This window comes from Candoia aspera, chromosome 14, assembly GCF_035149785.1.
Source record: "Candoia aspera isolate rCanAsp1 chromosome 14, rCanAsp1.hap2, whole genome shotgun sequence".
Classification (NCBI taxonomy): Eukaryota; Metazoa; Chordata; class Lepidosauria; order Squamata; family Boidae; genus Candoia; species Candoia aspera.
The window spans coordinates 6,302,884-6,374,304 of record NC_086166.1 but is presented as its reverse complement, the minus strand read 5'-3'; the positions used below and the strand labels follow the sequence as shown (position 1 = coordinate 6,374,304).

The following is a 71,421-nucleotide window of genomic DNA, read 5'->3' as shown; positions in this document are numbered from 1 at the left end:
GAGTTTTAATTATATTAATTAATTAATTGTGAGTCCCATGTGTCTAAAATAACTATCCTACTTGTTATGGAGACCCTGACTGGAATTTTTTCAGTTGAAAACCACGGTAATAAATGTAATGGAGAGACTGGTTGTTTAACAGAGAATGCACTATTTTTTCAGGAGGTGAATTAGGTAATCTTATTGTTGTGGATGATGTAGATCATGATGGTGAAGAAGGTCATGATGACAATGATGACAATATCATCTAATTTGCCCCATTTTGTTTGAATGACCCTGACATGCTGTCAAAATCCCATTTATGCTGTCTAGCCCTAAAAGTTGCCTATCGCAGGTCTTCCCTTGGATTTCACTGAGGCTTATTTTGCATCCTACCTGGAGATGCTAGGAATCAAACTTGAGGTTTCAGATGCTGTACCACTCAACCACGGCTCCTTCCAAAGATGGTGGACCTAGAACAAGCCTGGAACTTTGCAACTGCCATGCTTCCCCCTCCACTGGCTGGTGCCAACTAGGTTTCCATAGGCAGGCCTAGATCCATAAGCTAACAAGAATGTTTGGCACTCAGACAATTTAGACCCCATGAATGTAAAGAATTCAAGTCTAAATACTTTGTCTTAACTGCCTCGTGGCTGCTTCTCCTCTTGCAGCTTCTGGCAACAAGAAGAAGGGGGCACATGTTTGAGAGTGAGCTGGATATACACCAGAAATATGTCACTTTGAGAAGGAACTCCCTGTACGATATCTCATTGGGCTGGAGGTCAGCCCATTACAGAACTATGAGCTCCTTGACACCCAGCAGCTGAATCTGCTTCTCAGTTCCAGAGAGGAGGAACTGGAAATAGGTGGAACCTTTGCTCTCACTAGGACTTCTGCTAAGCCAAAAGGCCAAAGGGTAGGGTGAGGAGCTGGGTTCTTCCATGTTCATGAGCTGGGAATAAAACCAACAGAACGTGACAGATCTGAATTTCTGAGAACACACATGCAGTAAATCTCCAACAACTGGTAGGCCACTCTGAAGCTTGTAGTGCCAAATTGGACCAGATGAATTTACAAATCATGCAAATGCGAGTTATGAGTCATTAATAGTCACCATTGGTTGGGTTGCATAACCCCATCGCTTGTGATTTGCAAGTCTTAAATTGGAAGCAGACAGCTTGAGACCTGAGGGCCACATCTAGCTCCCAAACACACCTTTGCACAAGATAAAGACTGATGGCATGGCTTTTTGAGAAGCACCCAAACATGATACCATAAACTCTAAATAGGTGGAATACAGTTAATAAAATCCTTAAAATTCCTTTTAAAAGGGTTTTTTTGTTTAAAGGAAAATCTCAGCACACACGTGTTTGATGAAGCCCTCTGTTTTGCATCATCCATCCCATAAGCTTGGGTGTGAATGCAATGTTAAGTAAACATTTTAACTGCCAATCTTTCCTAACTTGAAGTAACAGTTTCTAGAGGGGAGACCTTTTAGCTGGACTAAAGAGTCAGCTACTAGCTTATATTTGGAAACAGAGATGGGAAGCCTTCTTTGGACCCAAGGTACAATTTAGCTTGGTGTATCTTGCTGAGAGCTACACTCGAAACAACGTAAGGCCTGATGTTGCATGCACTTGCACCTAACCACAGCATAAACCTACTCTGGCCACTTGGTGGAGAACATCTCAACTCAACCATGGGAAGAAGCTGGTAGTCTGAAGAACAATGACATCCAAACCTCAGGAAAGATAATTATGACTTCTGCTTTGAATGGTATTTCTTTTTCTTCCTGTTTTTAATTGATGGACTGGTTATATGATACTGTTTTCGTTGGTAGCTCCTCTGTGGGGTGAGAGAGCTTTCTGAGATCAGAAGGGGATCGGGAAATAATCTGATCCATCCTATGCAAATTGACATTAGCAAACACATGCCCAGCTCTTATAATAAGTGCATTTTCAAATGTGCCACTATTGATATGGTTGGTTTAATAAATAATGATCAGACTTGTCTTGACCCTACTGGCCTTTCACAAGTCATTAAAAATTTGGCTTTGCCATCAAGCCTGAGGCCATGATAGTGTGGATGAGCCTGTTTCTTGGCTATGTTGATTGTGGGACGCTGTGAGTTCCTCAGTTGCTATCTTTTATGATGTACTTTATGTTTATAATTACTGGTATTGTTTTTATTTTGTTTTTGTCCTGGTTTAATTGTCAGCTGCCCATAATCATGTATACGAGATGGGCAGCCATATAAATCGAATAAATAAATAAATGGGCATTTCATTTAATCTTCTTGGAGAACCTTGATGGAGTCCTGTGTAGGTCAGCTGTTTGTTTATTTTCAAAAGAATGTGTATATGAATGAATGGCATGGAGACAGTGGTGTGATTAGGTTACAACGTGCCAATAGGTGGCACCAAAGGAACTAAGTTCTATGGAAAATGCTTCTGATGTTTCCTACAGGGGAATGCCAGTCTCTTCTCACCACCTCAGCTGATGGCACAGTAAGTACTTCCTGGCACCTGCATCTGCTCCACTTGCCCACAGAGGTGGTGGTCTCTTCTTGAATGGATGTGTTCAGGCAGAAGCTAGACAGCCATCTATGGGGGATATTTTAGTTTGGATCCGTCCACTGAGCAAAGGATTTAGAACCAATGGTGACTCCTTCCAACTCTGATTCTGTTATTTATTGGCTATTCCAAGGAAGAAAACTCGAGCTTCCTTGAGACTTCTCAGTCTCATGCCAAGGACTGCTTCTTGTTTTTCATTTTTGCTCCATGCATTAAGGAAGTCTCTCCTATATTAAGAGTGCAAAGAAAGGTGGTTCCTGGTATCTTCAGGCAGGACTGGGAAAAAAGTGTTCCTAAGGACTATGCTGGATTAGACCAAATGGCTTTCTAATTGATGATGAGAAGCCTGCAAAGAGGACATAAGCACAAAAATATCCTTCCATTTATGCTTCCCAGTACCTGGAATTCAGGCACATGCAGCTTCTAATATCTAAAGTAATACAGAACCATCATACCTAGTAGCCATTGGTAGCCTCCTCCTCCCTTCTAAAGTGTCTGACCATGATGGCTACCACAATTTCATCTTGCAACTGGAGTTTGTACTCTGTGAAAAAGTTTGTCCTTTTAACCACCTTAAATCTTTCATCACGGATGACCCAGGCCCAGCTGTTCGGAGAGAAGTTAACTAAATATGTCTTCCATAAGACTCTCATACGTACTGATACGGATATTTTTCATTTATCAACCTTCTCTTCCTTCTCCTCCTAGCTGGCTTCTAAGCGTGGCCCATGGGTTGCCTAGCCCAGAATTAGGATCAGGTTTTACACTCAAGAGACCTGAAGTCCCAGTGCTACATGTAACTTACATTTTACCCTCAACAGTCTCTTTGGAACTATGGTTAGATAAAGGTCAGGTCAACCAACAATGGGCAAAAAGGAGCAATAACAGATCCGTAGGAGTCTTCTGCTATTTGTGCTGGGTGTTCACATGAATGCCACCTAGAAACTCAATGGATCATTTGCACGAGAGGGTTAAGCACAAACTCACGTATGTCTCAGGCATGGGGTGCCCCAGAAATTCTCAGATGACCCAGCTGGACAAGCACCATGGAGAAGTATGTCTGCCAAATTGGCCTTCATAAAAAGGCCCTGCAGACATTGTCTGGAGCAGTTAGAGCCGTGGATATGATTAAACCTCCTAAAGTGACATGGAGGAAATTGATGCTCTCCTTATTCCTGAACCAAACACATGTTAGACTCTTTCTCCTGGGATTCACACAACCATGCTAAAGCCCTCGGCCAGCTTTCTCTGCAGCTGGACATCAAATTTCGTCCTCTTTTATTGCTGACAGTGTTCTGCCTGGTTCCAAAAGTTGGTTTACCGTTGCTGCCACAGGCAATTCTCCAGATAGAATTAACCCGGTGTATATATATTTTTAAATAAAGCATAGCCGCTGGTCATTACACCCCATGTAAGATTTGGGACTTTTTTTTGCAAGGAAATGAAAGGAGCGCAAATTCCATCATTACAGAGTGTCAGATAGGACCGTATTTTAACCCTAGGGAAACCAAGGAGAGATTGAAAGGTTTATAGTCCCAATAATTCGGCAATAACCCAGCTTGCCAAGGCATCCAGGGAGAAGGCTCCTGAGGGTTCCTCCTCTGAGTTCATAGCCTTACATTTGACACATGGCTCAGCTTCGTTCTTGGCTGTAATCGAGCTGCCCTCGGCATTACGCGATCGGCTTGAAATTCAGGGCTACGCTAGCGATGAAAGTTATATAAATGTCCCAAGATACTTTGTTGGGGCAGCTCTTTAAAAAAAAGAAAAAGAAAAAAGAAAAAGTGGCAACCAGACAAATGGAGACCTCCTACACGCCGTGTCTCACCCAGTTCCACGTTCACAGAGGTTGGTAAAATGACTGCAAATGTGTGCCTTGCAGCCAAGGAAACAGGAATATGGGCTTCGTGCTGTTTCTCCTACAGCTGGAAAGCTGGCTTGGCTGCTTTTCGGCAAGCATTTGGCCCTTCACGGTGACTACAGTGGAGTTTTTGGAAAGCGATCCTGTCCGATGGGCAGAGTGAATATTAGTAATCTGGGAAGCTGCAGTCAAATCAGTCTTGCAAGGAGAAGTAGGGACAATAAAGCAGGAGGACCCCTTTTAAATCAGCATTTGCAAATGAAGAGCAGAGAACTGCAGCCAGTTCTCTGTCAAAGGCAAATTGGGTTGTTAACATCCCGGTTCAGGAAAGCGTGCTTCCTTTTGGGGGTAAACTGAGAGGCACAGGCAGTCAACTGATGCCATTGCATCATGTTTGGTGGGCAAGATGGTTGCTGTGAGCAGACAGGCTCCAGTTATGCAAAGAAGCAAGGAGAAATAGCTTGCTCCTGACTGTATCGGTTAGAGTAGGAAGGTTAACAGACCAAAGCAATGTTACATTGATTTATTATAGCCACGGCTCTGGATATGCACTTCCTACATTTGCAGTAACCACCTGGCATTTGAAAATGCAAAGCAATTCTTAATGACTTCCTAGCAGTATATACTGAAGCTCCTCTTTCACAGGATCTAAAATTTAGAAACCAGCCAATAATTTATTCCCCATCCTTTGGCTACAGTATCTTCTCCAAGCTGGGACTAGACTTCTTGCATTTTTAGGGCTCTTGTTTGCAACTCTGTTCCTTAAGGATTACAAGAGTCCAGGGCCAACAGGATGGGACCATGAGGCATCGGAAAGAAGCTATGTTCTTTCCCTTCCTCTCAGTGCTGCGAAACTACAGTTTCTCTTCTTTGTAAGAGAAGAGTGGAAGAAACGAAGAGAAAGCGATGGAAAGCCAGAATAAATAAGGCTTATGTCCAGCCTACATCAGACTTAATTTGCAGGAGGATAGATCTTAGTAGAACATTGGGTGATGCTGCATTGTGATGTCCCTCAATGACAATGTCCAGCAGCTCCAGCCAGCATGGCCAGTGATGAAGGATGCTAAGAGTTATGGTTCAGTGACATTCCAGAAGTCACAGAGGTTGAGTTAGATAATGGCCCTGTGTTGCACAGTAGGCTTAAACTAGTGGGTGTTAACCCAGTCCACTCTTCTTATTGATAGTTCTGGCGGCACCCAGTTGTACTAACTGGGTCAAAAGTTGTAGTTGGCCAGTAGAGTCCCCAGTCATTTCCTTTAGGAAATGCTTGCTATTGCGTGAGCTTTGAGTCAGGAAAGTGTTGGCAACTTTTGATGACATCACTTCCTTCTTTCTCATGGGCCAGAATGCAGCGCTTGGTGTGGCTTAGCCGCCACAGTTAATCCATGTTTGGGAGATGGGTTCTCTGCTGACAGTCCATGCCAGTCTATTCATAATGGAAGGGACTGCTTTCTCAGTCCCTTTGTCTCTCCAGCTCTTATTTCTGAAGGACTAAGTAGGCAAAACATGGCAGTTGTTTAGGCTTTAGTGCTCCTAATGTGGTTGACCAGGCGGAGTTGGTTTAATCCTGTGCAAAATTGGAATTGGCTAGGCTAAATCTTTACACGTACACCCACACACAGAGACTGTAATGAGAAAGACGTTGAGAAACGGGGCAAAGAGATGCTGCCAAGGGAAGAGTTAGATAAGAGAGGGCACAGCCCGCAGCTGCACAATGGGCGGAGCAAGAGGCTCAGAAGGGACCCTGCCTAGTTTCTCAGGCTGCAAAGGGGACGGTGGGAGATTTGTACCTTCAGACCTGCAAGATTCTGTTAATGTAGCTTTACTATAAAGTAGAATTAGCTCATCTGGTCGTGTCTCCTGTCTGCTCTACCTGGGAAGGCTGACATCAATCTTGCAAGTCTGAAAGTACAAATCTCCCACTGTCTCCTTTGCAGACTGCAGCTGCACAATGGGCGGAGCAAGAGGCTCAGAAGGGACCCTCCCTAGTTTCTCAGTCTGTAAAGGAGACGGTAAAGGAGACTAGACAGGAGACACGACCAGATGAGCTAATTCTACTTTATAGTAAAGCTACATTAACAGAATCTTGCAGGTCTGAAGGTACAAATCTCCCACCGTCCCCTTTGCAGCCTGAGAAACTAGGCAGGGTCCCTTCTGAGCCTCTTGCTCTGCCCATTGTGCAGCTGCGGGCTGTGCCCTCTCTTATCTGACTCTTCCCTTGGCAGCATCTCTTTGCCCCGTTTCTCAAAGTCTTTCTCACAAACCATTACACACACACACAGCAGGTTAACTGACAGATTGAAGCAGTCCTTTTGGTGTTCTCATGACTCTCTAATGCCCTTCCCATTCACTCAGTTAACTATGTCATGGAAACAAGGTCAATGAAACCCATTTCCTGGAAGGGTGGTCAGCTATCCCACAGGAGATCTACAGGCAGATGTTGGAGACCCATTTCTTCAGCATTCCCTTACTCTGGATTTTGTGCATCAAACAGAGGACTGGACCCATCCCATGCCATCTGAAATAGTACAGTCCACCCTATCTATGTGACCTCCTTCCTGCACAGGAGGGCATCCCCTTTTAGCTGCAGGAGGCAAATATAAAATAGAAATAAAAGCCAAGGCCAACTTTGCCAAAGCATTTTCAGAAGAATGTTATGGCCCAAATAATTGGCAAGACAAAGCTGTTGCAGCTACTGCCATATTTAACCTCTGGTTGTGGAATTTATGCTGTAATTTGGAGATGCTGTCTCTCCCAACAGATGGGCTGCTTTCAGTTTCATGCCTACATGTTCCTCGCCAGCTTGAATGTTATGGAGCCTCCTTGCTCCAAGCACCAGCCGCCGTCTGTGCGGCGAGCAGGAGATGGTCAGCAGAACCTAGTTTTGCAGCACCAGCTTTCATTTTAGCCCATTTCGTTTTTGCTTCCTTTCTCCATCACCTCTTTTTCAACCAGGTGCGGAAAAGGAAAGTGTTGAGGTTGCTGGGAGAGGAAACGAACAGGAGAAGAATCAGACAAACAGAAAGGGCTGGAAGAGATGCCCAATTAGGGGCTTTGCAGGAGAAGGCGCAAGAGCTGCTGTGGAAGCACATTCCAGCCGTGTGTCTCCCTCCTCTTTCAAGCTCTGGCTAAGATTAGCCTATGCGCCAACCAGAGATGCCACCTGTTCGACTCAGGCTGAGACAGCCCAGCGTTTCACAACACCCCCCTCCAGCATGGTCGATGGGAGAGATGCCCTGCTTCTCCTCCTCCTCCTCCTCCCGCCCCCAGGCAGATTTTGAGAGGTGTGTCAAAGGCTGTATTTCAGAAGTGGGGTGGGCAGGTGAATAGCTGGATCCCATCTGGGGCAGGGGCTTTTAAGGGGTGAAAGTCTTTTGCCCCATAAGCCCCCTTCCAAAAATGACAAGAGAAGGGGGAGACATTTTTGGTCCAACCCACTCTAGATGAGTCCTGGAGCTGGAGGCTTAAAAAAAAAAAGTGGGCATCTTATTACAGTATCTTCTGACCAGTCATAATCAGGATAGTACAGTAAATAGGACATAGTCAAGATAATACTGTTCTTTGCTCAGTGTTTTGAAAAGGATGCTGTTCAGCACCAATTTGGGTCTACTTTCATACATGCACTCAAGCATCTGAGGGAATTTGCCACTTTGGAAGCAGTAGTCTTTCTATCTTTTAAACAAGTCGTCTTTTTTTTAAAAGAAGGTTTGTAAGCAAAAACATGAGAGTTGCAGCCAAGCTAACTTCCTGAGAAACACCATTAGACTTTAGGCTAAATGTTGCACACATTTCATGGGAGAATGCTCTCTCTGGAGCAGTGTTCCTCAACCTTGGCAGCTTGAAGATGTGTGGGCTTCAGCTCCCAGAATTCCCCTAGCCAGGGAATTCTGGGAGCTGAAGCCCACACATCTTCAAGCTGCCAAGGTTGAGGAACACTGCTCTGGAGTCTAGTCAATTGTGCACCCAATCTGATCAGAAAAAGGGAAGTGTTCTAGTCAGTTTCACAAGCCTGCTAAAGATTCCATGACCAAATGACTCAATTTTACTGGTAGAACTTTAAGTTGCTTTTCAGGGTTTGGGACTGGCTTAAAGGTGGGAATGTTTGCCTTCCAGAGGCCTGCTTCTCCCCCACTCCCCCTCCCAGCCCTAAGCCCTCCCCAGTACCATAAAACCAAGCCAAGCATCTTCAGCCACATCTCTTTTGATGATACCACTAGAAAGTTTCCTCCAACTTCTGTGGCCCCCGCCTTCTCAGGGCTTTCTTACTCCTAGTTTAATTAATAGGACACCATTGGGTGGATTCACATAATGTGTTGCAAATGTTGGTTCTTTGAGTTCAGTATTATTATTGTTCTTGTTATAATCCTACCATTTCACCAAGAGATCAAGGTGTTATTCGTAGCACTCCTTCCTCTCTGACTGGCCCAAACATATCCAGGGAGCTTTCATGGCTGAGGGTGGTGTAGAACCTGCATCTAATCCCAGCATCTTCTAGTCCAGCATCTTCTAGTCCATTCTAGTCCAGCATCTTCACCATTACACCATCCTGGCTCTTGGATGAAAAAGAGGAACTGGGCCAAATCCCCCAGGGAGATTTTTTGAAGGAAGATGTGTTGAATTTGAGTTTAAAAAACATTGTAGTCCCCTATAGGAACCACTACAGCACGTCCTTTCTCTAGGATAGCCTTGAAACCTACAAAGATGTCTCAATTCTGTATCATCTTAAAGCAAAGTCCTTGACGATTGAAAAATACTCCAACATCTTAAGCCAAGGTGAGTTGGTCCATCAGAAAATAAACTACGAAATCCTCAATTTGGCAATGCTTCCTGCAGGATCAGCCACAAGGTCTTGAAAGAGAATGCATGATGTCATTTGGGCAATGCACAACTTTGTAGAAGTAATGTGTGTGCTTTGCCCATCCTAGCCTCTGCCCAGAGGTTATTTGTGTGATGGCCCACTGTTGACCTGATTATGTTCAGCATGATGTGGCCAAAATGTAGGGCAAGTTGTCTTTTTCCCATGGCTACTGTGATGAGTCAGCCATATGATTAAGCCCCACACTCTAACATGTGTGAACAATCCTTCTGAGTGCTAAGGATGGTACATCTCAAAGAAATGCCATTCTTTCAAATTATCTAAGGGACGTATATAATCTTAAGACAAGGTTTGCAATCATCTTGTCTTATAATTTCCATTCTGCAGCTCGCAGCTGAGGTTCCCCTAAGATCATCGAATAAATTCAGAGTCAAAGGGAAATTAGAACAAAAGCAGTGTGCAGATTTGTTTAAAAGAGCTAAAGCCAGAACAAACTGAGTTAATTTAATTTTTTAATTTTTTAGTTTATATATTTTTAATTTTATCCCGCCTTTATTATATTTATAAATAACTCAAGGCAGCGAATGTACCTAATACGCCTTCCTCCTCCTATTTTCATTTCAATTTACATTTACATTTCCGTCTAATTAAAAGTTAGGTTAATTTAATCTAATGAACATACGCACTGAACATACTGAAAACTTCCCACCTTCTATCACATTTAAAACTAAAAATTGGTGGCCACACTGGGAGGGAACCTGCAGGCCCTGCTCAAGGCTTTTCCAACCACATTCAACTCTTAGCTCCAAATTAAAATCCTTCAAGCCATGAAGCAACATCAGAGGTAATAACCTTCCAAGCTCGGGTAATATCTCTGTTGAGACAAAAGGGAGCTTAATTAATTCCTGAAATAACTCAGCATTTGGCCCAAGCTACCCTTTTCCTGCAAGAGGCTAAGTATACTTACATTTGGGGTTGCAGAAATATGGATTTATTTATAGGATCAATGTCTAAAGCCACCTGATTCCATAATGATTCTAGACGGGGTGCAGTATTTAAAAAAAAGAAACTTCAACAACCAGTCTTTATGGGTGACCACTAGAGGGCACTTTCTGCATCTTTTGGCCACCCTCTAGTGGAGGTCCTTAGTTTTGCACCCAGGTATGGTAGGCTTCCCAAAAATGCAGGAAAAAGGGAAGAAAAATTCCTCCTGCTTCCACTGATAGCTCTGCCCGAGAAGCCGAGCCAGAATAAAACCCTTCTCTCCACTCAGAGGAGCGTTTCCGAATTGTGATCGTTTGGAATGTAGCCGAGCGTGTCCCTCTGCTAAATAAAAAGCTGATCTGCATTGTAGTATCATTCCTTCGCTCCGGCAGCTGGAGAGCAAGTGAGAGAAGCTCTGAAAAACGTTTGCAGGCATTGCATTCATGGCATTGAATATCTATTAGTGGGAGAAGCAATTTAGTCATTAAAATAACTGCTCCTGCTCTGTATCCCCACCCTGAGGCTGGGATTGAAGCGTTGCTGGGACCATCACTGATGTGGGATCTGTGATTCCCCTAATTTAGGGCTCTCAGATCTCAGCTGCATGATAAATCTAGTCCACCAGTAGATTTATTGGGTTCCGATTTGCATTAACCCCCCCATCCCCACCTGAAGGAGCACCACCCAGCGATGCGGCCAATTCCTGTCTTCTTTGGCGCCCTTTCTCGACTCAACTGAAACTTGGAAATAAATTCTGCCAAGGGACTCTGTCTGCCTGTCCGTTCATTCGCAGGGTAACCTTCCAAAAACAGAACAGAAGGGGACCAAATGTGGTGCGGGGGCAGAAAGTGGGAAAAGATTGGAGTTGAAAATGGACCAGTCCAGCAGGCTCACCCCTTGTGCTTGGCATGGTTTGTTTTAATTGGATTTTTTTGGGGGGGAAAAACAGGATTGGCTGAATTCACTCAATGAGCTACACTATAAATGTATGGCTTATAGGTCAGCCCGGTGGAGTTCTGAAGGACTGATTTCTAAATTCCTAAAATTTGGAAGGGATGGCAAAAAACTAGCTTAAGCTGATGGCCCAGCCTGTTGTCTAACACAAACCAGGGTGCCTCACTCAATACGTCTGCTAATTGTCCCTTTTAAAACTCTCTCCTGTCTTATAAATATATATTTTCTCTGCACCCATTACATTTCTGGCTGGCCAACATCCATCAATAAAATAGCGTTCACTCTTTTATGTGATTTTAACCTACAACAATTCTTCCCTGATGTCTTTCAAAGAGAACTTTTAAACTGCCCAGCTGTGGCTGTACTGTATTCACACAGCCTGCTAATGCCCAGTGTGCTTGACAGGGTTGATCAAACTGGCCGGGAGTTTGCGCGATACCACAAATAAACAAAGCCACTGCAATTTAAGATGAGAGGCCAAGCTGAGATACGATGACTACCCTGGATCTGTCCCTGCTGTTGGAAATCATCTGATGCTACTGGAGCTAGTTTGCCGTAAGCCCGTTTCTTTCTGTACCCCTTTAAAAAAACGAGCCAAATATTTTTTAAAAAGATGGAGCAAAGAACATTCCAAATTCCCAAGGAAGCAGCCATGTTTCTTAAGCAACATTCCTGCTTCAAAGCAAACACAACACCGGGATGTGATCCAACACCCCTTTCGGTCTGAAATCAGGCTTCCAAAAATGTTGTTCCACTCCTTCCATCTAATAGGGAGAGGCCATAAACTTGGTTTCTTTGTCAGAATTTGATCCCTCTAAAGGTGATCTCAGGTGAGCTAGCCTGGAATTCTTCAGCAGCTGCACTGCCCTCTGGTGGGATTTTGGAGAGCCGCAACATGGAACAAGGGGATTTTCCTGATTTTTTTTCCTTTCCATTTTCCAAGGAGTTTTATTTTTCCTTAAGGCACTTACTGGTTGGCTCTATTCTTCCAACGTGTTTAAGCAGGTTTCTGAGTTAACCCATGTTCTGAGTTTGCCCAATACAATGACTCATCCATTAATCAAACATGCTGGTTCAAATAGCGTGCTATTTTTTTTTTTTACACCTAACTAATATTAAACCTAATCAAATTTTGCAGGTTGTGCAAATGCACAAGGTTCATAACTGCCCAGGTTATGCATGTTGTGTGGATATATCAAGTGTCATGAGTACGGATGGTGAGGAGGAGGAGGCCCCTATCCAGGGGGAAAACGCATGCGTAGTTTAGAGGCTTTGAGCTGTCCTTCCAAGAAACTCAGAGCAGACCCACCTTTAGTTTTGGGTTTATCTGTGTGGGGTTCTCACGGTCTTTCAGTTTGGTAGGATTTTCTGTCTACTAGAGCAGATAATAAACACTAGAGACTAAGCCCTTGTCTCAGTGTGGTTTTTTGCTTAAGTCAGGACATCAAGGACTGTAAGGAACTGCAAATGAGCACCTTATTTTCGCTAGCATGTTGTCCAAACCCAGGTTATGCAGTTATCTTAGGGTAAATTGAATAATGTGGCTGACAGGGCTAATGCGCATTGCATCATGTGCATGATGACATCATGGTACAACGTGATGTCACTGTGATATCCTACTGTTGCCAGCAGATGATGCTCACCCTGGTGTGATCCCACAGGATCTAAGTAGGCGTCAACAGTTAGGTTTCCATGATGCACTTGGTTTACTCAACTATGGCTTACACACTGAATCCCATTTTTAAGCTTAGCGTGACATCCTGAGCCACTGACTAACCACACGTGCTGGATGCATGCAACACGCAAGGCTGAAATAAGGTTTACTTGTTGGTGGAAGCTCTTGACCAAGTGGATTTAAGCAGGTTCTAAATTGTCCAGGTTCTAAATTGTGTCCTCTGTTCCACAGATAGTTAGACTTTAAAGGTAAAAGTAGCTTCTGCTCCTGAAAAAGCAAAATAATTTTAAACGTTCGTCCTTAAGGCCACCAAGTGGATTTGCTGAGCGCTTTTGAAAGCTCCAGAGGAGCTATTTTAGGGGGATTCTGTTTACGTAAGAACAGCTGACTCGGAATGGCACGGTGGCTTTCCCGAGATGATCCCCTCTGAACGTCCCCTTCTCCCCCACCACAATTTTACCAAGTTTCACGCCACTGCTTAATTTAAGATCATTTTGCGGGGACCGCTTAGCCTGAGTTCTACGGTTTCAGCCAGTAAGGAAATTCCATCTTGGTTCGGACAGATCAGATATCTTGGCTTGACCCAAATCCCCCTGTGCCTGCTTTCACACCATTCTTAAGGAATATCTCAGACCCGCCTGGAAGGACCCCCATGGACTTGTTTTCCAGCTTTGTGATGCCAAAGTTAAAACAGTTTGCACATTATTTTCTCCTAGTTTGGGGACACTCGCACACCAGTCTTCCCAGCCGTTCACCCTGGATGTGTGTTGGATTTCTTGCAGTTCCTACACAGCACTTCTGGAAGATTGCCATAATTGGTAGAGCCAGGGACTTAGACTGGGTAGGCGAAGCCATGAGTAAACATGTAGGAGCAAGCCAGGAGCCTGCGACAGGACACAGTTTCCAGGAAGGAAATCCTTCTGGAATGTTCTGGGGTTTACTGCAGAGCAAGGACAGCCAGATGGGGCTGGAAAGACCTTCAGACTTAATTAGTATCTCTTTGGTCATGTGGGGCTTAGAAAACAGAGTTTGCTCTATCTTTCCAGGATAAAACCAGCTAGATTGGAGCTGAGGTTTGCTTAGCCCATCTGAATTGCATTCCTCAGAGCCTTACCTCACTGCTGAGTAGAAGTGCGATCCCCTCGTCCTTGAATTAATGGCATCAAAATGGCTATTGTCCACCTTGCGGCCATTCTGTTTCGTCCAAGCCCCTGCAGACACCTCTCTCCCTCAAAGGGGACATTCCTCGAAGCCGAACAGATTTAACCCACCTTGAGGTTGCGCTTGGATGGGGTCAGAAGGGGTGTGGGGAGATACAACTTTCAGACCAGTTCAACTAAGGATGGTTTAAAGCTGTTCCCCCACTGACTTTGGGGACGAGATGAAGAACAAGGTCATAGGGATGTGCTGAAAGGACATGGCTGTGCTGTGCTTAGGGATGTGGGAAAAGGTCCTGAGTCATGACAACCACACAGGGTGTCTGATGAAAGTCCAGGCCTATCCAAATAAGTCTAAATCGGCGCAGAGCAGCCTGCGGATATCTGCCCGAGCTATAAGGTTACCGGCTTGCTAACGCGCTGCAAGCTGACGCGCAGCTTTATGCATAGTGCTAGATTAGGGCTATATTTAACAAAAAAGCTGCAATTCAGTGGGGTGGTTTCCCCCAGGAGAGTAAGAAGGGGATTGAGAGACTCAAAGTCCACTCTTTTGATCGGTGCATCTAAGGCAGGGTTTCTCCGCCAGGGTTCCGTGGCACCCTCGGGTGCCGCGAGAGGTCCCTAGGGGTTCCCTGGGAGATCACGATCTATTTTAAAAATTATTTCAATTTTGGGCAACTTCCCATGAAAGAGGTAAGTTTCATTCTTTATTTTTATTTTAAGAACACGGTTAATGCATATCTACAGGCCTACCCATGAAACAAATATAATCATTTGGTAACTTCTGGCCTATCTTTGAGCCTGAACAGGCAGGGGCCTGAAAAATATTTCAAGGGTTCCTCCCAGGTCAAAAGGTTGAGGAAGGCTGCTCTAAAGTAACATCATGAAACCCCACTGGTTTTTCTGCTTGATCGTTTGGAGATATTCCTTAAATATCCCATCCCATCCCATCCCATCTTATATCTTACCTTTTTATTTTATCTTGAAAGCCCAAGTTGGATTATGCTATTGGAAATCATCCAACTGCAGGTGAATTTCAGCAGCTTTTCATGGCATCCCCAGTGGCTGCAAAAATAAGCTGGAGGGGAAGGTGGTGGTGGTGGTGGGGTTGCCTGTGGTCTGAAAAATTGTGAGTGGATCCCCTCTGCTTTGAAGCTTGACTGACATCTGTTGGCTAAAAGATGTTTCTCAACCTTGGCAACTTTAAGCTGTGTGGACTTCAACTCCCAGAATTCCCCATGCTGGCTGGGGAATTCTGGGAGTTGAAGTCCACACAGCTTAAAGTTGCCAAGGTTGAGAAACACTGCTGTAGGAAGACCTAAATATGTCATCCAGCCTGGAGCTCCCGAGTCAAGGTAGGTTTCCATTGCTCATGATGTTCCTAAAATAGAAGTTGTTTTGGCAACTCCTTGCAATGTCCTTTCTGTCCCAACTCAAACATGAGACCCTTGAATAAGATGGGGTTTCCTCCGGGGACAAATATGGTCTACAGCCTTCATCATCTTCTCAGGACCAGCCCAGGGAAATTCCATCTCTTCTTGTGGGAGAATCTTTTTGAGGGAAAGGAGCATCATAATTTCCTGGGAGACAAGAACTTTAGAAACTCAAGGCCCAAGGTGACATTTTTGAACTGAAATCAAAGGGGGAAAAAAAAAGAAACATTAATGGCTACCTGGCTGTGTCATTTCCAGCAAGGCAAGAATGTCGGTTCTTCTGTTAGGACCAGTTCGAAAACGTCAGTGAAATAAATAGGAGCAAATGGGCAATTTTCTTGGTTCTTGGTGGTGGAAAATGAGAAGAAGCATCCTTCAGGGATTTGCACTGAGGCTCTGTGCTTTTTAATTTGTTTGTACATGATTTTGACTTCAGGGCCAGCAATGAGTGGGTCACATTTGCTGATAAGAGCAAAATGTTCGGGATGGGGGAAATCAAAGGGGATTGCAGAGAACTTCAGAAGGGTCTTGGTAAGCTGGAAGAATGGTCAGCTAACCAGCAAATGCAACCTAATTTCTGCAAGTGTTAAGTGATGCACATAGGCAACCCTCCCCAACCAGAACTTTTGACTTCACCTGTACACTGATGGGATCTAAGTGGTCTTTAATTAACCAAGAAAAAGACCTTGAGGTCATAGTGTGTAGTTCAATGGAGATGTTGACTCCAGCAGCTGTGAAAAAGGGAAATTCCAAGCAGGGGATCATTAGCATAGCGTCCAACAATTAAACCACCAATGTGTCGTGCCCTGATAGAAATCTGGGGTAGGTCCACATCTGGAGCATTGTGTCGACCACCTTTGAAAAGGGATATAGTCAAGTTAGAGAAGGTGCAGAAGATCAGGGAGCAAAAATACCTTCCATATGAGAACAGGCTAGAAGATCTGGAGCTCTTTAGCTTAGTTTTTCTTAAAGTGTGGTCTTTCTTCGCTGACTCCTAGGGGTCCTCGCTGCGGGTTAAACCGCTGAGCTGCCGATCGGAAGGTCGGCGGTTCGAAACTGCGCGGCGGGGTGAGCTCCCGTTGCTAGTCCCAGCTCCTGCCCACCTAGCAGTTCGAAAACATGCAAATGTGAGTAGATCAATAGGTACCGCTTCGGCGGGAAGGTAACGGCGTTCCGAGTCGTCATGCTGGCCACATGACCCGGAAGTGTCTATGACAACGCCGGCTCCAAGGCTTAGAAACGGAGATGAGCACCGCCCCCTAGAGTCGGATTCGACTGGACTTTACGTCAAGGGAAACCTTTACCTTTACCTTAACAATATTTGCAAAAATTTAAAACAATGTCACTCCTCATCATTGTTTTTTATTTATTAAGACAAGCCAGAGTTTTTTCATTAAAAATATCTTATTTATGTTAATATCTAATGGGTTTAATATTGTTGAACGTGGCAATTAGTAGGCATGGAAGAACCAGCCTCACAATGGAAGGAACTGGCTGCTATTTGAATAGGCACCGAGACCTGATCCAAATACAAAGGGTATCAGTCGGGGTGTTTCAAAAGTCCCGAACCCCATTTTGAATTAGAAAGGCCTTTCCTTGGAGTTTTGGAAGAGGTGTGCACTTCACCCTGTTAGGCACCTCCCACATCTATCCTCAGGGTGACATATATTTAATATAAAGTGAAATATTATATACAGTACACACACGTACACATGTGCGCGCGCGCACACAGAAACACTATACACACAGACACACACACATACTATATATATACACAGAAACACACTTATACCCCATACACACACACACACCATACACACACACACACACACTATATATATATATATATATATATATATACACATACACATACATACATACATACACATACACACACTATATACATATATATATACACACACACACAGAGGGAGACACACACACACACACTATATATATATATATACACGCACAGAGGAAGAGACACAAACACAATATATGCACACACACACATTTTACACACACGGAGACACACACACAGACATATATGTAGGTATGTATGTGCGTGTATACCCACAGGTGGCCAACTGTGTGCCAACGCATCGGGGCCGTTCTAAATTTGGCCAAGGGTATTGGGTTGCCCTGGGTTAAGTTGCATAATTGTAAGCGGAGTGCGAACTGGACCGGCTCCAGGGGCAGCGGGAGGCGTGGACCAGCCTGTCTCCGCTCGGCCTGCGCCCCGGCGGGTGTCAACGGGCATCAGCGAGATCCCGGCCGGCCGCTGGTGAGGAGGTGCTGCAGAGCTCCTGGATTTTGATACTCGCGTTCTTCCAAAATGAGTCATTCTTGAAGGCAGACACAGGATCTCCAGTGCTAGGGAAGCTCGGCGCGACACATGCAAGCCCCAGCCTGGAGCAACTTTGATTTCTGGACTTATATGGTGTCCCCCTCTATGGAGAACAGCCCTTACCACTGCCCATCCTGTCAGTACTGCCCATCTCACCAGTGGGGTCCTAGGCAGCAAAGGAAGACCAAAGCTTTTGCAAGCCTTGCACTGATGCTCCTCTCTCCGTTTCCAGCCTTTCCTCCTCTGACCAAGGCCACCAATCAGCCCTTCTGGGTCTGCTGCAGATGGGCGGGACGATCCCGATGCAGTTGGAGAGATTTATTTATTTATTTATTGCTCCTGGCGGTCTCAGCCCTGTGAACCTCCGAGCATGACCCCAACGGTTGTATATATTCACCCCTGACACTTTTGTGACCGTTCAAAACCAAGGCTGGCTAGGAGGACGGAAAGTGTGCATGACTCCTTTGCTCTCCTGGGCTGGGAACAACGCTGGCAGTCATCAAAAAGCATTTCCCGAGTATGTTTGGCATTAGCCGGGACTTGGGGATCCTAGCACGGCTGTTTCTCAGCTCTGTGCCAGGGTGGGGCGGGGTACCGTTCGAAAGGCCTGCCCTAATGCTCCCTTCCAGCCTGGAAAAGCAAATCGCTGATTGCTTCGGAATCTCCTGCGTGCCTTTTTGAAATGGAAGGCAGAGGGGGGCCAAAAAGCAATGGCCGAACTATCCGGTGGGCCTCCCTAGAGCTTCAAAGGGGGGGTTGCTTCCATGCATGTCTGTGGAGACCTTCTTTGAAGCAGCTAGGCCCTGCTGGTGAGACCCATCCCTTTTAGGGGTCTCCTCCTATGGATCTTCTGACTAGGACAGGGTTTTCCAACCTTGGCCATTTACAACTGTACAGACTTCAACCCCAGGATATTCAGCAATGGCCATGCACGTCCAGGAACACTTTTTAAATTGCCTCCGTTCTCAGCGATCCTGCGGGCTTCGAGGCCTGGCTGGAGTCTGAGTCAAAGTGTAACCAAGTGCTAGATACAGTATTGTTCTCTTCTCCTTTCTCCCTCCCTCCCTCGCTTTTTCCCTTCCCTTCCCTTCATTGGCCTTGCAGGGTAATCCAAACAGGAATCACAACCAGATGAGCTAATTCTCCTTTATGGTAAAGCTACATTGACAGAATCTTGCAAGTCTGAAAGTACAATTCCACCCCCCACCCACGTCTCCTGTACAGCCTGAGAAACTAGGGAGGGTCCCTTCTGAGCCTCTTGCCCCATCCGCTATCCAGCTGTGGGCTATGCTGCCTCTTATATAACCATGCCCTTGATTGCATCTTGTTGCCCTCTCCCCCAAGGTCTTAACCACATACCATCACACTTCCCTTCCCTTCTCCTTCCTCCTTTTCCCTTCTTCTTCCTCCCTCCCTCCTCTCCCCCTTTTTCTCCTTCCTTCCTTCCTTCCTTCCTTCCTTCCTTCCTTCCTTCCTTCCTTCCTTCCTTCCTTCCTTCCTTCCTTCCTTCCTTCCTTCCATAGCTAGGGGAGCAAGGTGGGCTGCCCAAATGCCACAGGGGTGAGGTGACAACATCTCCTGATATGTAACCCCCATTCACAGCCCTTGAGACCAATTGCTCCAATTATCCAGGCTCATAACACAAGCAGAGAAAAGGGGACGTAGCCCTTCCGGATGAGACTGGGATGTGGGAGGGAATCTGCAGGACACCTTGTGGCATTTGAAGATGTAGAGCCCCTCCTCAGATTCCATGGATGCTGTTGGTATTTACAAGGAAGCCCACAGAATTTCAAGAACTCGTCTCCTCAACCCTGTAGAGACAGTCAGCACCAAGGAGCGTTGCAAGAATACTTGTCGAAGAGGAAGAAACAATGAGTGGTGTGCTATGCCTGGGAACAAGCCAGTCTTTCTTCCATCCTCATTCCAAAGTGACAGGCCTGCTGGGATTAAAAGCTGATTCTACTAGATGGGAGTCCATTAATGGAACCCAAGCATGCGCCTTCTCCTGCATCCCCACGTCAGCGTGGGCAGCCAGCGTGGGCAGACGTGCCAAATCCTGCCTACTCCCAGAGATGGGTATTGCTGGCCTGAGAAGGTATGCGGAGCGCACATTGCTCTGCTGATGGATCTGCATCCCCCTCTTGAAGACGCTTCATAGGGACTGGATGGTGCACCTTGATCCACTTGCAGCAGGGCGTCATCTAGTGGCTACATGGGAGAACGAGGTTTTTGCTGTTTTAGGAGTTCCCATGCAGTTTGGAAGTGGTGCCCCAGGGCCCGCTCGTCTGCAGCTTGCAGAAATACTCTCGGCCTCCCTCTCTGTGGTACTGCCCTGGGAAATCTGCCAGCCCACCAAATATGACATGCTGTCCTAACAACCAGGAAACACACTGAGACAAGGAACTGGTCTCTAATATTTATTACTAGTACTTAACAAGAATCCTAACAAACTGAAGAAGCGTGGGAAAAACCCAGACATATAACCCCCAAGGGTTAAGGCGGTCCCGATCTGTGTCTCTTTGAATGGCTGAACAGTTCCTCAGTGCTACGCATGCGCTTGACAGTCTGGAGGGGAGCCCCCTGCTCGCCATCCTTACTCATGACACATGCCATCAATCTACCTTGATCAATCATCTCAAAAGGCTGCAGAACCTAAACAATAACAAGTGGAGAGATTACAACAGTGTAGTAAAAAAGATAAAGACCTTAAGTTACCCTAAGCCTGACTCCTGGTGACGATGTGGAAGATCCATGTGGTTTTCCTGGGAAATGTACAGAAAAGTTTTGCCATCCCGCTGTCTGGGATGTTTTTAAATTAAACCTTAGGGTTCCCCAGCATCTTCCACCCAAGTTTTTAATTAACAAAATGGTTATTGAATTATAGCAAAACAACAACAACAACAACAATCAGTTATTGTACAGTAAAAATACCTGTGTGACACTGATTAAAGTAAATTAAATTGAGCACAAAGGGGAGAAAAAAAGAAACAAGGAAAAATGCATCCATATAATATCAACATAAGGTTAATTCAGTTATTCAATCTATCACTAAATCTTCTAGACCATATAAAAACATATTGTTCCATCTCATTTTTATGATATAAGGACATTTCAAACATTGGTAACCAACACATGCCTTCACATATCTTCAATCCATTCGCTGACATCTGGAGGATAAGTTTCTTCCCAACTAGGCAAAGTAATTTTCTTTGCCAAGCCCTCTTTCCCATCTAAATATTAACCAGATCCAACCCTGCTTGGCTTCCAAATCCAGATAAGGTTGGTTACTAATATTTACGGCACCAGCTCTTCTGCCCATCATTTCTGCCCCATGCTCCTAAGTTCCAAAACAATCTCCTGGGGTTCTGAATTCTGGGAGTTGAAGTCCCCCCATCTTAAAATTGCCAGGGTTGAAAAACATCGCTCTAGAGGGAGGAAGGGAAAGTGATCTCTCATGGTTCATGCTTCATGACATCACTGTGCAAATGGTGCATCACTGGCATGGTGGTGTCATGACAAAGGTGACATCATTAGGGCTTCTAGCAAATGCTTCTATGGCATTATTCAATTAATCAAACAGGACACTGATTCATCGTTAGATAAAAGGCCAGTTCCAAAGCACCTGGATAAGCTGGAGAACACAATTATATAAATCCTTTCAAGCAATCAAAGGTCATTACTCTGATTAATTCCACCGTCTCGCAGCTAAAGTGCCTCCCACGTGGCCTGGGTCACAGTTGAGCAATGGGAGCCAGTGGATTATGGCAGAACCAGGATTTCATATTCCCCTTACAATCAGTGTTAATTAATTCCTGCATAAAATTAGAGAAACAGCTGGCCCCGAAACTAAGCCATCCATATTCCAATGCTCACTCCTTTGGGGCTAATTTTTTCTCCCATCTCCTTAAAAAGGGAGGAGGAAGAGGAGAAGGAATAGCTGAACACCCTGAGCTATGGAAAGTGGGAGAAGAGCACAGATTTCAGTGGGTGCTTTAACCAATTTAAGCTTTTTGAACAAGGAGCCTTCTTACTGAAATACAAGATTTTTTTTTGGTACAAAAATTGGGTTATCTAATCTGAACAGCTGCATGTTTCTTAATTATGCACTGCTATTGTCACCAGCCTGCTTACGCACACTGCTGTGTGGGAAGTGTTGAAAAATCTTTTTTTAGAGGAAGTTAATTGGATCGAAAACAAGAGGTGGGATGCCTTTTTTTTCCCCTTTCTGCCTGAGTTTTTAAAAACTGTTCTCCTTCTGCAGAAAGTGGGGCTGAGCACCTGAAATGCAGATTCTGAAAGGGACAGAAGCTTGGAGGTATGCAGCTTCCAGGAAAATGTCTCTGTTAACTGCTAAGGACTTGTTCAGTCATTGAGGCTAACCCATAATGTGGTTGGATTAGTTTGGGGTTAGTGTCTTGTATGGTTTTTAAACTCTGATTTAGAAGAGATGCCTACATTACTTGTTAGGCACAAACTCCGATCTAGAAAGAATACCTAGAACACATTGTTAGGCAGAAACTCTGATTTAGAAGAGATACCTAAAACACATTACTTGTTAGTGTAATGTGTCCAGTTTTACCCACATGGTGCCTAACAAGTGATGTGCCCTTTCTGCACCAGATGCATACCCATTAACTAGCCATCAAAAATCTTAATTATGGTTATAGACTAGCATATAACTAACCATGGTTATCTCAAACTGACTTTCAAGGCTGGCCTGACACATTGGGCCACACCCTAGCCTAAGTTAAAATGTGATTGGCTGTTTTGCGTGGCCCACAGGCACTCACGGGGGTGTGGGTCAAACTCAACAAGATGATGGATGGAGTGTCACAATGCAAGCCCCGCCTCTTCTGTACTGTACGCGCCTTGAGGGGCGGAACTTATACCATGACACTCTGTCCATCATCTTGCTGATGTTGATCCCCCCCCCAGGGCAGATGCCAATGGTGTGGCCTGAATGTCCCCACACAGGTAAACTCAGGTGGTTGCTTCCAGATTGGGGAAAAGGGAGCAAACTTCACCCAGAGAGATCACACAACTCATTTAAACATGCTTTACAAGAGAGTTAAACACGCATTAGCGGACATTTAAACAAATCTTTAAAAAGCCACTGCAGGAGGTCTTTCTAATTGTGACTGCAAAAAGCTGGTGGCATGCTTTCCCCCTTTTATTATCTGAGACACCCAATGAACAGTGAAATACACCCTTAAAAAGGGCATATTTTTAATGCCTTGTTATTAAAAAAAAAAGCAGAGAAAAATAATAATCCATGGCCCCAGCCACTTTGCATTATTCGTCTGCCCATTCTGATCCTCCAGGGCCCCCAAAGGCTGCTTGAAGTCTGTTGTAACGGTTATGATTTATTAAATTTAATATAGTTGCCCACTCCGGTGGATTCCGGGGGGCTTACAAAACATAATCGTTAGATTAAAACAATTAAGAACAGGAACAAAATGAAACAAGACAGCCTGCACTAAACACGACCATGAAAACAACAGTCTTTTAAACTCTGTATAATGGCTTTGCTTTCTGATTTTATCCCAATGATGTCTTGAGCAGAGAAACTGTCTGTTGTGGACGCAAATCTAACAAGCTTCAGCCTGCCACAACCGGGGTCTTTCCAGATGTGCTGGACTACAGCTCCCATCATCCACAGCCCCGGCGGCCAGGAGTCTCTAGCTGAGGGAAAATCTCATTAAAGCATCAAGCTTTATTACGAAAAAAAGCTGCCAATGTTGCCGTTGGTATTTAACAGCTGTGATTTCATCTTTGATGTGATGGGCTCTTTTGGAAGCACTGCATTGAAGGAATGATTTGGTTTTGTTAGCTGTAATATGCTCAGAAATGACATTACATTTTACGAAGCAGCGTCTTTCCTTTTTTAAAAAAATCGCTGGCTTCTTTTATAATTGTTTGAATTGGTGCCTCTCCAAAGCACTCCGGAAAGCCTGTGTTTCTTCCGTCATCCAGCAATGTTGCACCCTCAATGCTCATGCGCTTCCCAGTGCCCAAAGACGCTGCCCATCAGCTTTGTGGTAGGTGGGGATCCAGAGCACCAGATCCTAAGGGATCCAGCCTTCCTTAGGAGCTTATCCAGGGAGGAAGAGGTCCACAGCAGCCATCAGTTGCTGCAATTTAGCCCCGAGAATGAATAGGACCCTTTTTAAACCTTCCCAGAATGCTTCTGGTCTTATGCAAGGTTCCAAAGGCATTCTGGGAAAACGAACGTGGCAGCAGTCGCAACTCTTTGACTGGGTTGTCTGGCTTTGAGCACCACCTGCAAAAGAAAAGGGTGCTTTTAATAAAAGTAATTTAAAGTAAAATAAAAGGTAGTTTCAGAGTTCAACAGTAATGGGTTCAAACCACTTCCTAAGATGTTTACTACACAAAATAGTGAGGGATAATCATAATGAAAAGGCTCCGTTCAGTAACCAGCTTGACTTGTGCTGCCGTGTAATCTAAACAGGTTTAATTTGCACTTAGCTGGTTTTGGCTGATCTTGGAAAGCCCAGCGGGGTTGCACCTCCGGTTGATTTGAGTCAGGAAAACTTTCTTCCCCAATGAAGCCCATTACAGCTCACCTATGAGTTTCCCTCCTGTGCAAATATATGCAGAATTAGCTAACTGAACACTAAAGCAGCATATTTACAGACTAATGTTTATCCAGGTTGCCCTGAGATAGAGGAAAAATGGGACAGTTTCAGCTGCTGTGACTCAGAAACACCAGCCATAACCCTACCCATAACTCTAAGCTGCTGCAGGTACCGATTCTGATAAGGAGAAACAGTTTAATGATAAGATTGGGTGCTTGCATTTTTCCTTTACCCTTCCCGCGTCCTTTTCCTTGTGTGTTACGGCTCACAGACGACAAGTCTCCCTTGATTTATCAATTGCTTTGTAAGGGTCAAACTCTTACGGGAGCAGCCTCACAATTAAGTGCAGAAAAAAACATAATAGGCACCTCTGAGCATGCACAGAATACATTTCGCATGCTCGATTTAGAACGGCTGCTCACCCTTTTTGCCCCGTCTTTCGTTCGCCCCCCTCCCTCGCCCCGATCTGATTGGTGGCGGCGCCTGCCAATTACAAATCGGCGCCGCGAACTCTATGCAGTCATTCGCCCTCCTTCTCCCAGCGTTGGGGGGAAAAAAAGGTAGAATTTGATTGCTCGCTCCTCCTGCCAATCTCGGAACCGAAGCCCGCCCCTTGCAGCTTCGCCTGCTTCCCCCCTCCCCCCACGCGCTCGCCTCCGAAAGCGGGGGAGGCTGGGCAACTTAGAGCGCGCCTCCGGTTGGCTGCGGCGCGACTGTCACTCCAGGCGAGCCTCCCCTCCTCCGCGGTCGTGCGCCTCCGCCTCCTCGGGGAGCGGATCCCACGCCGATTGGACTGCCGGCCAGCCAATCGTTTGCCCGCGGCCAATCCCCGCGTCGTCCTCTCAGGTAACCCGGAAGATGGCGGCGGCGGCGGCGGCGGCGGGGACGAAGAGCGGCCGCGCCGCGTGAGGGAAGCGGAGCGGCGGGCGCCCGGCCTGCCTTCCCGCCCTGCTGCTGCTGCTGCTGCTGCTGCTTTGCGCCCTTGTCCGGCGGGAACCCATGCCGGCCCCCTCGAGCCCCGCGGGCTGAGGCGAGAGAGGCCCGGGCGCGGGCGGCGCTGAGGGCTCGTCCGGAGCCCCCCGAGGCGGCGGAGGGATGCCGGGCCGGCTGCTGCCCCCCGGGCTCGGCTGGGGCGGCCTCGGACTCTGCTGCCTGTGGCTTGGCGGTGGCCAGGCGGCTCCGCTGCCGCGAGCGGGGGCAGGTGAGACGCCGGGGAGGGGCGGGAGGCCGCGGGCGAGAGGAGGATTGGTTGCCCCCCCCGCCATGACGCTCTCCCGGGTTCGGGTCGGATCGCCCAGCCTGGCCTACCTGGCCGGGTTGTTGTGCACCTCAAGGGCCAAGCGGGGGTCTGACGCCTCTGCAGGGCAGGGGCCGCTCGGAGGCCGTCGGGACCCGGCAAGGCAGGCGGTGACGGCAGCATTTCCTTCTCCCCCTAACTCGTTTTTATTTGTTCGTATTTAATTTATATAGTATTAACTTTTACAGCGCCCATCTCACGCTTGGGGCTCTGGGTGGCGTTTTTCCTCATGGGGAGGCGTCTTCCCTTCCTGGGGTGGCCGTTCCCTTGTCGCCCTCCTCCTCCTCCAGCTCGGGGCCCTGCACGGATCCGCCTTCCCCCAAAGGCTCCAGCATCCGCTCCCCTCGGCTCCTAGGGTCGCCCTGGGAGGCCAATCCTTCTGCAGGGGGCCGGATTGCAAAAAATGCTGGCCTGGGTTGCAGTGCTAATCCGGGTCCGGGTTGCAAGGCTTCGTTCTCTCCACTAGCTTCTCGCCACAGCCCTGTGAGGTAGGCTAACCTGAATGCCGAGGAGGGGGTTGGAGACATCCGGTGGGTCTGCGTCTTGAGTTGGGGCTGTGGGAGAACTTGGCTTTGAGACTTGTGGAATCCTAGAATAGAAGGGGCCTTGGAGGTCCTCTAGCCCACCCTCCCAGTGCAGGGACCAGTAGTGCAGTGTCCCCCCCATCCACCCTCTGTTGAAACACCTGGAGTGGAGGAGACTCCACTGTGTCCTGAGGCAGCCCAGTTCATTGCTGAACAGCTCATCCTGTTAGGAAATTCTTCCTGATACAACATCGCAGAATGTAAGGAAGGGACTCTGGAGATCATCTAGTCCCACCCCTGCCCATTGCAGGAATTCTTGTTCCTTAACAAGTGGTTAGTCTCTGCATCTCCCACAGTAGTCTTTTCCATTATGGCATAGCTTACTGTTAGGAAATTCTTCCAGATGCTCAGCTGAAGACTCCTTCCTTCTGTTTTAAGCCTTTTGCTTCTTGCCCTGCTTTCATGATCCCTCCCTGACCCATTCTGCCCCTCTTTTATATGGCAGTTCTTCATCATTAATATCTATATGCCAACAGCAATCAGGGGTTAGGATTTATTATTTGTATCTTGCCATTGGGGTGCATCCTGGAAAGTTCACAGCTTGCAAGAAGCTTACAGTGGAAAAAAGGTAACTTGGAAACGCTTAGGGCAAAGAATGTAGGTGAGACGTCTGGCTCGCTCCCTCTTGCCCGTGTTATATATTTGCAGATGTGTGCATGCATGTGAGAAACGAAGAATGTCACCTTACCCAGATGAAAGGAAAAAAAAGTGGGGAGAAAAGAAAGATTGTTCAGTTCTGCTGTTACAGTTTACACTTTGCATATTTTTTTAGACAAGCCTGAGTTTTGGGTAGAAACATCACAGCTTTAAGATTATTTTTGCATTTTGGGTCTTTTGGCCTGCTTTATGTGTCTGTATGCTGGTGTCCAAAAATTACCCAGTTAGCAAAACGCTTCATGCCAGTAGTGATGGTATGCTTTAGTTTATGAAAACGGCCATGTTAACCTGGTTAATTTTTAAAAAGCCATGAAACTCTTGGCCTCTGTGAATACAAGAGATATAAGTATAGGTATTTGTTGGCTGTTATAATCAAATCTCCCTTTACACATGCATAAAGATTTTCCTTCTCTGGAGCAAACCTGTTGTTGTGTAGGCAAATTACACAAACATTTAGTAGCACAATGTAAAAAAAAAGAGCCACAGTGGATAAGACTGTCTGTCCGAATCACTATTCTGTCTTGGTTCCATTTGTTCCCAGGTATTTAAGGAACCCCCCTGAACAGTTCTTCCTGTTTGTTTATCTTCCAAGAATGGTTATTCAGTGTCATTCTGTGTCTAAACCTTGTTTGGCTGTTGTGACAAAGACATAATCTTTCTGAATGTGTTCAATCTTTTTCAAGGGAAACAACTTACTGGTTATTACGTCTTTTGGATTTAACTGCTGTAAATCAAACCTTTTATGAAATAGTTCCCCATAGTGATTCAGATATTAGTCCTGAGGGAAGTCATAGAGCTGAATCTGTTTGCCTGATTAATGGAGTCATCTTTGGTTTTATATTAATCTCAGATCTTGAATAAATTATAATTGCCCTGAGAAGATTATTGCCATTGTCTGAAGCTTAGTAGAAAGCAAAGGTATTTTATCTTAGCATTTCCATATATCTTTTGCTGCAAGTGATGCAACCTTTCTTGGACTTCCATATTTTCTTTTCCCTCTTAATTTGGAAACTGTTGGAATGTGGCTGATGAAGTATAAATTCAATAGGGGCCAAAAAGGAATTTGAAAGTGGCCGAATGTCAACATTTGAAACAGTTCGTTGTACTGTTGTGAGGGCCGTTCAAAATATAGTAGGTATATAGTGTAATATAATGTATTTTGTATGTAATGGTAGAAATGGGAACTGTGATGTGCAATATCTGGAAAATATCTTTCTGTTCTCATACTTCTGCAGTTTCTGTGTTGAAACGGGAAGTGTGGCGACCTTGAAACTGACTGGTGTACCTATCCCTTGATAAATTTCCTTCTGCTTTTAAAGTAGAACATCTTATTTGTAACAAAATTCCCACATATACTAAGGCATTGGTTCTGTGCACACTTACTGCATGTCAGCTCCATCATTGAACATAACAGCCATTACTTTCAAAGAAAATGCATACGGTCAAATAAAATGCATAGGTTTCAGGAGTAATTGCCATTAATATATACAGATTTACTACCTTACGTTTCCACTGGGATAATTGCTACAATCCTGTTCAAAACTGGATGATTAAAGAGAATTTAGCAGATAGACCTTCTGTTTCAGTTTTCTCAGCAAGTGCCACTTATGCAGCCGTGAGGTGTTATGACTGAAGGCCCCTTTGCTATGCTGTTAATAAAGGCTGAGGAAGTTTGTTCTTCTTAGTACCTGATCTACCTCGGTCTGTCCTTGCAACCCCAGAACTGAACGAAGATCTCTGCTTCTTTTAGAAATGTCAGAGGATGTTCGTTTCCCCAGTGTGGTCAATGGGTACGTTCAGGTGTGAAAGCAAAACACCTTTGACCTTTGATCTCACTTTATCAGACGCAAGTTTTACATTTTGTAAGGACAGAACTATTGCTTTAACATGTAGGGATAGAGCCTTGTTTTGCTTTCCACGCATACCTGCTTGACTGTCTAAATCAGTGTTTCTCCAACAGGGCAACCTTAAGATGTGTGGACTTCAACTCCCAGAATTCCCCAGCCTGGCTGGCTGGGGAATTCTGGGAGTTGAAGTCCGCACATCTTAAAGTTGCCACGTTGGAGAAACACTGATGGAAATGGTTCAGCATCAGAGACGACGTTTCTGCATTCTGCTTCTGCTTAAGTCTTCTCAGACTCTAGGACTCCAGATGTTTTGGCCAGCACTGACTGTGCCAGGTGACAGAACCCCCCACACCTGGAAAACATAACCTTGCCTGACTGCGTCATCCCGTGTGTAGATTTAACACCGCGAGCACAAAATTCACATACTGTGTTAGTAGTGACTTTGCCCCTTCTGTGGCAAGCCCTGAAGTTTGGGGTAGTTTCTGTTCAATTCCAAGGCTGTATGAAACTGCAGGGATCCACCTTAATGGGGCTGCTCCAACTGCAGATGACATTGTTCGTGAGATCTTTGTGTTGTTCTTCTTTATTGTATTTTCTTTGGGGGTTTGGACTTCAGCGTGCAGGCAGAGTTTCCTCCTGCTTACTGTTAACACGGTATTTCGTTTCTTGCTGCTCCAGTTTTGTTACATACCTCCCTGGGTTTTTACTGGCTTGCATCGTTTAAGCTTAGCACACGTCTTCTGCGTTCTGCTTCGTGTTACGGTGTGGGCTTAATGGTTCAGAATTCTCTCTCTCTCCTTGAAATTCTCTCTTTTATAGTCCTATTTTTTTTCCCATGCCAGGAGCAAAATTTGAAATAGAAAATGCAACTTCCAGTAAAATGAGGTATTATACTGTTGTTTTAAGAGTGAATTAGGAGGCCCTAGTCTATTTAACCCTACTCATTAAATGCCAGCCCAAATAGTGGATCTAATAGAGTTAATTGAAAAATACTGAGGCTTCTGTTTTGAATCATGTCAGGAAAGGAAGATATATGTTAATATAACTGGTCAGAAATCTTGCTTTAATAAACCATGACAAGAATAAACAAGCCATTGACTCCTCTCTTCCCATGAATAAAGAAACCAGGAAGATGATGGGTTTATACAATATCCAATTGTGGTTAAATGAACACATAAGCCCATTTTCAACTTCCATGTGTTATTGGCTTGTGAATCCTGGCTTATCACCTTGATTGGAGTGGACTTGCTTAACCTCATGTCAGATACAGGTGCCAGACACTGTTCTTCCTTTCCTAGTTTTTTCCTGGTAGATAAGACTGAATGAGACATATGAACCATCTTATTCATATTGTGCTTTATTACAGTAGGAATCCTCTGTTAGATATTAATGGTACCATTGCGTGCTCCAAGTCTTCAGAGTAGGTCTCATTACAAGTGATATGAAGGGGTGTGTGTGTGTTTGGGTTTGGGTTGACAAAAATGACTTTTCCAAGTAAAGATTAAAAAACACGCTTTTTATTCCTTGTAGTTCATTCTGGAAAAGTGGTCCCCGCCAATGGAGAACGAGTTACAGAATCATGTACTGTTTCGCAATAATCTGCCTAATTTGTATGTTTTAATACCACATTTATGTAGAATTTAGAGTTTCTGGAACAGTAAGGTTAATTAAGAGGGATGAATATGTGCCTTGTTAAGGAGCTGTTCTTATCTGAGCAACACATAGGCTCTGGAAAGGTAAGAAACAGCTTTTATATTAAATATATATATATATTGGGATTGTTGTAAGATTGGCAATTGTAGGACCTTTCTTTTGCCCCTTAGATTATGTTTGTACAAACCACACTGAAGGTATCCATACTATGCTACAGCTCTGTTCTGTACAGATACCTACTTTTTTTTTTTTTTTGCTTTCTTAACTGCTACTCAGGACCTGCTGATTTTTCCCATCTTCTCTCCTTTTGTCCTTGACGGCTGTTGCTGAAGACTGGTAAAGGTACAGTCACAGTGCATTGAAAAATAATTGACCAGAATTCCTGCCCCTTCATGGGAATCTGGAAAACAGAAGTGAAAAATCAGTTCTAACTTTCCTGAGGTCTGCGTAGCTGCCTTTGTGGTTGCCTGTGGTTAACAGTTAGAAATACTTATCTGTCCTGTAGATAATACATTGCTTATATTAGCCAAGAAGGTAGTCAGGAAGTATCCTTGGATTTCCTATCTTGAGTTTGCTATTTTGCTGAGAGATTTAGAAGTCTAGATGATCTGGAGCATGTAAAAGGAATGGTGAGTTTTGCCTGATTGATCCTGGGCTTATGAGAGATGCCAAGCAGACCAGGAATTCTATCTGTGGCTTCTTTAGGATTATACAGTAGTTGCCTCTTTTTGAAAGAGGCAGCTCTCTGTGGTTCATAAGTGTGCAAACCAAGTTAAACAGTGATTCAGCTATCCTACCTTTATGTGAATTGGTTCTGATTTGATTTGGATCATGGATCCAATAATTCATGTTGACTTGGGAAAGTAAATTGATTTGACGTCCCCAGCTGATTTGAAAAAAACAGCTTTGGGGATGTGCAAAATCTTTCTGAATCATCCAGTAGTGTGGAATATGCCTGATTATTCTGGGGCAGTTCAAAAACCCAATTTGGAGCTGGGATTGCATTGCTTTTGAAGTTAATCTCCAAGTTGAACCTTTGTGGAACTGGGGTGCTTCCTGGGAAAGGCACCTCGCTGAACGCCTGGCCACTTCACAGGGTGGGAAATAGGGAATTTGAAGTTTCAAGACATTGGAGAGATGCCAGGTTATAAAAGCTGTCATAAGATTTTGAGGGCGTGTTTTTTTTTTAATAGAATAAATCTGGTGGTGATGAGCAAATTCCTGTGGTCTGAATAACCCTACTTGATTTGATGGACGGATCACCTTCAGTATCAGAGGCTCGGATTGGTTGGGATCATGTGGTGGGAGGGGGCTCAAGACAGCCCTGAACAGACTCCTGGGATTAACACATCTTTCCTGAGCAGAGAGCGAGCCTGTGACTAGGGATTAATTGCTGTGATGGTTTTGTTTGTTAAGGGAGAGGCAAGGTGACTTGGCAACTTCACACCGGGTGTGATATCATTGTGACACACTCTTCCCTCCCCTGTTCTTCTAGCTAATTTCCGGCTTTGTTTGTACTCTTACAAAGAGGTCTGAAATAGCCATTTGTTTAACTTCTGACGGTACAGTTGCATTATGAACATATATTGTGTCTTTCAGGGTGCTGGCTTTCAAATTATTGCTTTGTTCCTGCACAAGAGTAGCGTTAGCATAATGCCAGGGCTCATGTGGCTAACTGTTAAGAAAGTATTTCCACAATGTAGACTCAAAGTAGTTCTTAACAATAAGGAAGAATGTTCATTTTGGATGTGTCCGAATTGAAATGGCATTGGCAATCCATAAACAGGCTGCATGAAGGCATCTGTTTTCCAGAGTGTGCATTACTTGCTAAAAATAAATTTATCCATTAACAATAACAAAGCATATTTCTAACCTATGAACAGCCCAAGAAAACAAAATTGTATTAAGTGGGGCCATCAGGATGCCAGTGAGGAATTCAGAGCCAGGGCACTATTACTAAAAAAAAATGGGGGGGGCCTATAGGTAGTCCTCGTGTAGCAACTGCCTTGTACATCTGCAGTTACAACAGTGATGAAAAAGTAACTCTGCAACCAATCCTCACATCAATGACCTTTGCAGGTCTGTAAAGCAAAGGAAAGCTGAAGTAAGATTGTAAGCACAGTCGCGGTTTCACTTAGTGGCTGCTTTGCTTAACGGCCAAGTTGCCAGTCCCAGCTGTGGTCGCTAAATGAGGACGACCTGTATCTTTGATGGACTGTTCACCTCACTTAAATTGAAAGAGAAGGCACTAAGCTAGACCTCTAATCTTAGGAATGGTGCAAATTGATAACAGTCACCCATCTTTCAAGTATCCTGGTTCCTTAATATATAGATCCATAAAGGTCAAAGCCACCATTATGCAGAAGTCTTCAAGAACACTACCTTTGATGTTCCCTTTTTGAGTCACTGAGAATAAAACTCCATAAGCTGGCTCTTACAGACGCGGGTGACCAGATGGCTTTGCATCAAAGCAGCCTGGATGAAATTGCAGTAGCGCTTGAGGGAATGTCTGACAATCATCAGAAAGGTAGCCAAGATTACTGAGCAGGTTCTTCTCAGGTTCAGGCACGTTCACATAAAAGTTGATTTACATTCATGACTTGCTTATGTTTCAGGGTGGCTTCCAATGCAGTGTTCTGCCTGCTTGTATAAGCCTGTCTCCTAGAGATCCTAAAGGCAAATACGCAGATTAAGCAGGGGTTGGAGACTTACTCTTTGATCTTTTGGGGTGATCTCAAACTAAACTCCTTTAGAATGGAGCTTACGTCCTTGTTCCCTCCTGGTTTTACTGTAGTGTCTTGGGAATGCTCTCCCACTGCAGTGACTGCAATGGCCCGACTCTTCTGCTTTCCAACTCCCACATCCCTGCTGTCAAATCAGAACGGAATTTTGTTCTGGGTGAGATTTCTTGCACGACAGAGTTTCCCTGTATGCTGTGAGTCTTCATTGCAGCATGAAGTGTAGAATGGTTGCAGGGTCGGTCTGTCTGTCTGTCTTTCTGGTTTCATAAAATGTTGAACTCGTTTTTAAAAAATGCATAGATTTTACAGAACTAAAGTGGCATTCAGTAATTAACTTTTCCCTCTGTTAGCTATTTTCAGGCTATTATTTTTAGGGGAGGCTGTATGTATCACAAGGCTGAATTGTATTGCACGTTGTGTTGAATTTTCAAAACACTTTCTTTCACTAAAATACAGTTTTGTATTCCCCATATGTGGAGACATGTTCAACCTATTCCGAAAATATTTATTCATTCTTGTCTGCTGTATCTAGCTAATCATTATTTAAAAACTAGAAATTAACCTCAGGAACTGGTGCTATAGCTTGCTTGAGTCTCATTCTATCTTGCCCAGTCTCATATAATTTCTCTTAGAGATTTTTCTTGACAGAGATTTTTGTTCCTTGATTGTAGGTGCTACTCAAAAAGACTTGGCCTATTTGGGTGGGATAAAAATTCTGTAACAAAATTCTGATATATTTTTATATTGATCCTATTTCTCTGATATTGCACATATTACTTTTAAAAAAGAAGTTTTGTTCTAATCAAAACAAATTATAAAACTTAGTTATCAGCTTGGCAAATATGCCTTAGGCAGTAATTTAAAATTATTTGCTGATACATGTCATCAGCGGATCCCTCCAAGAAATAATAATTAAGCGTCTTTTTAGTCTGTGCATGTGTCATATTTGGAAGATTTATAGCATCTGTTAGATGAGAGAAAAATTGATCTGGACCAGCAAGATACAATAATCTTGGACAAAATCCCATCTTAATCTAACCTTTGGTTTGAGGTGTGTCCAACCAGATGCCACTAGAAAGTTCACAAGCAGAGAAATCTCCTCTGTTCCCAGCATCTGAACAACTGGAGATGCCCTGCTGCTGAATATGGAGATCCTGCAGTTGTTACACTGCAAGTCTAATTTAGAGAATTTGGAAGCCTTCATGTGCCATAATTCGTTTCTAGTGCAAAATATTCTATGGTGGATTTGAGCCATATCAACCATTTTATGCTTAGGACAACAAACAAAAGTAAAAAGATGACCACACTAAGTCTTGTCTGCTAGTGATAATCTAGTTGATATGCCACAACAAGGAACAATGAAGGAATCCAAGTACTAATTATTGTGCTAAATTAGAAGTGTGCGTGGGAAGGGGGATTGTCAGAAATCAGAAGCCGTAAATTGAGGTTCACTGATCCTTAAAAGGGATAGAAACCTGATAGCTTATTATTTATGCTGTCTTCCTTACAGAAGATCCAGTTAAATATGCCAACAAGCAGGGGTTTGCTATAGATTATGAGAAATGTTAAATTCCTTTCTCCTTGAGTTTGCAGTGTTCACTGTGTGTACCAATCGAAGCAACTGTGTGTATTGAATGTATTAAATCTCATTTAACGTAAGCCCCATTTGTTTTCCAGGAGAGGAGGCAGCCATTGAAATTTCCTTTTCCCTGGTGGTTCTTTCTGCCTGTGGCCTCTTAGTTTTGATACTGCTGCTTGTAAACTGTGTCTCCTGCTGTAAAGGTCAAGAGATTAACTTCAAGGTGGGTAGTATCAAGAAATGCTTTTGTCCGTTGTATCTGAATGCACCTGGCACCATAACAAAGGTACAGATGTTGATATAGATAAATATGCTAGGGAATATTATGTATCACTTTGTTCAAGTGAAGCCTGGGATTCTTAAGGTGATTTCTCCAAGTCATTTTAAATGATTTAGAATCGGTATGCATTTGGAGCAAGCTTGTACTTTTGCCACATTTAAGCACAGAGGCCAAAAAAGAGCTAATGTATTCCAAGCCAAATTTTCTAGCCCTTCTAGTTTCAAGATCATTGAACCACTGAGAAAACGTAGGGTCAGCAGTGTCAGTAGATGTGCTAGACCAGGCTAATCGCTAACTGGAATTGAAAGTGGACGTAGAGCAAATCACTGATAACATTTATGGTGGTATGGATCTGTTGGGCATTACTATAAACATATCTCAGGGTGAAAAGAGACTGAAATAAATAAATGAAAAATGCCTCCATCATTTCTTTTCTAATGGGATTCAGGAAAAAAAGCAGAAGAAAGTAACAATATTGTTTGAGGGCTGTTCATTCAGTAAAAGGGATTCATTTCCCTTGAGCTCATCTTCTTGGTGACTTTATGGAAATTCCCTTGTAGCTTTCTTGACAGCATCATGTGGAAATGGGTTGACTTCCCAGGCTAGCATGCAGCCTTCAGACTTTTGGAGGAATTTTGTCCAAGTACTTGATTTGGATTCTGGAGACGCAAAGAATGAAACAAACAAGATAACAAACAACGTTCATTCAAACACCTGAATGAATGTTGAGCTTAAAACGATCCTTGATCAGCCATCCGATTCCTTGGATGCTCATCTGCTCCTTATGTTACTGTATACCTTACTTAGCTTTTCAAGGTCAGCAAGATGTCATTATCTCACTAGGCTGCTTCACACTTGGTTATGCAATGAGCAACTCCAGAACTATTCTGCACAGTCAAATGCATAGCTAAAGGTTGAATAGATATGGATTGATATGGATTCTGGAGACGCAAAGAATGAAACAAACAAGATAATGGGTTCTGGAGACGCAAAGAATGAAACAAACAAGATAATGGGTTCTGGAGACGCAAAGAATGAAACAAACAAGATAATGGGTTCTGGAGACGCAAAGAATGAAACAAACAAGATAATGGGTTCTGGAGACGCAAAGAATGAAACAAACAAGATAATGGGTTCTGGAGACGCAAAGAATGAAACAAGATAATGGGTTCTGGAGACGCAAAGAATGAAACAAACAAGATAATGGGTTCTGGAGATGCAAAGAATGAAACAAACAAGATAATGGGTTCTGGAGATGCAAAGAATGAAACAAACAAGATAACAAACAACATTCATTCAAATACCTGAATGATTGTTGAGCTTAAAATGATCCTTGATCAGCCATCCGATTCCTTGGATGCTCATCTGTTCCTTATGTTATGTTGCTTCCTTTCCAGCTATCTTAGGATAGCTAAATCACAGCAAAGCTAGCAGTTCCTGGGTGGGCTGAAGTACAAAGAAACTGACATAAGGCAAAAAATTAAAATAGAAATCCATGTGGATTTTGTAGGAAAAATTTGAGCAGAACCCAGGAAAAATTTAAACACCAGGACTGGGGGTGGAGGATGAGACTAGTTCTGTACTTAGAAATCGTAATCATAACATGGTTTGTAATATACGTCTCTTGAAATAAAGGTCATCTTTTGGAATGGAGGTCATCTACAAATGTTATTTTTTTAATATAGCTCTCTGTGTATGGAAGTTAAGAGGAGAGTCTGCTGTTGAAGGAGAATGTTAAAGCTGTACTAGAGAGAGGAAAACCATTGGGCCTGTCTAAAGTATTCCTTTGGTTTTCTTTCCTGCTTTGCAAATCTAAGTGATAAATCTTGCACAGATTGATTGGATGAAACCAGTGGTTAATCAAGCTCCCTTTTGGCTGCTGTATTGTGGTATAACTTGAATTATAAATAGTCTTATTGGAAATGGGGAACATGGTGGTTAAGTGTTGTTCAACTGCTATCCACGTGATTTCTCTACATCAGGAGGGGCTAAAAATGGCTTAAGTCCATTTCCATCCATCCATCAATAAATAAGAATGGCTGGAATCTCACAGCTTTGCCTGTGTTTTGTTTTGTGTGATATATGAACCAGAAATTGTGCCATATAGAAGAATAACACGCCGCGGTCATAAATCAGGGTTTGCCTTCGGTGTAGCGGATCAAAGGTTATGCAGAGCAGTTCTGTTAAAAAAAGATTTTCCTGTACCGCTGCTTGAAGAAAGTGTCTTCTGAAAACTGGCAGTAGGTTTGGGAGTTGATTTTGAGTCCATCTTCAACCCGAAAAGGTCCAACTAGCTCATCTTTAATCATACCAGCCCATACCAGCACCCCACCTCCACCTTGCTGGCGTCTGAGTCGAAGTGGAGCTCTGAGCCCATTACTGATCCAGCCACGGGCCCATCCACCTGGTCCGTCAAGAGTCAAAGAAAATTTCTTTGTTGTTCAAAGAAATGTGGTGCCATACGGTGTCTGATGTGTGCAAGTTCATCACAAGGTTTGCAAGTTCAGTGTATGTTCGGGGGGGGGGGGCAAAGTAAAACCTTTTCGGCAGCCATACCATGTGCAGCTTAAGCCACAAATATACGTTTAGTGTTACTTAGGGTTGGTATAAAGTTAGTTTTGGCCTAAGGTGAGATGTACTTTGCATCTTGATGGTGTGTTTTTGCATTGCATTGCCATTTTCGTGTTTTAAAATGCGTAAGAATCCTTGAAAATTACATGGAAGTTAAAGTCATCCTTTTGGCAAAGGAAAATACATTTATCTCTGAACTATTGGGGGACACTGTTATTTTGATCCCTTTCCTATTATTACAAATGTCAGATCTGCAGTCTGTGAAAATACCCCATCCTTTGTAAGGGCAGTACCAGTATCTGTACTTCTCTGTCTGGCTGAACATCTGTTTCCAGTAGTCCTGACTGGTGAGGGAGGTTAAGAGCTGATGTTTAGCAGCCTCTAGCAGGCCATTGTGTTCAGGAAACACATCAGTAATGTATTGAATGAAACACCCTAAACAAACCCAAAGTTGACTATTGGTAATTTCTTTTACAAAAGAATAGTGTGTATTCTTCTATAAAACATGAGAGTATAGCGTTAGACGTGGGCTTAGAAACATTGGATGTCGGTGATCTATATAGTGGTGCGGCCAAGACTTCCAGGCTGGGTTTGGCTTGTGATACGCAAATCAGTTCTGAGTTTCTGAATTGGGCATGTCCGTGTTGGCCTGCCAATCTTTGCTTCCGTAGGAATTTGAAGACAATTTTGATGATGAAATAGACTTCACCCCACCTGCAGAAGACACACCAACAATTCAGTCTCCAGCGGAAGTGTTTACACTTACAGTCCCCAGTGTTTCTCTACCAGCTCCGTCACAATTCCAACTTCCAGCAGGTATGATGATCCCTGTCGGATACGCGCACTTCCTCTTCTGCCCTCTCCAGTATTCTGCCATGGCACTAATTGGTTCTTGCTGTCTCAGGCACAGATACAATCTTGTATATGATGGGGAGCGATAGACGTGCTGACTTTTGGGGTTTTGGAATCCAGCCCGGCTGTTGTGCCTCAGCACAGGGTCATATTGTAATCACCAGGACTGATACAACCCGAATGATGACTTGGTCGAACTGTCAAGGTTTTTTTAACACTGTGGATCTCTAATGCACATTTGAAGAAATCCCATTTAACCTGGGAGGATGGTCACTAAATCTGGCTGAGTTCATTGTGTTTTACCCTCAAGTACAGGTAGTCCTCACTTATTGACCATTTGTTTAATGACAATTCAGACTTACGACAGCGCTGAAAAAACCGACTTACAACCAGTGCGTGCATTTACGACCGTCACAGTGTCCCCACGGTCACGTGATCATGTTTGGGGGCTTGGCAACCAGTTCACATTTATGACCGTCGCAGCATCCTGTGGTCATGTGATTGCCATTTTCGACCTTCCTGGCCAGCGTTGGACAAGCAAAATCAATGGGGAACCACGTGATTTGCTTAACAACCATGTGGTTCGCTTAACAGCCACAGTGATTCACTTAATGACTGCCACAAAAGGTTGTAAAATCGGGCTGGATTTGCTTAATGACCGCTTCACTTAGCAACTGAAGTTCTGGTCTCAATTGTGGCCATTAAGCGAGGACTACCTGTATACTCAGTTGGGTGGTGGAGAGGGGAAGTGAAAGTAGCTTTTTCTGAAAATGAATGGGAATAGCTTGTATGAGCCTCTTGTGGATAGGAAATGTGCCTCTCTTCTGTTTGGGGTCTGATACCTTGAAAGTCGTAGTATGGAGGAAAGGAGACAAAGCTCCAGCTACTGAAATCACTTGTTCTCTCGTGGAAATGTTCATGAAGCTGGACCCGGTGCTCATAACTACAGGAAGGGCACGTGGAATGGTGGGGTGGTCTTCCTCATACAAGAAAATGGAGCTTAGAACTCCTGTCCACATCTGCTGAACAAGCAAGTCTAGCTAAAATAGGGTTATGGGACCCCAGCCAATGTCTGAGTGTATTGTATGAAACAGGCCATCACGCTAGGCCATAACAAAGAACAGTGTTTCTTAGCTTTGGCAACTTTAAGATGCGTGGACTTCAACTCCCAGAATTCCCCAGACCTCAATTCCGGAAGTTGAGGTCCACACATCTTAAAGTTGCCAAAGCTGAGAAACACTGATATAGAATATTTGTTTGGGCATAACCTGTTACATAACTGCAGCTACTGTGTTTTGTCAAGCTGGATTTAGAGTTTAATGTGTGGCCTGAACCCAGCCTCCGTGTTTTCCCTTTTTCTACTCAGTGCAATCAGAATGGTTTGATCTGTTAGGATTCACAATGTCATTGGTCGTGCTGCTTGCTGTACAGGGAATGAATACAAATCTGTGGGAAATCACTTAGAGGCCCAACTCCTGGGTTGATTCCAATGGTCTCATCCCACTGAAATCACATATCCCAGAGCAGATGCTGGAGACACGAGAGTGACAGGAAAGTCTGTTTGCACAACATTCAACGTGGTTTCAAATTATACATTGATTAAATATGATCTTGTCCTGTTGTAATGGGAGAGTTATGTTGGATTTCTTGGAAAGAGTTGTTAACCCAGCCAAACACAAACCTGTGGCTGTTTCTTTTGACTTGTTTTCTTTCCTTACATCACAGAAGATCTGAAATCTCAGGTTGCCCGTCAGAATCTCAATTATATTCAAGAAATAGGAAACGGATGGTTTGGAAAGGTAAGAAACCTGTATCTCGGATATTATAATTCTTCTGCTCATGTGCCTGTCAGTTAAAACATTTTCCAGTGGTAAAAGTGAACCCATAACAGCAACAAATTTCTTGAATCAGTTGTGAAGTATGGGCTTGCGATCTTCGTGGTAAGCAGCTTTAGAAGAATTTGGTCATTGGCTTTTGAAATGAGTATTTTGATGGAAGCTGGTACAAGCATTGGTAGTGTGCTTGTGTAAAGAGGAATAGCACCCCTGGTTTGTTGGGAAATGTGGTCACAGATATGACCATTTAAACTCTCAGAACTCATTATACCCTCTCACACTAATACAAGAGTCTAAAGGACTAAAACCAATGATCGTTCGTCTGCTTCTGCCTGGTGCATTTTTCGTTACGTAACCGCCACAAGAACATAGAGGCATAATTTAGTTTTTGGCACACCACTCCAGTTCCGACTTACATCTGTTTGGTTAAAATGAGTGTGTTATTTTAAAATACTGTCCTGGGCAGTAGCTTCAGATTTCCCATTCTTAGTAAATATTGTTAGACAGAATCTAAGCTTGACCTAATCAGGTTTATAGGAGAAACGTGTTGATGGTTTTTCACTTTTTTAGCCACATGCACTACTGTTCAGTAGAGGGAAGTGGCTGTCCTTTCCAGCAGATTTTGGATGGCATATAAGGGCAGGCATTTCTTAGTAAATTGGATTTCACAACTGTTTATGAAATTGTCTGTCTCGTATACTCCAATAAGTTGGAGGCTGGGGTACCAATAATCCAAAATTAGATAATGACATTTGTTGCTACATCTTAGGAAGCAAAATGTCTCAAGCCTACTTTAATTATACCCCGAAACTCTCTTCAGAGTCTGAACCAGCCGGGACCAGGGCTATGGGGCGATTAGGAAGATAGCAATTAGCCCAAAGCTTGAGTCCTAACTTAAATCCCAGTTTAAAAAGGGTTCTGCTGCAAAGAAAGCCTGTGTGCTGAGAAAGGCGTTGTTGCAGTAATTGTAAATATAGTGGCCTAGTTCCTATTCCTAGAAACTGAAGCTGCGTATCAGAATGCTGTATTTTGAGGCCTCCAAGAGAACTTCTGGTGGGCAGCTGGAAAACATGCAGAACGTTACCGCTGCCAGGGAGCGCTCCTTACCTGCAGTAGAGCTCCTGGTCTGGCGCTTGCCCAGGGAAGATTGGCTGGGACCTTGAAACCCGGACCTTGTCCCAGGCTACCTGGAGCTAATGTTCATCTGGCCACCAGCCAGCTTATTTTTATTTATTTATTTCAAATTCAGTCACCACCCATCTCCCTCAAAGAGCGACTCTGGGCGGTTTACAATAAAACCAGAATACACAGTCATTAAAAGACAGTAAAAACAATGTTCTTAAATATATAATCCAAAGTATAGCTGCTGAAAAGTTCTTAATTTAATTTATGGGGGCATCTTCAGGGTGCTAACCACCCCCAGGACTGATTACCCCTCCTCACGCCCTTTCCGGGTCCTTGTGGACACCCTGAATCAACACGGTGCTGACCTTTGTTTCTTTGATGCACACCAGGGCTCCTCTTGGTTTTCAAAACGGAACTGAGGTTCCGTTCTGTCGTTTCAGGTTCTGCTGGGGGAGGTTTACACCGGCACCAGTGTGGCTAGAGTCGTCGTGAAGGAGTTGAAAGCTAGCGCCAATCCCAAGGAGCAAGAACGGTTCTTGAGGCATGGGGAGCCATATTTGTGAGTAGTTTTTGTTAACGGTACATTTGGAGCAATGGACATGCAGCGATGGACCCGGCCTTCCCCAACCTGGCACCCTCCAGAGCAGCGTCTCTCAACCTTGGCAACTTGAAGAGGTGTGGACTTCAACTCCCAGAATTCCCCAGCCTCCAGTTCTGGGAGTTGAAGTCCACACCTCTTCAAATTGCCAAGGTTGAGAGATGCTGCTCCAGAGGCAACCATTCCCAAAATCTCAGGCCAGGCTTAATTGTAGGAAGGTTTGCTAAAAGGAGTTTTAGCAAACTCCTTTTAGTGAAGAGTTGCCAGGAGTCCCGGTTAGCTGACTGATGTGAGCAGGAGAAACCTTTGCAAAAATGTGTAGATGTTTGCTGAGTGCATTAGGCTTCTGTGAAATGTTTCCTTGTGTTTGGTGTTTCCTGTTTTCCAATATACTGGCAGACTCAGAGTAATTACCTTTTTCTTCCCAAGTTTTCGGTGTTACGAACCACAAATAAAAATAATTGTTCTTGGTCTTCCTATTTATTTTCTGGTCTTTTCTTTACAGCACTCTTCAGCATCCAAATATTCTCCGCTGTACCGGCCAATATGTGGAAGCAATTCCTTATCTGTTGGTGTTTGAATTTTGTGACTTGGTGAGTAAATGCAACATGGGCCAAGAGCAGTTTGAGCTTGGGTTGATGTCTGTCTTGCTGATAGTTCCCTGAGAAGTGAATTTGAGGAAGGTGGTTTTTGGCTTTTCTTCTCCTGGGGCAGTGAGCTGGGGAAGGAAGGACCATTCGGTGGTAGTCTTAAGTGAAAGGAGTGCCAGAAGACAGTGGAGCTCTTGTCCATGGACAGTAGGAACCATTCATTGGTCTAACAAAATGGAATAAAAGTCAGCTGGATGTCTGTCAGAGTTATTTAAGCTGGACGTTATTTGCTTAATTTGCTTGTTACTTGCAAGACAGGTTGCTCTGCTAACATCTTTTTAGTGTTTTTAATACATTTGCATGCAACCAGTCATTATTCAGCAACATGATAGGGCAGTTGCACTGCCTGGCAAAGCTACCTCTGCCACCCCAGGTTAGGTTTTTAACTTTTACACACACACACACACACACACACACACCCTCTCTCTCTGAAATATCTATCTATGTAGGTAGGTTGGTCTGACCTCTTTATATTAATTCTATATTAGTATAAAATTAATATAATAATTTCCTGTGTCTCTAGAGGTAGTCAGTGCTAATTATTTTTCATTTAATTTCCTGGCCTCTGAGGAGGGTGACAGGGGTTGCGTAGAATAAACCAACATTATCTTTTTTTTTCCCCTGGTGAAAAATGCATAGCTGCTTGGAGATATTTTATTTGCATCTGTGTGCTTTCCTGCTTCTGACAATTCAGCTTGCTTGCAAGAAGCTTTTGCAGAGAAAGTAGTTTCTTAATGCTCCCATTGCTCAGCCACATAGCACTTAGTATCAGAAGCTGCAATGATTCTGTGTTTTGTTCCCATGCATGTAATTCCTACAAGGACTTTGCTTCCCAGGTCACAGTATAATGCAATAAACTTTGCATATAAAGGAGCTAGAGTCCATAAGCATAACTGTTCTTTTAATGATGGCCGTTGAAAGAAATTGCTGTGGTATTGTCTGTTTTAATCAAACTCAAGCTTGTCTTGGAAGCAGAAAAATGTAATGTACCACAGCTGCCAAAACACTTTGCTAGTTGCAAGTGTGTGAGATGAGTGTAGCTTTTGTAAGTGAGAAGAAGAGTGGGAGGTGATGCTAGTGTTAATTTGCCTTTGTGCTGCTCAGCCCTGTGAACGCATACATTTATAGCTACAACTACACTCAAGAACATTCGCAAAATGAGGTGGTAAAAGCTTCTTCTGATTCAGTGTTTCTCAACCTTGGGAGCTTTCAGCTCTGTGGACTTCAACTCCCAGAGTTCCCCAGCCAGCTCCTATTCTCACTACTCTAGCTTAAGAAAATGAGTCCTGGTTGCTTTGCTACTCCCATGTGGCAGTTGGGGCTGGCATCTACAGCTGGTTGAAGCAGCCTTTTGGAGTGGTAAACTTGGGCTCTAGTTTGTTCCAGTGATCAATAATTTGTCTAGATACCTGGTAGTCAGCATTATTTCATAGGAGTCTTTCCTTAGGGTTGATCTTCATAAGAACATAAGTAGTGTCCAGGTGGATTAGCCCCCTGGCCCATCTAGTCCAGCAGTCTGTCCTCACAGTGGCCAGCCAACTACACCAGGAACCCCACTAGTCTCCCAGCAGATGGCCTTCAGAGGCAGCCCCCTGGCCATCAAGGCTAATAGCTTTACATCTTCATCCCCTTTCCCTCACGATCCTTCTGCACACACTTCTGCCTCTCTTGAGTCAGCTGTGAAAACCTCAGGATGAGACTAGGCCAAAAATCTGTCTCTTGCCAGATGGTATTACTGAGTAAGTGATGTAATAGACTTTGATCTACGGTGCTTAATCAAATAGGAAATAAATTTTGGGTAGGTGCCCTCCTGGGGTGTTCTCAGTGGAAGCATGCTCTACTATCACTTTCCAATTGCTAGCGGTAAATCAGAGTAATGTAATGTCTGTACTGAGGCACAATGCTGGGAGATGTTGTGTTGGTGTGCTTCTTACCACCACAGTACTGGCTCAGTTTTGACTGGTAGTCCATCGCCGTTACTATGAGAGTTTGTCAAGAAGCCCAAATTGTGATTACATGACCAGGGGGACACTGTGATAGTCATAAGTGCGAGGACTGGCCTCAAGTCTCTTTTCAGCTATCCAAACTTGCAGACTCTCATTCAGAGTCTTGGATGTAAAGAACATTCAGTTTGGAACCTTCAGTGAGGACCCATTCACTGTTCAGCTGTTCCTAAATTAGACCTTTTGCTCTTTCCTAAATGAGCAATTGCTCTCTCCTGTCCAGGATGATTGTGTAGTAGCTTACACGTTGTGTTTGTGGCAGCCCAGTTAATCTATAATTAACTAATGGTGTATTATTTCCTATCGTCACAGAGGTTACCCCAGGTTAAAAATAGGGTAGTAACCAGCTTATTAGCTGTAATATATTACCCGATGATATGTGGCCAATCTTTTGTCGGCGCACCAAATTCCTTGTTGATAGAATGACGAATGATGAGCAGAGATTCGTATTATAAAGTGGGTGCAATGTTTCTATTGCCAGGTTAGCTTGCTTGGCAAGCCGGTCTTGCTTGTGTAGGAAGCCTACTGCTGCTTTAGCAACCTGGTGGGAAGGTGGAAATTAGCTCTTTGGCCCCAGCTGGCGTGGATTCTGCCACTTCTGGAAAATGGAAGTTCTTCAGGTGTGACTGAATGATTCTATATTTCCAGAAACAGGAAGTTTATACTGTAGCTAGAGTAGGGAATCTTGGTCTGTCTTCTTCCTCCCTCCCCCTTCCTCCTTCCATTGTGAAGAAAGACCTAAACCAGCCTTTGGCCTTTGATTCTAATCAGTTTCCATCATCTTAAAAGACTCTTATAATCTTTTCCTTATCTATCCAAGTAGCCAAGTACCCCCTTGCTCCTCACTGATCATCTGGAATAATTTTGGCCATTTGACTTTGTCCCTTACTCGCTCCTCCAAGTTGTATGGCTTACACCTTTCAGTGGTGTTCTGTGTCTCCATAAGATAAAAGCCTGGTCACATACTACTACTACTACTACTACTACTACATTGAGTAATAGTCAATGAGGAAAAGCTAAAAAAATAGAGAAATATAAAGACCTTCAAACAGAGATCAAGCAAATGTGGAAAAAAAGTTGTAATGATGCCAGTAGTGGTTGAAGCACTTGGTACCATCCCAAAGATCTGAAAAGGCATTTGGGCATAATAGAAATGGACAGAATCTCAACTCATCCATTACAAAGAGTTGCATTAGTTGGAATAGCCGCCCAGAGTTACTTGCTGAGATGGGCGGCTATAGAAATTGAATAAATAAAAAAAAATAGCACGTATATTACAGATGTGTTTAACTGACTTAGATCTTTGGGGAGGATCTGATAGACAAAAGTACCAAATCCAGTCAGGGCTATCTGGTAGACGGTGCACCACCATCATCAAAAATAATAGTTGGAAATGGTCAAGAAAGGCACTGTCAAAAAATCAAGGAACTAGAGCTGCTGCTACCCCGGGGGAATCCTTGGTTTGTGATTTCACCTTAGAACAGCGTTTCTCAACTTTGGCAACTTCAAGAGGTGTGGACTTCAACTCCCAGAATTCCCCAGCCAGAATTCTGGGAGTTGAAGTCCACACTTCTTGAAATTGCCAAGGTTGGGAAACCCTGCCTTAGAAGAAAGGCAAAATCAAAAACAATGAAGATGTATAATGCGCATATTGTGAAGAAAATTAATAAAATATTTTTCGTCCTCTTAGTGTTAGAATCTGGAGTCATTCGATGAGGCTGAATGGTGGGAAATTCAGGGCAGATAAAGGTCTTAATTCTTTCCAACAGCACATTGTTAAATTACAGTGTTTAGTCCTGAGATGTTACGACGTGGCTGTACCTAGATGGAACTGAAATGCTCTCAGGATGTCTCTGTTTTCAGGATATCTTTTAAAGCAGCTCTCGCATCTGCAGTTCTTACAACTCTTTGTATTTAAATTATTTTTCAAAAATCCTGATTCCTTAATAAATGTAATTGGGAGCATCTTTCGTCTATCAAAATGTGAAGGTTCTTTTTTTTTAACTGTTAATGAATTTGATTAAGTGTTTAAAGTAGGAACATGGCCTGTGACTTCCTATACATGAATTAAACAGGTATTCTTATCTATGCATGAGACACGATGCTCAGGAAAGAGTGCATAAGTTATGTTATATTAATGCCTTTTTGAGATGCCCCAGTTCAAACCACGACACTGAAGATGTCATGCATTAACTTGACAAAAATTAGAAAGATGTCACCTTAAGCGCTCTATAGCTCATTAACAAGGATTACTTGGAGCTGTTCCCGAGGGAGGCCTTACATCCTCTGGGATGCCAGTGTCTGAAGTGAAGATATCTTTCCCCTGTCTGCCTGTCTCCCTATTTGCTAATGAGAAAGAGAGCCTATCATTAAATTTAAAAACACAGACGTCGCTGCATGCTGTGCTTTGAGCATAATGTCTTAGGGCCATGCCTTTCACCCAGAATTCATCTTTAGCCGAGCAGACAGCTCCTCTTTCAACATACAAGTGTAAGGATGGCACGTTACAGGGCCGTGCTGTGCTTCAAATTCAGTCTCCAAAAGATGCTTTGAAATGTGCAGGAGCGTACATTCCTGTCTGTAGCCCATTAAAGCAGTTGTATCTATTCCTGGAATTGCATGCACTTGCTTTAAGGGGTTGCAGATAAGTTCATGCTCCAAAACACCTTTTGGAGGCCACTTCCCAAATGCTGCGCTGCCTTATTTGATGTTGAGTTCTCAGTCTTGTAGAAAGGCTGGCTGTGTATTGCGGTATTGATGCATTTGGAGTCAAGGCATCCAGGAAAAGTAACTGGGTTTAAAATTAGATGTACTTTAGACTTTACAACAGCCTGTAATGATCCTTAATTCAGGAGTTGCGGCAAATTATCCAGAAAGCCCGTGTCCTTGTTTTTTTTTTTTTTCCTTTCTGGGCAATAAAAGTGTCTGTTTTCCTCTAATGTTGTACTGCCCCCTAGTCAGTTCTGTGCAGCTTTTCATCCACCTTTCTAGCCACCCTGATGTTTTTGCTAATGTCTTTTTGGCACCAGGGAAATATTTTTCTGTTGTTCTAGACCTTCCAACGTTTTCAGTCTTCAGACAATAAATATTGATAGGGATGGTTTGGGGCTGGAACGTGTTGTTCTCTGTGCGTATGTGTTAAGCTGTTTTCTCTGCTGCAGGTTCTCATTTCGTCTACAGTACATAATGGGTGTTATGACATGTTTCTGGATATAGCATTTCTGTTTTAAAATATTCAGGTTCCCAGAGAACTCGAGCTGTTCCTGGGGAACTGACAAATGTTGCGAAGCCCAAATATATGCTTGCTTTGCCCAACCGTCACAGTTGTTACCCAGACAACTTATTTTTTCTCTCTCTCAACTCCTGATCCTTTTCCTTTTTTCTCCCGAAGAAGAGTGGTGGACATACCTTTCCAACGTCCTATAACCATAAGCCACACGGTTCATATCTGTGGCATTTAACTGCTGGGTGGCTTTAACAGAGCCCCGGCGTGTAATCTGTGTGTCTTCTCTACAGCACCTTAAGGGACTTGAAATTTAATGACAGGGCTCTCTAAGTACCAGCTTATTTATAACTACTGCTAATAATGTTGTTGATGGACAAGTGCTAACCTATGTGTTTAGTTGCTGCTTCGTTAAATACCTGTTAACTGCAGTTGGCAGGAGAGGCTGTTTATAAGCGTTCTCAAATTTGTTTTACAGGGTGACCTAAAAACGTATCTTTGCAACGAGGAGGATAATATTAAAGGGGATTCTCAAATAATGCTGCTACAGAGAATGGCCTGTGAGATTGTTGCGGGACTTGTCATGATGCACAAACACAATTGTGTGCATGGGTAAGCCTTTAAGCCCTGAATGCCGCAGTTGCTCTTTTATACACACTTAGCGAAGTACAGCGTCAGAGTTCTCATACTGAAATGCCATAAAGTAAGAAGCACATTAAATACGGGAGCTCAGCCTTCTTTCTCCTTTCCCAGAAAAACCAAAGGTGCTTGTTCACTCCATCCTTCCATTTGGGGTCCCTCCATAGAGTAATTGCTAGTTTCTTAAAAGGCGGGAAAGTGAATAACCATTCTTGGGGGTGGCTCGCACCCTAGAGTCCCTCCCACCAGCCTGGATTTTATATCTATCTTGGATTTTATTTATTTATTGTATTTTATGATAACTGCTTTATGTGATTTTAATGTTTATGTTTTGTGCTGGATTTTATTGTAAACCGCCCAGACTCCCTCTTTTGAGGGAGATGGGTGATGGCTGAATTTGAGAAATAAATAAATAAAAATAAAATTATATAACCTGGAATAAAATAAATGCTAGGGTGTTAGAGCAGGGTTTTTCAAGCTGTGTCCATGGAACTCTAGGCTTCAGCAATAACTTGGTGGGTTCTGTGGGAGACTGGGGGGAAAATCCCTGAAAAAGTCCGCTTGAACACATCTAGTTTTCTATCACTAGTGCTTTGCCTCTTGCTCAGTGGAAAAACCCAGTATCAGAGTATGTAACTGAGCTGCACTTTGGGTCTTGGTTGTGGTGAAAGTGTTCCCATTCCTGGCCTTCAGATTATTGTGTGGATTTCTTCTGAGGCAGACATGTTCTTCTCATCATCTGTATCAGCCTTCCCCTACTCGGGCACCATCCGTATGTGTTGGGACTACATTTCCCACAACCCCTAGCCGTCGGGTTGGGAAACAGACCTAAGGTAGAGTTGAAAGACCAGATGGCAGTATACCATAAATCAGTGTTTCTCAACCTTGGCAACTTTAAGATGGGTGGATTCAACTCCCAGAATCCCCTAGCCAGCATGGCTAGCTGGGGAATTCTGGGAGTTGAAGTCCACGCATTGTAAAGTTGCCTAGGTTGAAAAACACCACCTTAAATAATATTTAAACTGGGCACCAGGAGAAGAAGCCTCTGCAGGGATCCCATCTGGATCAGAGGATGCCCTTCCCTTCATAAGCAGAATTCCCGTATTCTGTAGCTGATGATTGCTCCAGACGGTGCTGTTTGCTGAGGGTGACCCAAGATCTCCAACTGAAAGGATACTGGACAAGAAGCAGAAAGTCGATTTGCAACAGAGTGCTGATTGTTCAGGTTTAAAACAGTGAGGCAAGTATACTATTGAATGGCTGTTGCTATGGCACTTCAGAACCAAGCTGAATTTAGAACTGAAATATAGCGCAATGCTCTCAGAGATGGGCTTAGCAGCATTAGCTACATTCTTGAATTTTCTCATTTGATCTTGTATTGAGATTTCTTTTATTCTCATCACAATACCCTTCTATTATTTTTCCAGTGATTTAGCTTTAAGAAATTGCTTCCTGACATCTGACTTAAATGTAAAAATTGGAGATTATGGAATAGGATTCAGTAGGTACAAGGTAAGTTGACGCATTTAAAAGCGATCAAATTTAAAAACCTGATGTTGATAGTCTGCTTTGTTTATTTCATGTGGGCTTGCTTGAGTTTGAGTTTAGTCATTTGAGAAACATCAATCTCTCAAGAGTTACTTACAGCACTCCTTTTTTATCTGGTTAAGTGTTAAATACACAGCCATCTGCTTTCCTTCTAGACGCGCATTTGCAGGAATCTATACGGTTCCCTAAACGAAGGTTGTGACTCAGACCCAGCCTGATTCATGCTTACGATATGCTTTGATGCTGGAAGTAAAAGCATCTATCTTTATTTAAAACTTTGTTACCCAATTGTTAGATGCTTCGTGTAATATCCAATCCATTTGCATTTATACTGATGCTGACCTGCAATTAATTACTAGAAATTGCCATGCTAGGCTAAACTATTCCCATCCTACTCTTCCCACATCCATGCCACTTGCTTTGCTGCTGTTGTTGTATCTTTCAGGCCAATGTTGACTCAGGGCAGTGTTAGGGTGTGCAAATACATCCCCCCCCAGCCAATTCTAATCATGTCTGGATGCAGCTTAATGAGGCTGGTGCGTTTTCCTTTAGGGGAGCAAGATTTTCCCCACTGGTTGCCTCCGAAGACCACATTCCAGAAGACGTTAAGAGAATCCAGTACGCCCAATAACGATTTCCTTCTCATTTTTTCCACCGTTTCCAATATTCTTGTGCTGCTCTTTCAGTTCTGCAGAAACCCGGGAAGGGATTTCTAATTCCTAGGACGTTTTCTAACAGTGGGAAGGATTCTTTCTTAATAGATCCAAGGGAGGGTTCAGCTAAACAAAATGAAGGACGGTTAATTGCACTTGATGTGGCCTTCTCTGAAGACATGGCTTTTGAATTTCCTTTTACGCTAGGAAGATTATATTGAAACGGATGAAAATAAGCTTGTACCTCTTCGGTGGACTGCCCCAGAGCTGGTGACGAGCTTTCAGGATCGGCTGTTAACGGCAGAGCAAACGAAGTACAGCAACATCTGGTAGGAAAACACCAACAACCTTTTTCAGCCAAAAGTTATACCAAGGAGGGGAACGTGTGGATTCATAGATCACAAAAACAATGGCATGATTTCAGAAGATGACATTCGTGATCCCAGCAGCTCTAACTTATTTGTCACACCATCCTGATGATAAAAAAGTGCCTGGATTCCAGATACTGAAAAACCAAAGAAATAAATCAAAACTGACCGCTGTAAAGAAAATACCCCTCCTATCACAAGCCGGAAGGGCATCGTTTTCATCCAGTCAGACCAGAGCTGAATTTAAAAACTTAGAAACTCTCTGCAGTACAGCTTTCTGTAATACAGAGAGGCAGGACGTGCGTTAGCTCCTAACCCAGGTTCCAGCTAGTCTCTAATAGTAAATCCATTGAAAATCCGAACAGTGAGGGCCAGTTTGGTCTAGTCGTGAAGGTGCTGGGCTAGAAACCAGGAGGCTGTGAGTTCTAGTCCCGCCTTGGGCATGAAAGCTGGCTGGGTGACCTTGGGCCAGTCCCTCCCTCTCAGCCCAACCCACCTCACAGGGTTGTGGTGGTGGGGAAAATAGGAGGAGGAAGGGGTATTCGCTATGTTCCCTGCCTTGAGTTATTTATAAAAATCATAAAGGCAGGATAAAAAAAACTAAAAAGGGGGAGCTGGCGTTCCTTTCGCCCTGTTGCAAACTGACATCTTACTGAAGTCTTCCTTTTTCGCAGGGCCCTGGGAGTGACGCTGTGGGAACTTTTCAGCGGTGCTACGAAGCCTTATTCGGATCTCTCTGACAAGGAGGTTTTGGCGCAGGTCATAAAAGAAAAACGGACCAAGCTCTCCGAACCACACCTCGAGCAGCCGTATTCGGATAGATGGTAAAATCACCGGGTTTTGGTCTTTCAGTCAAGCTCTGTTACAGAATAAAGAGCTGGGGGAAAGCATTTCAAAATGCTCAGGGCTCAGAAAGCTTCAGGCGTTTCCTTAGCCTACAAAACGATAGGTCAGCGCTGACTTGACGAAAGAGCCGCCGAGGAAGAGGGAGATTGGGACCTGCCTCTGACCACACAGGAGGTTAGGAATTGCTGTCTAAAATTTGGCTTGCTTTAATGTACTGAAAAGGCAGAGAGACAGAAGAAAAACCAGAAAATGAAAACAACAAAAACACTGTGTGAGAGAGGGCCGTGTGTGTGTTTATTTGGGGTTTTGCACATTAATTGAACAGCAGGCCAGAATGGTTCAGTTCATGCCAGGGTGAGCAGTGTTTTATAATTAGGACCATATCTTAACCCAACCCAAAAGAGAATTGAGGTGGGCTTTAAGATCTCAAGGAGGGTTAACACAGCTACTTTATTTAGCTTTATGTTCCCCTAAAAAGAAAACCTCAAATGGTATTTCTGAATGGCAGCGTTGAGATCAGGGCCATTTGTGGATTGTCCCCCCTGGAGTTCAGGTTTAGTGCTCTCTGACTTGTAACCTCCAAAGTTTGTTAAAGAATAAAAGCTTTCCAGGTAAATCATTTTGAAAAACAGGTTATTTTGGCAAACCGTTGGAAGAACTCTTGACCTGAAATAGTATTCTTGTTACAAACAGTATTGAAATCTTGTCCTTACAGGTATGAAGTTCTGCAGTTCTGCTGGCTGTCTGCAGAAAAGCGAGCAACTGCGGAGGAAGTACATAAGCTTTTAATCTATCTCTGCCTGCAAAGCCAAAGGGATTCTGTAATTGATCCCGAACAGTGGGATGATCTCAAGCCGAACATTTCAAACAGAGAACCTTTGGGCAGTTCTGCCTTTCCAATCCTGGATCATTTCACTGGCAGCAGGTTTGGTCGTGAGATGGAAGAAGTTCTCACGGTGACCGAAACGAGTCGAGGACTCAACTTTGAATACATCTGGGAGGCAGCCAAACACGACCACTTTGAATGTAGCCAGTCAGATTCTGTGGAAGGGAAGACCTACACAAGCATCTTCTTCCCAGTGGAAGTTTTTGAGAACACGTTGACAGAGCAAGGGCCTGGAGCCCAGGTTGAGAGTGGACAGGAACTTTCCCTACATGTGCCTGGGGAACTTCCTGTGTTTAATGCCCGTAAGCCTTCTTTGGGAAGTGATTATTACATCCAGTTAGAAGAAAAGAATGGAGGCCTTAATAGTGTAAACCTTGACCACCAGGCTGCTGTATTGACCACAGAAGTGGACAACCCTGAAGTCCTGGAAGACAAAAATTCTCACGTCGTGGTTCTAGGGCACTTTGCTGCTGAATCTACTACAGATGGGGATGTTTTCTGTTATAATACAGACCCCATGGAAGAGAATTTACACAGGGTTGGCCTGGTTAGCCCTTCCCAGAGTATATTTAGTGGCATCGCCAGAAATGAGCAGCTGGCAAATGTGATCAACAGACTTGATTTAGCTGATATAAATGATATTCATCTGGAGCTGGAAGCAGTTTCATGCTCAGATCGCAAGGAATCTACCGATGATCTGCCCAAGAAGGGAAGTCCCTCACCCACTTTTCAAAATGAAGCTGTTTATCTGCAGGAGGATACCTCACAGGATTCTGAACTTAGCCTGCTGACTTTAGAGGAGCTATCTGATAACTTCCTTTTTCTTCAGGAGAAGAATTTATTGAAGCGGACAGTGAGTAATGAAGGTGGTGGTGATCTCAGAAGAGCACATGACCCAACAAATAAACTAGAGCCACCAAGTACAAACTCTTTGGGAGTTGAATGTAACATGAGTGGAAGTGCTCGCGACACTAAAGATGAGCTTCTTGTGCGAATAGAGCCCCATCCAAGCACCCTTGTGCAGAGTCAAATGCTTTCTAGTTCACCTGTGGTAGATAAGCAGCTCCTGTTCTCCTCATCCGACACTAAAAAAAACCTTTCTAGCATAGAGGTTGAAGATACCTCTACTCATAGTATTGCTGCCTCTCACCTTGGAACGGAACAAGTCTCTGAACTTGGTTCGACGGATATCCAGTCCACAAATGTCCAAAACCAGACTGATGGGATCGACTCCTGTCACGGTGTTGCACTCAGTGCTCGAGAAGAAAGACAGAAAAAGAAAGAGGAACTTAAAGACAGTAGTAACTCTTGGGAGTTGACCCATGATTTAAACACTAAGAAATCAGAACGAGATAATGCCTGTGTTCTGGAGCAAAGTGATAGAACGTCTCAAGTTCAAAGGCCTGACAAAGAGGATCTTTTTCCCACAGATCATATGAGTCATGACAGTCTACTAGAAGACAGCTTATCAATTTCAACCCAGAGCCTGGGACAACTGGTAGATACACCAGACTCATTCGAGGCATTAGATGTTAATGAAGTTTTAGAATCCTTTGAACCAGAGAGTCCCCAGAAATTTTTACCACCTGATAAACCTGCTGATAGTGGCTATGAAACTGAAAATCTAGAATCTCCCGAATGGACTTCACATCTTGTTGGCAGCAGTTCTAATGAATCTGCTTTATCTAGTGCTGGTGGTGATCTCTCGCACGATAACCCCATGATAATTGTGTCAGCCAATGTGAATTCTTATGCAGAAACAACAGATATCATGGATAAGTTTGAAACACCCTCTAAAACCGCTTTTGAGGGCGTGCATAATTCATACAGGGATTCGGCCTATTTTTCTGATAATGATTCTGAGACAGATAAGAAATCTGAGGCTATGAATCCATCAAAAGAGCCAACAGTATTAACAAAGGACAACGCTGATTCACTTGAAATGGAAAGTACTGGGAATACAGAAAATGGTTTAAGTGGCAATCAAATAGCTAGTTATTGGTTCACCCATAACTCGACCTCCCAGCTGCATGTGGATGGAAAAGCAGAGGACCACGAGTCTGATGAAACAAAGCAGGAATGGCTGCATAAAACTGATGTTACCACTTTGTTGCCACCTGTCACCGACCTAGAACATACAGATGAAGATGAAATATATGAGGATTTCCCCAAAAGTGTATCTTGCACAGGAACCAGTACAGCAGATTTTTTTCCTGAGGGTGATTTAAAGCTCATGCCAGACTTACATGGGCCTCCTGAAGTCTTTGAAAAAAACATATTGTGTCACCTTGAAGGCCATAAGTTAAAAGAACCAGATATTGAAGGAAAGTATCTTGGTAAACTTGATGTTTCTGGGATGCTGGATCTCTCATTAGATGAAGATGATGCTGACGAGGAAGATGGAAACAGCGATGATTCTGAGGATGATATGAAAACTTTCCACCTTCATGGGCTTAGCTCTGACAGTGATGAGGAAATTATGCATCAAGTGCCAGAAATCCTTAGTGATGGGAATGATGGAAAATATCTAAGGAGCTTGCTGAAACATCCAAAGCGATACGGGGAGAGCAACCCTACTGAAACCTTTCGGAAGAATGAAAGAAAAGCAGTAACTTTCTTTGATGATGTCACCGTGTATCTTTTTGATCAGGTATCTGATTTTTTTTTAATACTTGGATTTGAGAATAGACTGTTCAAAGAAAGGTCATTTCCTTCTCTGGTTAGGTAAGGCAGGAGGAAGTGTATGTCCTGTGTAAAGACGACAGATTAAACTCTAGCTGGCAACCACTGTTTGTTCCCATGGCAGGCAGTAGTGGAGTGGACACAGTCAGTGCAACATCATTAGCCTGGCTTGGTGTGACATCCAAGTACGGTCAGTGACAGAGTTCGTGTCCCCTAAAGGTGACAGTGAGCAGAGGGAAGAAGTCAGGGCAGCCACAGTGTAATCTTGGAGAAGCATTCGAGATTCCATTGTTCCTTCAAAACCTTTGTTCCCCAAAGAGACTTGAAAAGCTGGGTCTTGCTGTGTGATACAATTACAGTATTAGCATGTGAGAAAGCTGTGTGTTGTCATGTTAAGTTACGTGATAAGGCAAGAATGTGTGGCTAAGCTGCTGGACTAGAAACCCGGAGATGGTGACTTCTAGGCCTGCCTTAGGCATGAAAAACCAAGCATTATAAAAAGCAATTATTAAAATTAAAATGTTACTAAAAATTTTAAAATCTACAAACCCCACAGTGGGAGCAAGACTATCAGTCACAGTGGAGCCATCTAAGAATGTCTCTGGTTCCCAAAGGCCCCCAGGCCTGATGACATAACCAGGTCTTGAGGGAGTTCCTAAACGGAATATTTGGTGTTAATATCAGGAATATTAGGGGTTAGCTGCCTTGAGTTGGCCTATATATATAAAAGGCATAAAGAATAATAATAGCAGCAGCAGCAGCAGCATGAAGCACATTAGGTTCAATATGGCAGCAGATTGGGGAAATCTGCCCTGCCATATTATGTCAAAGGTGGGAAAATACAGGTAACCAAAGGTAACTAAATTACTAAGACCTGTTACAGTTTTCCTGCTTAGTGGCTATTCAGCCTGATCTTTGTTAACAGGACGAATGTAATTCCTTTATTGGCGTGCAGGGTTCTCTCCGTCCCGAATTACACCAGCAAAGAGAAATTAAGCAAAGAAAACACACGAGGCTTAAAACGTAACTTGTGGTGGTCACAATATCCTTGTGTAATTATGAAACCCATTTAGTTTGTGTGTAGTTCTTAGAGTCAGAAGGATATGTCTGTGTGCTGCCTCTCTCTGAAAATAGTTGACCTACAAATTCCAAGGTTGTGCCGCTGGTCTTCAGTCCTGTAATGAGGGGCCACAATTTCCTATGTTCTGGGATGGCAGTCCAGCACAGCCAGGGTAGGTCTTCTATGAAAAATGAATATTCGTTGGCTTCTCTAGTACTTCCTTAGGTAAAGTATTACAAGTGACAGCCAAAACATTGAATTATGCTTTCCTGACGTTGCCTTCGTTCTATCCATCACACTTCAAGGCTTGTTACCGGAAGAGCTGGAGAAATGTATGCTGATTTTTATAGCGGTGCACTAATAGGAGCTACCTGCGTTTCTTTTGTTCCTTTTTAGGAAACACCAACCAAAGAACTGGGAAACCGAGCTGCCGAACCAAACCATCCCAACTCAAGTCACACTCCCGCTTTAGCTTCTACTTTGGGCTACTTGAATAAATTCACAAATTCAGAAAGCTCTACGGACGAAGAAGGTATTTAGTCTCTGAGCGACGCATCTAAGTGTCTTTAGCAAATACAGCTTACAGAATTAAGACAGTGGCTTCCTAACCAAAGTATTATTTTCAGCACCGTCTTCCCTATATTTGTTTGGGTGCATGTTCTCATGGGGCCGATCATTGGAGATGCACAGGGTGTACTAAAAGTCAGGCCCCACAGGTCAGTCGCCACATGTTGTTTTCTTTTTCTCAGAGAAAATGTTATTGTACTTCGTGATGTTCAGTGGTCATGCTTCAAATGAGCAAGGAAATATTTAGAAGAAAATGGCAACCAATTCAAGCGTTTAATCTAATTTATATAATAAATTGTCTGTGTGGCCTGACTGTTGGTACACCCTGTATATGGATTGGAAAATGTTATTATTAACCTTTTATTATATATTACTATTATAAGTTATATGTAACTGCTGGATAGTGGTTCATAAAAGCTAAAGTTGTTAGTTATTGTAACTGCAGAATTTTTCTTGCTGATGTTGCAGGGATTCTAGCCCAGCAGTGGGAAAAACATTTTTTTAAATGGTTCTTTTCTTTGAGTATCAAAGCTTCTACAGTATTAATAGCATTAACAGCATTAAATAGTATTAACAGCATTAAAGCCTGCCTCATTGAAACAAGGAAATTTTAAGTCCTGAGTAGTCATTGTCCAATTGACTTAAACTGGCCTTTTGAACTGAAGCAGCAATTGCCTGGCTATCCGAATTCTCTGTGTGATAGAAAGACAGAATCTTAAGTCGTAAAAATAAAAGGCGTAATCGTTCTGGTAGCACTGCTTGCATTCACAGCAGCAGATAGGGAAAAAAGAAGATACTTCGTTTGTTTATGTGCAGCAGAAGCAACTCAAATTTCAGTAGGGTTGTTTGAATTTAAGATGCAAAGAGACTTTCCACGTCAGAGCAAGCACTGCTGAAAACCAGATTAAAGGAGCAAGAACCTAGAAAGATTTATATTTAATCTTCTGTGCACTCAACTTTGCTGAAGTAAATTTACAAGACATCTGCATAATTGAACGTGGGGACTTTTAAACATTCTCTTTGTATAGGTCATAAATGCAGAAACAGGTACCCTACAAGAAAACCTAAGAATTCGAATTGCCAGCTAATACCGTTCCTCCTAATGTCAGGAAAAGGTTTATTTTCCAGTTAAATTTCTCCAAACTTCATTTTTCCAGGAGACCAGATCCTGTCTTATCACATACATGCCTATGCCTGCCTCCTTTTTCAATTAATTGGTTCCTTCGTCTGACAAAGAATTCCAAAATCCATCCAAATAAGCCCAGTCTAGGATGGTAACACAAATAATGTTATTTGTTGGGAGAGCCAACCTGGAAATAAGGAGGAATTTCCTGACAGAACTGTTATGCAGTGGAACAGCTTGCCTCCTGGAGTGGTGGGTCCTCCACCGCTGGAGGTTTTCAAGAAAAGATTGGACAACCATTTGTCCGAGATGGTATGAGGATTCCTGTCTTGGACAGGGGGTTGGACTAGATGACCAGCAAGGTCCTTTCCAACCCTGTGATTCTGTGATTTGCTTTGCCTGCACAAAAGCTAAACAGTTGTTGTGGCTGTTGGGAACAGGGCATTTTAAAACCATAGTGTTGATTTGGGGCATCATTGACAGAGAAGAGAAGAGCCATTGGTTTCGATGAGTTTTCACGGACATTAGATTTTCCTCTTCATTGTCTGAAACGCCCACGTGGTTTGCTTGTTCTAGGAGGAGGTTTTGAGTGGGACGATGATTTCCCTTCTCCGGGGCCCTCCATGATCCTAACGGCCGCAAGCAGGCTCATCAGCTCCAAGCCTTCTCTTCAGACCGCAAAGTACCTCTCCCCTCCACCACCGCCCCGAAGCCCTGAGCAGGAGTGGTCCCACCCGTCACCTTACTCCAGGTTCTCTATCTCACCGGCAACCATCGCAAGCTTTTCGCTCACTCACCTTACGGATTCTGATATCGAACAAGGAGGCAAGTATTTTCTTTCAGCCCGTGGATTTGCCGCCTGTTACAAACAAGCTTCCTGTAGGTTTAGGGAGCCTGGCCTCAAGCCTTCTTGGTGATGGCCCCCCTCCTTTGAACAGTTTATCCTGGATATCTGGACCCTCTTTGCTGCTGTTTTGGAGAGCCATGAAAACAGGTCTCTTCCAAAAGGCACTGGGGGATGAGGAAGATCACGCTACCCCACACGGTGGCTCATTGGGCTGATTGCTTATTGTTGCATTCACTGATTTTTGTTTTTCATCTTCTGATGCTAAGCCAATAAGCTGCTCAGGGACTGTGGAAATTGATTGGCATATGAGCCATCGTATGACATAAAGAATAAATGAATAAGGGGAACTTTGATCTTAGGGGTCTGGAAAGCTCTATGTTTGGCAAAGGTGTTCAGGTTCTCCTAAAGAAAGTTAAACTCCATGCAGCCTAGTTGAACTTCAGCTAACATTCAAATCAAATCAGATCTTTATTATGGTCATAGACCAGCATAAGGAGCATGGGGTACAGTCAATTAAAAAGGATAGAAGATGCATCAGACTAAAAAAAAGTTTTGAAAGCTAGAAGATATTAAGACAAAAAGTATATATAAAGGCCTATAAAAATCTGAGAGCCAGTTTGGTGTAGTGGTGAAGGCACCGGGCTAGAAACCAGGAGACTGTGAGTTCTAGTCCCACCTTAGGCACAAAGCCAGATGGGTGACCCTGGGCCAGTCACTCTGTCTCAGCCCTAGGAAGGAGGCAATGGCAAACCCCATCCAAAAAACCTTGCCAAGAAAACTTCAGGGACTTGTCCAGGCAGTCTCCGAGAATCGGACACAATTGAACGGATTAAAAAACAAAACAAAAAGAAGGGTTAGGAGCATCCCATGGGTTTAGGGGAGCATAAAAGGTTACAGCTAACATTGTACATTGTGGGTTCTGTTCTGAGATGAGAGCATTTATTTTCCATTGCAAATGTTTTTCCTTTGTGGCTCTTGAGTGTGTCACCCTTCAGACCTTGCCACCGGGCGGGGGAAGCCCCCTTGCAGTTTGGGGCAAAGCGAAATAATGGCTTTTCATCCTAGAAAAGGGAGGGGAGGAGGGATCTAGATTAGATTCACCAGCCTGTCCTCCTGCAGCGTTCTGGAAGCATCAAATCCCAAGGCAGATCTGTTCATCTGAAAGAGTCCTAGCCTGCATTTAAAACACGAATCTCTACTTGCTCTTAATTTCACTCCTACCAGCCCCAGTTAGCACGGCTGAGATGTTTGACACTGGAATTCCACACGATCTTGAGAGCCAGGAGTTTTCTACACTTAGATAAAGCAGGCTAAATAAGCAGGTTCCTCATTGGCTCACTTTAATTTTTTTTTTCCCTTTAAATCATGGAGCTAGGACATATTTTTACCATGCAGATGCCCTGGCACTTGATGTTTGGGTATGTGCTCCGATTCCACAGAGACCCGCTGTTTGTACTTGCCTCCGGGTGCTGATTAGATAAGCTTCTTTGCTTGTTTTAGCCAGTAACTCGTGTTCGAGATAGGGCAGCTTGCTTTTATGTCCCAAATTGTGACATTGAAGTGTGCGATTTGGACAGTTGGGTGTGGGAGACCTGCAGGTGTGCCCACAGTGTGATTTTGTAAGAGGAGATGGGGAATAATGCCTTGAACATCAGGATCCCCCTTCCAAGGGAAGGAAGAAACCGATTCCAACCTTTGGGGAAACTATTGTTACATCCATATGGAGGTGGTACCTGCAGCACACCTTTTGCACATGTTTTTATAAAGACTCTCCCACTTTCATTTCATTTCAGCTGAGCTAGTCAGCTACAAGTACCCTAAAAAAGTAGGCCTCAAAAAATCTGCAGAGTTTAGAGCATTGTTTCTCAGCCTTGGCAGCTTGAAGATGTGTGGACTTCAACTCCCAGAATTCACCAGCCAGCCATGGGAGTTGAAGTCCACACATCTTCAAGCTGCCAAGGTTGAGAAACACTGGTTTAGAGGGTCCTTTGGCAAGCAGACTCTCCCAAGTATTTTCCCTATTGTAGTAACTTTGTTTCTTCAACAGGGAGCAGTGAAGATGGAGAAAAAGATTAAGAACTGAAGCTCCCCTCTGTCTGTTCTCATGGTTGCGGGGAATACCTCTGCTTTGGGCTAAGAGCCATTTTGAAAAAGTTGCACCTGACGACGATCTGCTGAAGCCCTACAATCAAAACGACTGAAGGAACTTGCAGTCAGGACCAGAACTGGGAGTGGATGTATTTCACGGCGTACTATTTTTGAAAACTGGTGCATTTTGCATTTCCTCTTTAAACAAAAACAAAAACAAAAAACTAGACCTCCCTATGCTAGTTCACTCCCAGTACTTGAAATAACCTCCGGATGATTTGTACAACGGTAATGTTCTGGTTTATATACAGGATTGTAACATACTTATTTTGAGTAACCATGTATTATCTGTATGAATGTGTACAATTGTATATAGTTGAGCTGCAGATAATTACATTCCTTGATCCGGCTGAGAGTTGTGTAGCAAGCCATATTTTGTAGGTTTTGCTCATTGCTTAGCTATAGGCGCGCTAGTTGTATCCTTGCCAAGTCCCTTTGCACTGTACAAAGCCATTCTGGACCAACGGGAATCGTAGTTTGGGCTCGTTGAAATTGGTTCCCTTTTACTCCTGTGTCTCTTTCCACACAATCTATTTGTCAGAACGTACAGAACTTGAGTCTTCCGGTTATTGTTTTGTTTTTAAGGATTTCTGAAACTTTATGTGCTATTTATGTTTCTAAAGGGGCAACTCACTTTGAGAGAGAAAGGAAGGTAATTCTCATTTGCAATTGATGGGTGTTGATGGACTGACTTTTTATTTGTAGTTGGCTAAAAATGGTGGTGATGGTGGTGGGGTACTGGTTTTTGGGTTTTCCTTGTTTTTTCTAGGACAAAGTCTCTGGGATTTTGTTTGATATGGGTGTTTGTGGAATGTCTGTGTGCATCCTTGTCCAAATGATGTTCTTGGTTACTGGGCAGCTTGTAGTATTGTTCCTATCATCTTCAGGGATCTGTCAACATTTCTGGTAGGCAATCTGAGAGAAGATTGCTTCACTTCTGCTGTTAGTGATCTTTCTTTTTGACGTCAGGTGCCTGTAAAAAAAGAAGCTTTAATAAGTTTGGGCTCTTTGGGTCTTCCTGGGTGTCCTGGTTCTCAAGCATGAGTGTGCGTCACAGCAGTCTTCAGGATGCATTTGAGTTTTCCATGACTGATGTAAATGGGACTTCCCGTAAATTTTCTCCCAAAATTTCTCTCAAAATAACTGTCTCAAGGTCTTCAAGGGTGCAGGCTGCAAACTTATGGGCTAATAGGCAGTATTTCATTAAACCCAGCTGTTCTAGGCCTGCTTAAAGGATCTTTTCTGAGCTCCAGTCCTCTTCACATAGACCTATCCTGAACATTCCTACAGTAGAAGACTCGGGCTGCGACAAGCACAGCTTTAATTACACATTGTGTGGACAAATAGCTTTGCTTCTCACTAAAACGGTTCTCTTTTTTTCTTTTTTTACTTACCTCATTCTAAAAACAAGCATTTGAGCTCTTATGTATATTTTGCACCCATAGTTTGGTAGAGGAAGAACATGCTTGCCACCCTATTTGTAACGCTGTTGGTCTGCTTAAAGGATGAGTTTTTGAGAACTTCTCTGAAAGAAAGAACTGTAGGAAAGAATGGAAAGCATGGGTGTTTCAGCTAGATCAGTGTTCCTCAACTGTGGCACCTTTAAGATGTGTGGACTTCAACTCCCAGAATTGGCTGGGGAATTCTGGGAGTTGAAGTCCACACGCCTTAAAGTTGCCATGGTTGAGGAACACTGAGCTAGATCTTGGAAGCTGCGTAAAGGGCAGAAATGGTCGTGCATGAAATATGCCAGGGAGTGGTACAGCATTGATGCGTAAGGATCTTAAGAACTCGAAACAAGAGTAGCATCTTGAGAAATACTTTTGCTTTGTGTGCTTAGCTTCAGCACTTGCCAGCAAGCCTTATGGAGGTCTGCTCTTACATGGTTGTTCTTGATAGATCCAACATCTGCATGCACTGAATTCCTTCTTAACTGACAGCCTTGGATCTGGCCTTCTCTGCTCTTTGAGAAACTTGGAGTCTGAAGTGAGACCTCTTCTGAGATAAATTCAGCTGTGCCCATCTCTTTGATAAAGTTATACACACACACACGAACTCAAAAGCAAGCATTCTCAACTCTGTTGGGTTGCATGGCTGCAGGCCTATGCCCCTGACCTTGTGTGTTAGGAGTTTGGACATTGTTTATGGCAGCTGTCCCCAGTGGCACCCTTCAAATATGTTAACGCTCCCTTCAGGGCAGAAGACATCTAAATGGTGAAGACTAGTCGGTGGGGTTGAGTGAAATGAGTGTTCGTATTCCCTTCATTTTGGAGTCCACCTTTGAGTATTGGAATTAGCCTTGGTCCAACATGAATTCCACTTGTCAGGGTTTTCTTCAGGTTCTTGAAGGTTCTCTCTGCTGCCTCTCACCTCACCTCACTTCACTCCTATGTCTAAACTTTCATATGAATTGCAAACTCCTATTTTTGGACAAGCCCAGGGCACATCTGTCTCATTGAAAAGGCAGAGTTTCGGGTACATCATGCCCCAGGCTGCGCCAGAAATCCTTTCCTTGTGGGCAAAATACACATGCGTCTTTTTTAGATACTAAAGCTTTTAAAATGTGAGTCACTGGAAGTCCCACATTTGCTTTTCTTTAGCTGAGGTAGAATCCTCAGCTTCCTAAATCCAGGCCAAGTTGTCCAAGTTTCTTAATGGATTCCTAAAGGTTATGTGTAGTCATGGCCAGATTATATCTTTTCATTGAGTGGAGGCGCCTGTATTTTTTTTGCACTATAATTTCCCTGAGGACCTGGCCCCGTTTGCAGAATTGGGCAAGTTGGGGTTTGGTGTGTTGCTTGTAAGAAGCAGTTCTGTGCCGTGTTCTTTCTGTTTTCCGCAGGGCGTGTTTTTATCAAAGTAGCAGATGTCCAAATCCCAGAAGTGGCCCATGGCAGCCTTAGGTCAACCATGGTCCTCGTGCTCTAGAGACTTAGAGTTGCTGGTTCTCTGTCCTCTTCCTGCCAGCCCACCCCAGTATGTAACCTGTGCATTTGAACAACTGAATGCTAGGCTGGAACTTAGCAGAGGTCTATGTATGTCTGTGTATATGTGCATATTGACCAGGGTAGAGATAATTGACTAAGGAAGCTGTATGATGTGACGTCCAGCCCGTTGTGAAGCTTTTGAAGGCAGTTGAGTCTTGCCAGATGTTTTCAGCAGCCCCAACTGTCTGTCAGTCCTAGTTTCTGAGGTTCTGCAGTATAACCAAGGGGTTATTCAGGGGGCAAAGCAGGCACTGGTGGTGGCCCTTTGCACTAAAATGTATGGGTGATCAGGAGCTCAGGAGCACCACAACAAGGCTTTCATTGGCCTGCTGCTAGGCTGGAGTGAATGAGTGAGTGAGAAGAAACGGATAACGTCAACCAGGATGTCTTTACCCAGTTCTCTGACATAGGAGAATGTTTTATTTGCAGTATAGCTGCTGTTGGAGTGATCCACAAGCACTCCATTTCAGGAAGGATAGGAAGTTCCCAAGATGAACGAGTCGGCCAACCTTTTCTGGGATGGACCAGTAGCAGTAACGGAGATTACCATTCTTCTGGAAGGCCACCATCTTTGGGAAGGCTGGTCTGATGCTTGTACTCAGGCTTTTAACGGCTAAATCATTTCCAAGTTCCGTTCTTTATAAAAGCTCCTGCTTTTTTGGAAATGAAAGGTTTCTTTTAAAAATAAATCTTTGACACTAATGAAAGTTATTTGTGCGTATGTTTTAAACACTGTTTTAGATTGATTTGTATGCAGATTTTGTTTTTCCTTTTTTTGAGAGAGAGAGAGCCAACTCTGGAGGGTTTTTTTTAGAGAGAAACCATTTCATGCTTGGCTAAAATTTTAGTGGGGGCAAAGTGGCTATTTAGATTGGAAGGAATTGGAAATATGACTGATTTGTGAGAAATAGCCTTAACGATAAGAACAGGGGTTGAGGAAAATAATAGCCTCAGCTTTAATTTGTATAAAATATCCACTTCTAAAGAGAAAAATTGTAGAGGAGAAAGGTTCAATGAAGAGCAGATAATGAAGCCTTCTGCTCCACAGCCTGGATTTTATTTTATTTTATTTTATTTTTATTATTCAGTTAAAACTTGAATGAATTTAAGATGTCCAGTTCTGTTTAACAGTTTGTCTGATCTTGCACAGTGGTGGGTAATGATACAGCAGTTTCAGTTATGTGTATATAAAATATTTTACTCTATTTGTACATGAGGAAATTTATGTAACGAAATCATGGGGGAGAAATTTTCTGATTGGGATTTAATACAGCTATGAGGTTTGTGGCAATATGCTAGCTAATTAAATTCCAGGTCGAATTTATCTTTAAACCGTGTAAATTTTAAAACTGTAAGATTTCTACTGTATATTGATCATGCATAGTGTGATCCAAGGCTGCTTGTAATTTAAAGAACCTTATTTAATATTCAAAATAAAATAAAGCTATATATTTATAAGCCTGGAATCTGATGTTCCTTCTGTTTTGATACCTTCCAAGGTGTCGTCGGTTGGTTGGTTGGTTGGTTGGTTGGTTGATTGATTGATCGCTTATGTGCCATTAGGTCGTTTTTGACTCCTAGCCACCACATAGATCGAGTCTGTCCATGAAAGGTACCACGTAAAGAGGGTTAAACGTCCCTGTAGACTGTGTTGTCTTCTGCATTTCCCAGACTAAGCCCTGCGATTCGTTTGTTCCAGAATAATGTTTGCCAGAGGTTAAAAGCATGGTGTTGTGAGGCTGAATAAATGAATTCTTAAGTATATATGAAATTTAATATTGGCCAGAGTGTGTGTATGTGTGGTGTGTGTATGTGCATGTGCATGTGGCCGGGGGGGGGGGGGGGGCGTCAGAAATAAGCAACCAGGTGAACCAGTTTGAAGCTTGGCCTTCACCCAAAGAGAACGTTACATTTCTTCCTCCTCCTCCCCCCCTTCCTGTTCTCTCTCTGATTTTTCCCTTGGATCTTCCATAGTTAATTCTTACTTGGGCCAGGTGCTTTTCCTACAACCAACCCTGTTGATCAGCAGCCTCAGCTTTTGAGGATCAAATTTCACGCTCCAGGTTTCTGCTCCGTCCCAGGTTGTGGTTTGGCATTGTGCTGCAACCGTATTCATCCCCAGCTGCCCGAGAGTCCTGGGAGTTGCAGTCGAATGCATCTGGGAAACGCAGCCGGTTAAGGAAGACTGCTCTGAACTTCAGAGGTGGTGATTGCATTTGGTCGCAGCCTTCCTTTCCACGCTGGAGGAAACGGGTGCAACCCAGAGGCAGAAGCTTCATTTGACGGAAGGGTTAGGGTGAGAGAACGGCTACGTGGCCATCAGCGCCAGTGCCCCAGTTTTCTGTCTTGTACCTTCCCCCAAGGGTACGCCAAGTTCTTGGCCTCAGCCATAGAATCCAAGTTGAGCCCAGCCACGCGGGGAAATATTCCGCTCATAATCTTGCAGCTCTGCACATCCCTTGGCTTATTTGCAGTAGACTTGGCCAAGCCAGACTCCGCCTCCCTACCTGTTAGTGCATTAAAGTGACGTGTCCTAGCCCAAGTGAACAGTCTGGAGCAGGTTGGGACGGGCGGACAGCTTGCTCCCTGGGAGATGGTCACCTTCTCCTGAGGCGGTGTCTGTGTCTTCATGACCCATGCCAGGTTGGACTGGTTAAGGATGGCACTTGCTCCACTGCCAGGTAGGGATCTAATCACTTTTGGCCTATTCAGCTCAGAGCCATCCCTGTCAAATATCGGGAGTGAAAGAAGGGGTATAAAAGGGATGGGCAGCAGTTGTGCAGGGTGGCCTACATGAACTTTACCCTGCAATGTCTACAGAGGGAAACCAATCTCTCCCAAATGCCTGTCTTTAAAAAGGTAGCCTCCCCCACCCCAAACCATAGGCTTCTGAACCTTTCTTTGTATCTTTGCTATCTTTTCTGAGTCTCAAACTAAGGGGAAGCCACATCGAGGAAGCGATGGGTGTGCATTATGGGACCTCTCCAAAAAGGGAGTATCGAGATCTTTAGTAATAGATGAGAAAGCAGCCCCATTATGCGGAAGAGTTATTCAAAGACCAGTTCATGTGGCTGGGGACAGATCTAGGCTGGCAAGCTCGTGGATGTTCAAGCTAAGAATTGTGGTTTGTTGCAATCGCCTGGCACGTGTACTAGACACTTGAGAACTGAGTACATTTTGCACCAACGGTGAGTTGAAGAGGACAGACAAGCAAAGGGAAAGAACTAGGACTGGCTTAATTCGGTGTGTCTATCGCCATTTATCCATCCAAAGGATTGAGGAAGGTGGATGACGTCTGAATTCCCTCCCCCCATCTTTTGTGTGTGTGTGTGTGGATATGAACAGTTGATTAACCTTTGTCGCAAGGACAAGCGATTAGATTGCGTGCTCTTCTGTATCGAGCATTGCACTTCGTGTTGCTCCTTGTAGCAACCATTTGGGTGGTATTGTGGGTTGCTCCGTGAGCACCAGTGGGATGCTGATTTCCTCAACGTGTTTCACGCAACTTTCCCAAGATTTAGTTTGGGTTTGGTTTGTGCCTGTGAAGTTTCCTTAGCTATGCAGATGCTTTGCATTAATATTTGAATCCTGTCCAATCATTCCATTTTACGGTGCCCTGGAAAACAGACTGATAAGGTTATGTACAGTATATAGGTATTTTGCCCTTCAAAAGCAGACGGGTGGAAGCACTTAGAATTTTTTAAAGGTATGCCCAGCATTAACCAACATATTTTTAAATCTTGCAATCCACAAAGTATGCTGGGCTCTTGTTGACAGTGTGCAACAAAAACAGTCCCTCTTCATCTGGGAATAGTAACTTCTTTGTGGCACTTCTTTGCATTGGAGTCAAACCAAGGATGGTGTTCCCTTTAAAGCGTTACTAAGCCACTATGCCCAAGAGCCCTAGAGAGTAAAACCAAGTGCAAAGGATGATGATGAGAGTTCAATTCAGCAGAAAGTGGTGGCCCACCCCTACATTAATCCAAGAGACCTTACATAATTGCTCCTTTCTCACCTATGCTGTGTTGGGTGTATATTCAATTGGAAATAACGCCATTGTAATTTGGGTGCAAGAGATAAAGGCCATCCCTCTCTTTTTTGTAAATATGTTATTTTCATTCTTATTTGAGTCCCAAGAAGCTTAGGGCAAAATCCTACTTGGCCGACCCAATTTGGTTGCTCTAGTTTCCACCTTACTGTGGATCTTCGGTAGAACTTCTGTAGAAGTTCAAAATATCTCAGAATCTGATCCTCCTGTGTGATTTTAATAGGTGAGAGAAGTGGGCTTTATATAGAGGCTTTCACAACCATATATAAGATGCCCAGTAAGAAAAATGGAAACATACAGTCAAACAAGATGGTTGGATGAATTACTACCTTTAAACACAAGGGGAGAAGATTCTATTTTAAAACTCTTCCGTGCAAGAAATTGCTTGAAAATCAAAATCTAGCATAAGAGTGGGAATGTTCTAGGCAGGCATCATTTCTGACTTTTTCCACCTATAAAGAGTTTTTCCATAAAAGAAACCTCTCAAAAGTGATCCAGTGCTTTTTCTTTATTATACACAGGATTCCGCTGCTTCCATGGATCCTGGCATGCCTAAACCAAGATTCAGTTGGGTTGACAACTGATGAAGATGAAGATGAAGATGTAACTATATAAACAGTCAAGTTGATGTCCTCTTTTTTTTTTAAAGAAACAGTCCTTGGGTGGATGTTGGACTTCTGCTAGAAGATGAAAGTCTAGTTCCTATATCTTTGGGTGCACCAACAATGAAGGCCAAGAGCAAAGGAACCAAGCATCGGAATGCAGTCAGTGAGGATGTTTTGGGCCAAGAACCCACCCAGAGCAGAGACGATCTTTTGAAATGTTCTCGGCGCAAGGAAAAGAGGAACAAAGAGGGCCAAAAGGTCACCTCAAAGCTCCCTTGGAGTAGCAAGGATAGGCGCTTGCGGAGGCTGGAAAGCAATGAACGCGAACGCCAGCGCATGCACAAACTCAACAATGCCTTCCAAGCTTTGAGGGAAGTCATCCCTCATGTCAGAGCTGAGAACAAACTCTCCAAAATTGAGACCCTCACTTTGGCCAAGAACTATATTAAGTCACTTACAACCACAATTCTCAGGATGTCCAATGGACACCACCCGGTTGTTGAAGGCACGGGCACCGAAAGCAAGTCGAAACTGTATGAACACTATCAGCAGCAATATGAGGAAGGAGATGAACCAGGAGAGCAGCTTCAGAAATACTCCACCCAGATTCATAGCTTCAGGCAAGGCAGCTAAACCTGGCTATACGTCACCAGTTGTCTTCTAGTACCGGAGAAAGCAGGTGGACGTCTGTGACTTTTCTCCATATTTTTGCAAACTGGAAGCCCAGTTTTGAACTTCTGCTCTGTTTTATGAGAGGACCTGTACATGAATCCACCTTAGGATCCCAAACGGATATCTCCATAGGATATTCAATGTGCCAGCCAGCAAGATCTTCTGCTTAACATGCCATTATTTTCTCTATATACTATGTTTTCCATTTTTTTTCCCAGCTGGTTCTCAATGTTCCATAGCTATAAAAGATACTCAGTCCAGATTGGGCTCCTTGTTTGGAGGGTGGGTTTATACTAACCTGAGATTTTATTTTTTAAAAAAGATGTTTTGTATGCTGACATCTCCTTCTTAGTAAAATTCCAGATCATTGTAGCCCCTTTCTGTTGGCACTCACTGTGTTTGCTTTTGGATGGAAAAATCAAGGTGTTGGACATGTTGAGAATCTGTATCAGTATGCTCACTCAACCTCAGCAGTGGCTCAAATTTTGGGACAACGTGAGAGAAGCAACTGGTTCAGATCAGGAATTTTGCATATTGGAGACTCTGCTGTTTGTTGCGCTAGGAATAAACGAACAGACCAGAATGCCTGTTTAAAAATCCATCTCTGGTTTGTCCCAACACCACTTAGGTTTAAACTGTTACAAAATCAGAGATTTTTTTTTTCTTTTTAAGGCTATTTTCTATAACATAAATCCATTTGGAATTAAACTGTTTTTTAAGAAAAGCTTCCTAGAATGAATAAATGCTGCAAGCTGTTATTTGTCCAACACCAGGAAGATCTCCAGATGTTGCTGAACCTCAATTCGTCTTAGTTGTAGCCATTATGACCCATGGTGAGGGATGTTAGTATTAGCTCATCAACATCTGGAGAACAATAGGTCCCACATTACTGACTTAAGCTAAAGCAAGGTGAAGTTATTTTAGCTGTTAGAATTGGTATGAACGTTGTTGTTTTTTTAATTGATAAATTAGCAAGCAGGGAGTCTGATCTAGGTGGCACCCAGGCATAGTAACACAAAAGGGGCTTTAACACTATGGTCTCCTTTGGGATCAGGGCAAAATGAGAAATTTTTTTTTTAATTTTTCCACTAGAAATAGGAGCTTCAGGATAGAACCACGGTAGTGGATAAAGGATAAAAGTCTCTTGTCCCTCTTCTTCAGGGTTTTGATCTAGATGGCCTATGTCCTGTGTTTTAATGTTTTAAAAACCATGCATGAATAGCATCTAATGTAGCTGTACCTTATCCGTCTTTTGCATGCTGAACGCAGGTTTATATATTCAGTCAATTAATTCAATATTCAAGGGCATTTTGGTCTTAATTTCTGTATCCTGGGACTGATGTTCTGCTGTTTGAAAGGAATACTAGTAGTTATATCTCCAAGCCAAAATGCAGACTGTACGGCTGCAGCATCCTTGGTCCCTTTCTGGAAGGCCTCTGGCGCTAACTTCACTGTACAGAATTGGCAATGATTTTTGTAGAGGTGGGAACTCGGGGTTGAAACAAGGTCCAAATCTATCCTTAGTGTAGCTTTCAACATCCAAGGAAAAACCCAAATCTGTCCTTCCAGAATGTTGGGGTGAAAACCAGAAAGCCCATCTGGCCATGTTTAGAAGGCAGTCCCACCTATTTATGTAACAACTCTATACATTAGAGCAGCATTTCTCAACCTTGGCAACTTTAAGATGTGTGGATGTGTGGACTTCAACTTCCAGAATTCCATGCCTGGCTGGGGGATTCTGGGAGGTGAAGCCTACACAGAAAGTTGCTACGGTTGAGATACACTGCACTTGGGTCTTTCCTCCCCCAAATATTAGGTATGGCATGGACCATCCAAAGGTTGGTCAACCTCAACCCAGCATGTTGGAGATCTG

The 71,421-nt window shown here is 43.6% G+C and overlaps 2 protein-coding genes across 3 annotated transcripts; both read left to right on the top strand.

Moving 5' to 3' along the window:
• Window positions 1-25,268: 25,268 nt before the first annotated feature.
• LMTK2 (lemur tyrosine kinase 2) lies at window positions 25,269-62,822 on the top strand. Of its 2 annotated transcripts, none has more exons than XM_063314587.1 (14): window positions 25,269-25,575; window positions 34,831-34,955; window positions 38,255-38,399; window positions 40,164-40,234; window positions 41,836-41,954; window positions 42,499-42,586; window positions 48,348-48,481; window positions 49,936-50,020; window positions 50,917-51,038; window positions 51,752-51,901; window positions 52,639-55,459; window positions 56,948-57,083; window positions 58,818-59,070; window positions 61,140-62,822. In XM_063314587.1, exons 1-14 carry the CDS (start codon window positions 25,470-25,472, stop codon window positions 61,162-61,164), a joined length of 4,380 nt encoding a protein of 1,459 aa, XP_063170657.1. In that variant the 5' UTR covers window positions 25,269-25,469; the 3' UTR covers window positions 61,165-62,822. The 2 variants fall into 2 exon arrangements, with proteins under 2 accessions (XP_063170657.1, XP_063170656.1); XM_063314586.1 differs by having other exon boundaries at window positions 25,270-25,575; window positions 40,161-40,234.
• Window positions 62,823-66,540: 3,718 nt separating this feature from the next.
• On the top strand, window positions 66,541-69,946 carry BHLHA15 (basic helix-loop-helix family member a15). Its single transcript, XM_063314677.1, has 2 exons — window positions 66,541-66,904; window positions 68,793-69,946. The coding sequence occupies exon 2, from the start codon at window positions 68,997-68,999 to the stop codon at window positions 69,507-69,509; it is 513 nt and encodes a 170-aa protein (XP_063170747.1). The 5' UTR covers window positions 66,541-66,904; window positions 68,793-68,996; the 3' UTR covers window positions 69,510-69,946.
• Window positions 69,947-71,421: the final 1,475 nt, after the last annotated feature.

Bases quoted from the DNA above. Each gene is read 5' to 3' on its own strand.
- BHLHA15 (XM_063314677.1), top strand. From the start codon at position 68,997: ATGAAGGCCAAGAGCAAAGGAACCAAGCATCGGAATGCAGTCAGTGAG.
- LMTK2 (XM_063314586.1), top strand. From the start codon at position 25,470: ATGCCGGGCCGGCTGCTGCCCCCCGGGCTCGGCTGGGGCGGCCTCGGA. The intron at 38,400-40,160 runs GTATGATGATCC...CTTACATCACAG, and splicing joins ACAATTCCAACTTCCAGCAG to AAGATCTGAAATCTCAGGTT. The intron at 41,955-42,498 runs GTGAGTAGTTTT...TTTTCTTTACAG, and splicing joins AGGCATGGGGAGCCATATTT to CACTCTTCAGCATCCAAATA.